This window comes from Arachis hypogaea, chromosome 1, assembly GCF_003086295.3.
Source record: "Arachis hypogaea cultivar Tifrunner chromosome 1, arahy.Tifrunner.gnm2.J5K5, whole genome shotgun sequence".
NCBI lineage: Eukaryota > Viridiplantae > Streptophyta > Magnoliopsida > Fabales > Fabaceae > Arachis > Arachis hypogaea.
This window is the reverse complement of record NC_092036.1, coordinates 56,496,034-56,568,122: the sequence shown is the minus strand read 5'-3', so window position 1 is coordinate 56,568,122 and position 72,089 is coordinate 56,496,034. Positions and strand designations below refer to the sequence as shown.

The 72,089-nt window shown below is 38.3% G+C and overlaps 2 protein-coding genes and 1 non-coding gene across 3 annotated transcripts; 1 reads left to right on the top strand and 2 right to left on the bottom strand.

The window, feature by feature from the left end:
* The first annotated feature begins 20,340 nt into the window (after positions 1-20,340).
* On the top strand, positions 20,341-20,444 carry LOC112715973 (small nucleolar RNA R71). Its single transcript, XR_003160103.1, has one exon. It is a non-coding gene; the product is annotated as a small nucleolar RNA R71 (small nucleolar RNA).
* Positions 20,445-41,272: 20,828 nt separating this feature from the next.
* On the bottom strand, positions 41,273-42,440 carry LOC112804826 (uncharacterized). Its single transcript, XM_025847568.2, has 4 exons — positions 42,234-42,440; positions 41,935-42,139; positions 41,693-41,832; positions 41,273-41,609 (listed from the first exon to the last, which is right to left on the bottom strand). The coding sequence occupies exons 1-4, from the start codon at positions 42,382-42,384 to the stop codon at positions 41,458-41,460; spliced, it is 648 nt and encodes a 215-aa protein (XP_025703353.1). The 5' UTR covers positions 42,385-42,440; the 3' UTR covers positions 41,273-41,457.
* LOC112728365 (uncharacterized) lies at positions 42,425-44,096 on the bottom strand. Its single transcript, XM_025778492.1, has 3 exons — positions 43,902-44,096; positions 42,584-43,758; positions 42,425-42,497 (listed from the first exon to the last, which is right to left on the bottom strand). Exons 1-3 carry the CDS (start codon positions 44,094-44,096, stop codon positions 42,425-42,427), a joined length of 1,443 nt encoding a protein of 480 aa, XP_025634277.1.
* Positions 44,097-72,089: the final 27,993 nt, after the last annotated feature.

Genomic DNA, 72,089 nt, shown 5'->3' with positions numbered 1-72,089 from the left:
GAAGATAACAAGGACAACATTCAAAAAAAGGTCAACTGCAAACAATCCTACCCTTGATCCAGCAAGCAAGCTCAATCAAGCCATTAACAAAAGGAAGCTTGCTAAGGAGAGACCGGAACAGGGGACAAAAGCTGAATCTTCTCCCCTCTTGAGGTCATTCCTCTTAACAAACTAGAAGAAGAGGAAGAAAGTTGAGAACAACATGTCAAGATAATGACACTAAAAGAGCTCTTGTTGGGAGACAACCCAACCTTAGGTAACATTTTATTCCTTTTCTTTGTTTATTTTCTCTGTCTGCTTTGTTTAAATTTCAATAAATTGGCATATGATTACATTCTAAGTTTGGTGTTTCCCTGCAACAATTTGTTTTCAACCCTTATAGATGATTGCATCAATTCTAAATTGAGAGTGTCACACTAAGTTTCTAAGTTTGGTGTGGCACTTAATTCTCTATGCAAGAAATCCAGCAACACCACTTGTCTACATAATCATAATGCCTTTACAGTGTTATCTTTCTTTTGGTTCGACATTTTTTTATTCTCTTTGTTTTAGTTAAGTATTTGTTTTTAATGTTTCCATTTATTTTACTCCTCAATTGTTTTTGTTAAATACCTCACCAAAAAATCCTTATTCATTACAGATTTTTCCCTTGGTAATTGTATTTATCATATAACAGTTCCCTTTGTTTAGTTTTAGTTCAAATAAATTGACATATGAGTGCATTCTAAGTTTGGTGTTGCTATGCAACACAATTTATTTTCAATCTTTACTGGATACTTGCATCAATTCTAACCGAAAGTGTCACACTAAGTTTGGTGTGCCACTTATTCTTTATGCAATGTATCATGCACACCCTCTTAGTTAGGCAATCATAATGTCTCTGTTCCGTGTGCCTTCACTGTTATTTTTCATTTTTCTTGCTTAAACACATGTACTACTAATATTTTGTTGTGTAAGACACTCATGATCTATCATAAACCCCATCAACACTGTACCAATTGTTGCTTGAGGATAAGCAAACACTCTAGGTTGGTATGGGAAGGGGAAGAATAGGAGGAAAAGGATAACAATGGTAAAGATGAACTACAAGGTGGTAACGTTCCTTTTTCTTCCTACTTATTTCCAGCACTGTAAATTGCATGACTGTCTTTATCTTCTCTGTATACATGTGTGTATGAATAAGCATAGTTTGATTGGTAAATTGTAACATCTTGCTGTGACATTATAACTACCATCTTGGATTTTATGAGTTCAAAAGCAATAAAGCATCATGATCATAAACAAACAAGGTCATTAAAGAAGAACTTAGCATAGGCATACACGTATTAGAAGGCTAGTATGATTAATTGTTGCTCAATTGCATTAGATTTTATTTAATTGAAGTTTTCATCTAGGACATTTTGTGAAATCTTTGGAAATCATGAAAACCTTGAAGAAGCAATTGTAAATTAAGGCAAGAAAAGCAAAAGGGAAAGAATGAGAAAGCTGAAGGCTCTGAGTACCAATGACAATTTCATTTGTTAAGTACTTGTGGTGTTTATGTATCAAGCAAAAAGCCTGAAAACAAAACACTTAGAGTCAAGGCTAGGCTCAAGTGCAAAAGCACTCCCTCAAAGCTCAAGGCTCTGAGCATCAATGATTAGAGAGTAAAGAAAAGAAACAAATGAGCTTGAAGAAGTCCTCTAATTAAATGGTTGTGGCGCTTATGTATTAAGTGGTAATACTTGAAAACAAAGCATTTAGAGTCGTAGCTTTGTTATCAACTCATAGGGCAAAGCACCCAAAAGGAGAAGCTAATAAGAAAATCAAAAGCTTATTTCAAGGAAGAAATATAAGGAAAAGATTTCATAAATTGAGCAAGATAGAAGCATCAATCATTTACCTTTCTTTTGTGATTGTGGCATGCATAGAAAACTAGCCAACCATGAACATTGAGTTGCTATTCTTCTTACCTTGGATTGTCAATCTTTATTGCATGATTCTTTTCTTGCTTGGGGACAAGCAAGGTTTAAGTTTGGTGTTGTGATGACATGTCATCATGTCATGTTTTTCTATGTTTTCTCATACAAGAAATTGATGATTAGTGCTTAAATATTAAATGCTTTTGTGCTTAAATGGTATATTTCTTTGATCTTTTGATTTTATAAATTTTGTAGGAAATAAGTGGAAAAAGAAGCAAAATAGCACAAAATTAGCTCAAAAGAAGAAAAAAAGAATTTTGGGGCACATTTTAGAGTTTAGACACACTTTGGAGCCTTAGGCCATGCTTTTAAAAGCATGGCCCAAGACTAAATCAAGGAAGCGTGACAAATAGCTAGCGTTCACTTTGTAAGTGAGCACCACATTCACTTTCTTAACCTTTTCGTGAATTTCAGCTTGGAAGCAAGCTTTTTGCTGTCCGAGCGCTCACTAAGTTAACTTGGCGCTGATAGCACGACCATGTCTTCTTCAAAATACCATAACCTGAGCTACAGATGTCCAATTGATGCACTTCTAGTTGCGTTGGAAAGCTGACATTCAAAGCTTTCCAACGATATATAATAATTTATATTTGGAATGAAATTGAAGCACAAGTGATAGGCATCTTTAAGGCCCAAAAACACATTTGGGGTAGCGCTTGAACAAAGCAACGGAGCGCTCATTCGAAGAGCGCTGGCTAAGGAAAGGCGCATACCAAAGGAGCAGCGCTCAACCAAGGAACATAGCACGCAATAAGAGAGCACCAGGGAAGAAAGATGCGCACCCAAAGGAAGCACGCTTGGTGAGTGAACAGGATGCTCATTTTCTCAACGGAGCGCTCCACTAGGAGCATCAACAAGCATGCCCCTGACCCACTTCAAACAATTGCCACTCGGACCCACTTCATACAAGGCCAAACCAACAAAAGCCCAAAAGCAACCAGAGCCTAATTGACATCACTCAAAGGCCCAAGGATCATCTAGAATAGGAATTTGGCATTTAATTATAAATTATTTTCAATTTCAATTTCATTTCATTTTGTAAAATCCTATATAAAGGCATCAGTTTCATTTCATTGAGGAGAATGGTTAGGCTCTAATAGAGAGCAGTAGGAGTAGGAGTAGAATAGAAAGCTTTCTTTTAATTTTTCCCTTCTGGAATTGGAGAATCAAGATCAGATCTGGGTTTTCTTTTCTTTTCTGTTTTTGTCTTCTTCCTTCTGCAATTTCTTCTTTTCTGTTTTATTAAGAGAACAATTAAGATTTAAGTTTTCATTTTATTTTGATTCTTCTGCACTTCTACATTTCTGTTTTGGTACTGAATTCATTTGTTTTTGAATTTCCTCATCTGAAGAGCTCTTTAGTTTACTGTATTTCACATTTTTCAGTTCTGTTTTAATTCCTAGCACCCAAATCCCTTTATTCTTCATGCAATTTAAGTTCCATTGCACTTTAGATTCAACAATTTAAATTCATTGCACTTTAAGCTTCAGTCATTGACTTTTCTTGCAATTTAAGTTTCACCTCTTTTGCTTTCTTGCACTTTAAGTTTCTGTAATTCACTTCTTCTGCACTTTTAATTCACTGTAATTTACCTTCTGCTAGTTTAATTTCACTCAATTCACCACCGTTAGCTTGACTAAATTAATCACCTCACTAAAGTTGCTCGATCCATCAATTCCTGTGGGATCGACCTCACTCATGTGAGTTATTACTACTTGATGCGACTCGGTACACTTGCCGTGAGTTTGTGTGGAATTGTTTCTCCCTCATTATTGGTTAGGTGAGAGCTTAAGTTAATCAAAGATTCAAATTTTAAGCTCACTTAGCCATATATAACCTTACCTTGACCCTAGCCCCATTACAACCTATGATAAGACCTCATGATATATGTATGCATGCATTGAATAATTGTTGATTGTTAGATGAAAAACAAATCTTAGAAAGCATGATTAGAGGAAAATTGAGTGAATCAACCCTAAACACTTGAGTGACTAGAGCGGATACTCATCTGGTGAGGGTTCGATGCTCAATTCCTTATTCCCGGCTTTCATGAGCTTTCTTCTTGCAAATCTATTTGAACTTCATTTTGATATTTGAATTGATAGGATTCATGAACCATCATACTAATCTTGGCCCTACTTGTTCATGTATGTCTTGGAGATTGATTTTCTCTTAACCAAGTAGATAGCGTCATATTACATTTAGTTGCATGCATGTAGATAGGTTTATATAGTTCCTTTGCATTGAATAAATGTTCATACCCCTTTTCTTGACCTTCTTGGTTTAGCATGAGGACATGCTATTGTTTAAGTTTGGGGAGGTTGATAAACCCCATTTTTAGGGCTTATCTTGTGTTGAATTTAGAGGGATTTTATCATGTTTTTCCATATTTATTCAATGAAATAGCATTGTTTTTGTAATTCTCCTTTAATTGTGCTTAAGAGTGAAAACATGCTTTTAGGTCTTAAAATAGCTAAATTTAATTCACCTTGATTCCATTAGATGCCTTGATATGTTTGTTAAGTGATTTCAGTTTTAGAAGGCAAATATTGGATTGAGGGAATGAAGAAAAAGCATGTAAAAATGGAAAACTCATGAAGAAATGAAGGAACTGCTAAGTTGTCAATCCTGACCTCTTCGTACTAAATCAAATATAACTTGAGTTACAAAGGTTTAAATGAGGCAGTTCCAATTGCGATGGAAAGCTAACATCTGGGGCTTCAAATTGATATAAAATTTGTCATAGTTGCTTGGCGTTTAAGAATGCGTACGTGTCATTCCACGTGCACACGTCGTAGGATCAGCGTGGGTCATTTTAAGTAACTTATGGCCAGCGATTTCTAGCTCATTTTGGGCCCAATCCAACTCATTTCTGATGCTATTGAACCCAAGGATTGAAGGGGGATGAACCAAGTAGTGTTAGTTGAAGTTTTCATCATGTTTTAGGTTAGAGTTCTAGAGAAAGAAGCTCTGCCTTCTCTCTAGAATTTAGGTTAGAATTAGGGTAGATTTTCTTAGATCTTGGTTTTAATTGTTGATTTCATTTACTTTCCTTTTCAATTTCTTGTTGCTACATCCTTGTTTTCTTAGTTTTATTTGTTATTTCCTTTATTTTGATATTCTCATGTTCATGCACTTTTGTTTCCTTTGATTTCTATTAATGTAATTACATGTTTTATGTTCCTTTATGTTTAATTGCTTTGTTATTGTTATTTCCTTGCATTTGGTAGTGTTAGATTTTATATTTCTTGTCATTTTATTATGCTTTCCTTTTATGCCTTCCAAGTGTTTGATAAAATGCTTGGTAGGATGCTAGAGTAGATTTTTATACTCTTGGCTTGGGATGGTAACTTAGGTGAACTTGAGTTGCTAATGTCCAAATGATTGATGATTGGTGTCCATTGACTATAGCTTTCACTAAGTCAATTAGTGAGTGGCTAGGACTTATGGATTAGAATTAATATAGCTCATTTCACTTTCCTTCACTTGTTAGAGGATGACTTAATGGGATTGATCCTTGCAATTATCATATTGTGGTTAGTTATAAGGATAAAGATCCTTAACCATCAACCCTTGCCAAGACCTTTTTATCATTTGATTTTCATTTATTTTTCTTGTTCCTTATTTGAAACCCCAAAATATACAACCCATAACCTATAATGGATCACACTTCCCTGCAATTCCTTGAGAGACGACCCGAGGTTTAAATACTTTGGTTTATTTTTACCGGGGTTTGTACTTGTGACAAACAAATTTTTGATTGAGGAATTGTTTGTTGGTTTAGAACTATACTTGCAACGAGATTTCATTTGTGAATTTCTTTACCGATAGACAATTTCCGCTCATCACCCCTCATAGACCTCTTTCTTCCAGGTATGCAATCTCGTTCTTGTTGATCTCATTTATTCTTCTTGTTGATTTTGGTGCTTATGTCAGTCTTCACAATTTAGGTTCTGAATATTCCAACCATGATCAACAACGGTACTTTTGAAATTATCACCCCTGTGGAACTTATTAAGAAGGGTGACAAGGTCGGTTCTTCTGAAGCTGCACTGCTTTCCAAGCTTGGCATCAGGCCCTTCTCATATGGTCTTATTGTCCTGTCTATGGCAATGGTTTAGTATTTAGCCCTGAGTTTCTTGATCTCACTGACGACGACCTTGTTGAGGAGTTTGCCATTGGAGTCTCAATGGTGACCGCACTCTCATTGGCCATTTCATACCCGACCCTTGCAGCTGCCCCACATATGTTCATCAATGCCTACAAGAATGTTTTATCTGTTGCCATTGAGACAGATTACTCTTTCCCAGAGGCTGACAAGGTTACGGAGTATTTGAAGGTATTGTCTCTTAAATTTGGATTATGTACACTAAAATACTGTTGGGATTTTCTTCTGTTTTTGTTATGATTTGTGTGGTTGTGGTTGTCATTTTCGTGTTGTTCCTTACCTTTTATTTGCAGTTCGATAACAAGAAGCTTGAAGCTTTGAAAAAGAGCAAGGATCGTAGCGCTGAAATGCAGGTTAGCAGCGTTTATATAGGAAACCACAATCATCAAAGCCTTTAATCATCATTTGTTCTATTATGATTGTATATTTGTATTTACTCTGTGGATTGTGTTTGGGATTCTGTACAAAAGCACATTTGATTATAAATCCTTACTAGCATTTGTAAGAATTGAAGCTGTTAGAATATGTGCATCTTTTGTAGTCCCCTTTAGCACTTTGAGATAAATGCTCTATTTTGATTAATTTATTTATTTTTTATTTTTTTACCCTTTTTTGCTGTATTAAGCTCTAAATTTAGATAATAACTTAGAGGGATATTGGGGCCAACATCTTTGTGTTGCAATTTGTAATATTTTGGAACTAAGATCTGATGCATGATTATAAATTACGCCTCTAAATATGTTGCATCATTCTCTCGGTCTCGGTTTCCAGAAAATAGAGTTCCCTGTTTGATTGCCAACATTTTGCAGCATATTGATTTGTCTAGTTTGATGAATAGGAGAATGAAATTGTTCTTTCATGCAATTTGTTTAGGTTTGTTATGTAGGCACAGACTTGATGCGTTATAAGGTTTCAAACAACATTTGTATGGATAAAATAGATCACATGCTATTTATCTCTGTATGCATCTAAACGGCATATTCATTTGTTATTTCTTTTAGTAAATTATAAAAAGGAAATCATTAACATATGGTTCTAAGTGTTTATACTTTATACTCTTATCTTGTTTGTTACATTAACCAATATTACCTTTTTCTTATGATTTATCTTTATGTTAGGGATGCATCTAAGAACTCAAAGTTGGTTCAGTCGGAAGGGAATAGTCGATACTCTCTAAGAGCCATCAGAAAATCTGATCTTGTTGGACTATATTTCAACCGAGAAATGGAAGGGTATTGTAGATTTTGATGATCATCTTGATGATATAAGCAAGTTAGTGCTTTTGCCATGGAACACGTTATATTATGATTTTTTAATTGATAACACACAATCTATAATGATGAGAGCAAAATGCAATTAAACTAAAATTATTTATCAGCATTCAAATTGGTTTCTTTTTTTCTGCAGGAAAGACTGGGCGAGCTGTAGCAGTATGATGGCAAAGTAGAACTAAAGAAGGATGACATAGTGGAAAGATCACTAATGAGAGAACTTTTGCGTGGTCTAGAATTCAGAATAAATTCCCGTTGCAAGTATAGCTTCTAAACCAACAAAAGTCCTTTCATACAAACGTTTTGGTTGTCACAAGTAACAAACCCCTAAATAAATTGATAACCGAAGTATTTAAACCTCGGGTCATTTTCTCAAGGAATTGCAGGGAGGTATGTTCTTATTATTGGTTATGAGTTTGTAATTTGGGGGTTTTGAGAATGAGGAACAAATAAAATAAATGACAACTAAAATAAATAAATGACTGTAAAATAAACTCTTGGCAAGGTGTGAGAAATTGGAAGGCCTATCCTAGTTATCCTTATCAATGATGACGAAAATTGAATCTTGACTCCACTTAGTTAACCTCTGCTGTTGCAAAGGAAGGTCAAGTGGCTAATTAGTTTGATCTTCAAATCCTAGTTAATTCCTAGGAAAAGATTGGGATTATAGAAGTTCAAGCTAATTAGTAAAGATAGCGGTTATCGATCACATTGAGTTTGATAACTCAAGAGTTACTGATTTTCTAACCAAAGCCAAGAATGTGGAAAGCTGAATTGAAATCATAAATCTGAAAACATCTTAATAATGTATAATCCTAACATGAAAAGTTCATAAGCTAATTGGGCAACATAAATCAAATATCAATAAAAGCATTAAAGTATCTGAAAATAAGAGATAAATATAAAGTAAAGGAAATATTGAACCTGATGAAGAGTTGAAATAAATCCTAATTTCTAAAAATACTAATTTCGAAATCCTAAGAGAGAGGAGAGAGCCTCTCTCTCTAAAAACTACATCTAAACTACAAATTATGAATTATGAAAAGCATCCTCATGAATGGATGCATTCTCCCACTTTATAGCCTCTAATCTATATTTTCTGGGTCGAAAACTGGGTCAAAAATAGCCCAGAAATTGCCCCCTGCATATTCTGGTACGTTCAGGTCGCGGGCAAGTGACGCGGAGGCGTCGCCCACGCAGCCGCGCGGATTGAAGTTTGTAGATACGACGCGTCCGCCTGGATCACGCGTTCGCGTCATCTAGTGTCAGGGAAACTATGGCATATTATATATCAAATCGAAGCCCCGGACGTTAGCTTTCCAACGAAACTGGAACCGCGTCGTTTGGACCTTTGTAGCTAAAGTTAGAGCCGTTTGAGTGTGAAGAGGTCAGGCTGGACAGCTTAGCAGTTTCTCCAACTTCTTGTATTCCTTCCATTTTTGCATGCTTCCTTTCCATCCTCCAAGCCATTCCTGCCCTATAATATCTGAAAACACTTAACACACATATCAAGGCATCTAATGGTAATAAGAGACGATTAATAATAAGAAAATATAAGATCAAAGAAGCATGTTTTCAATCATAGCACAAAATCAGGAAGGAAAATGTAAAACATGCGAATTGTATGAATAAGTGAGTAAAGAGTTGATAAAAACCACTCAATTGAGCATACGATAAACCATAAAATAGTGGTTTATCAACCTCCCCACACTTAAACAATAGCATGTCCTCATGCTAAGCTCAAGAGAAACTATAATGAGATGAAGAGGAATGATAGAATATATGAGATGCAACCTATGAATGCAACTAAATGCAAAATCTTTCTACCTACTTGGTTAAAAATAAATAAGTTCTCCAAGACAAACATAAATCAGATTTCACTAATTCAAATCATACAGTGAAAAAAAAGTAAACTTGTAAGAAGATCGCTCATGAAAGCAGGGAATATAGAATCAAGCATTGAACCCTCACTGGTAGTGTATATGTGCTCAAATCTCTTAAGTGTCTAGGGTCAATCTCTCTACTCTTCTCTAATCATGTTTTCTAAAACTTTGTTCTTCATCTAACCAATCAACAAATATTTAGTATACTAATGCAAACATCATGAGGTCTTTTCAAGGTTGTAATGGGGCTGAGGTAAAGGTAGGGATATATATATAAGGCTAAGTGAGCTAATTAAGTGAATCCTTGATTAGTCTAAGATCTCACCTAACATACATACTTTGTCAAGCAAAGCTTCTTTACCTATTCTCCCATATTTTTCCCACTTTTGATGTTACATGCTCATGCATTAGTTTTAATTTTGTCCCATGTGCATTGCTTTATTTTGCATTTGGGGAATTCTTTTGTATCCTCTTTATTCAAATACTGAATTATATATTTTTTTAATGCACATGGTAATTCAATTATTTTGATTTCACATGGGCATGCTTCCCAAAAATTTTATTTTGAATTATTTCATTCTTTTCAACTTCCCACCCATTGTTTCTATCATCCATGTTCCCAATAGGTTTCCCACACTTAAACAATTACACAATTTTTATCTTAAGCTAACCAAGGATTCAACTTGGGATTTTAAATTTGTTTTTCTGCTTAAGACTAGTGTTGTGGTTTATAGAATAAGAGGGAATTAAAGGCTCAAGGGGGCTAACAAGGGTGATGTAAAAGGTAGGCTAATTTTGGGATAAATGAACTAGAATCAAACAATGGCCTCAATCATATGCAAGCATGTAAATATATTAAATATTGGACATATAGAATTGAACAAAGCAAAGATTGCAATTATAGAGAAGAAAACACACAAGAATAAAAATTTATAGTTAAATATTGTAACCATGTAAATAAGCTCAAAATCTCACAGGTTGTGTGTTCTTTGGCTCAAAAACCTTGTTCCAAATACAACTTCAAACAAATTTAACACAAAAATTTTCAATTTAAATTAGTGAAATTTTTCAAAAATAGGATCTTAAAAAGAAACTTATTATTTTAATCAAGCAGTAGCTAAATGCATAAAATTAAATAAACATGCAATTAAACATGCAAATGCAATAATGGACAAACAAAGAAAATAAAACAATGGTGTTGAAAAGAAGAAAATAGCTAACCCATGGAGATCGGTATCGACCTCCCCACACTTAAAGATTGCACTGTCCTCGGTGCATGCTAAGATATATAAGTGGACGGGTTGCTTCAACTGGGGCTCTTTTTGTTCCATTCCTTGCCGGTGATTTGGGAGTAGCTTTCTCTTTACCCTTCTTGGTGGCCATCCTGAAAAGGGAAAAAGAAAGTAACTTTTAGAGCCTAAGGGTAAGAGCAAGGAAGAGAGCAGGAAAGGTGGTAATCAATGCACAATAAAGAAGAATGACGTTAACACACGCTCATGAGTACATGTGAAAAGTCATCAATGGAAAATAGCTAGTGCATATGATAACAAGTGAATGCAAGGTGTTTATTGGCATGCTGGCAAAGGCATGAGTAGCATAGATCAAGCATTCAATGTCCAAGTTAGATTACCAAGTCTTTCAAACTAACAACATGTTTGTAATAACAATTATATTTAATTAATAAAATATAAAAAGGGTTTTGTGAAAAGCAAGCATTTATAGTAGTAGATTAAAAGAAATCTTAAAAATAGTGCACAATGCCATACGGGCGTTTTGACAAACACATAGCATGCATGGTAAATAAGCTATTTGAAAGTATTAAATTGAACATGCAAGCAACTCTTTAAAAAGTAATATATAATTGTCAAATAATCCACAAAAATATAGAAAAAAACAATGACCCAAATAAAATTCCAACACCAATGAAAATAATGCAATGAATGAAAGTATGCAATTAAGTAAAAGAAAATGAAAGATAAGAAGAATGAGAAGGGAAAGAAGGGAAGAAGAAGTAAGTAAGAAAGGAGGGAGGAAAAATTAGGATTGGGGAAGAAAAGATAAAATATTTTGGCATATTAGGTTAAGGTGTGCGACGCTGGCGACGCAGTCGCGTGGGTGACGCGGCCGCGTGGTGCGCAATAAGGTCAGGCGACGCGGACACGTGGGTCATGCGATCGCGTCACTTGATTTGTGCTAGTGGCGCGAGTGCAGCCTCGCATTCGCACAACTCTCTGTTTGAATTGCATTTTGCCAAAAATCTGGGTGACGCGGTCGCGTGGGTGACGCGATCGCATGGATGGCCATTTTTGAAAGACGACGCGGCCGCGTGGGGCACGCGTTCGCGTGGGAGGGCTTGGGCTTCTAGCACGAGTCCAGCCCAATTCCAGCACAACTTTCGGCCATGCACCTTTTTGACGTTGATTTTCATGGCACGCGGCTGCGTGGGTGACGCGGTCGCGTGGGAGGTCAAAGTTCCACATGACGCGGTCGCGTGAGCGACGCGGTCGCGTGGGGTCAAATTATGCTAAAGGCGCACCTCTAGCCACGGTCTCGCATGACTCTCTGTTCAATTCTTTTCTACCCAACGCACTAGTGACGCGGACGCATCAGCGACGCTGCCGCGTCGCGTGTGGGTTTCCCCTTTTTTTATGCAATATGCAGAATGCAATGCTTAATATGAATGCTATGCATGATTCCAGGTTCAATAAAATTTCAAAAACAAACAAAACATACTAGAATTAAAACTGAAAAGGGACGATCATACCATGGTGGGTTGTCTCCCACCTAGCACTTTTAGTTAAAGTCCTTAAGTTGGACATTTGGTGAGCTCCTTGTCATAGTGGCTTATGCTTGTATTGATCTAGGAATCTCCACCAATGTTTGCAATTCCAATATCCTCTGGGATCCCAAATCTTGTTTCTACACCCGTCTTCAAGTTTATTATCATGATTCCATCCGGGTGGTTCAGCTTTAGAATTCTCACTGAAGCGTCCAAACAACTTCCTAGACCCATTCAATTGAGCTCTATACCAACCTTTGCGTTTAAATTTTGAGGTTCCAACCATAATGAACCTTATAGGACAATTCTTACCACTGACCATATTCCTCTTACTCTTAATGCCACAAAGAGCTCTAAGTAGACCATCCGTCTCCAGTAGCCCATATTCAAGTGGGGTTAGAAAGCTAAGGGATATGAATTTTACCCACTTGAATGTTGTGAAGGATGATGGCAACTTAGGAGGAGGGGTCTCCGATAACTTTGGCAAGGTGATTTCAAGCTCCACTCCCTTGTGCTCTTTGACAACTTCCACCTCTTTGCAAACTTCTTTGATTTCAACCTCTTCCTCTTGGTAGCTTTCTTCTAATTCAAACTCTTCTTCATTGTGCACCAAGGGCATGGGAGGTTGTGCCTCGTCTTCTTGAATCTCCATCTCTTGATTAACCTCTTCCAAGTCTTCTATTATGATACGCCTTGGAGGTTGTACACCCTCCTCAACATCAATTTCAAATACCTTGGAAGGAGGCTTTATGACTTGAATTTCCCCTGGAGGTTCTGCATCTCCTAAGTCTTTAACCACTTCTTCCTCTTTAATAATTCCAGCTTCCTCCACTTGTTCCAGTACAAATTCATGCTCCTTACTGTCCACCGGAGTTTCTAATGTCTCTTTCATGCTACGTTATTCATTAGATTGTCCACATGATGAGAGAACTTTTGTGTGATCTAGAATTCAGAATAAATTCCCGTTGCAAGTATAGCTTCTAAACCAACAAAAGTCCTTTCATACAAATATTTTGGTTGTCACAAGTAACAAACCCCTAAATAAACTGATAACCGAAGTATTTAAACATCGGGTCATCTTCTCAAGGAATTGCAGGGAGGTATGTTCTTATTATTGGTTAGGAGTTTGTAAGTTGGGGGTTTTGAGAATAAGGAACAAATAAAATAAATAACAACTAAAATAAATAAATGACTGTAAAATAAACTCTTGGCAAGGTGTGAGAAATTGGAAGGCCTATCCTAGTTATCCTTATCAATGATGACGAAAATTGAATCTTGACTCCACTTAGTTAACCTCTGCTATTGCAAAGGAAGGTCAAGTGGCTAATTAGTTTGATCTTCAAATCCTAGTTAATTCCTAGGAAAAGATTAGGATTATAGAAGTTCAAGCTAATTAGTAAAGATAGCGGTTATCGATCACATTGAGTTTGATAACTCAAGAGTTACTGATTTCCTAACCAAAGCCAAGAATGTGGAAAGCTGAATTGAAATCATAAATCTGAAAACATCTCAATAATGTATAATCCTAACATGAAAAGTTTATAAGCCAATTGGGCAACATAAATCAAATATCAATAAAAGCATTAAAGTATCTGAAAATAAGAGCTAAATATAAAGTAAAGGAAATATTGAACCTGATGAAGAGTTGAAATAAATCCTAATTTCTAAAAATCCTAATTTCTAAATCCTAAGAGAGAGGAGAGAGCCTCTCTCTCTAAAAACTACATCTAAACTACAAATTATGAATTATGAAAAGCATCCTCATGAATGGATGCATTCCCCCACTTTATAGCCTCTAATCTGTGTTTTCTGGGTCGAAAACTGGGTCAAAAATAGCCCAGAAATTGCCCCCTGCATATTCTGGTACGTTCAGGTCGCGGGAAAGTGACGCGGAGGTGTCGCCCACGCGGCCGCGCGGATTGAAGTTTGCAGATGCGACGCGTTCGCATTACCTAGCGTCAAGGCAACTATGGCATATTATATATCAAATCGAAGCCCCAGACGTTAGCTTTCCAACGCAACTGGAACCGCGTCATTTAGACCTCTGTAGCTAAAGTTATAGCCGTTTGAGTGTGAAGAGGTCAGGCTGGACAGCTTAGCAGTTTCTCCAACTTCTTGTATTCCTTCCATTTTTGCATGCTTCCTTTCCATCCTCCAAGCCATTCCTGCCCTATAATATCTGAAAACACTTAACACATATATCAAGGCATCTAATGGTAATAAGAGAGGATTAATAATAAGCAAATATAAGATCAAAGAAGCATGTTTTCAATCATAGCACAAAATCAGGAAGGAAAATGTAAAACATGCGAATTGTATGAATAAGTGAGTAAAGAGTTGATAAAAACCACTCAATTGAGCATAAGATAAACCATAAAATAGTGCTTTATCAATCACCAATCAAGAATTTATAGAGAAATCAGCGTTGCAAGTATAGTATCTAAACCAATGAAAATTTCGCGTATCAATTTAAAAGAGTTGTCACAAAATTTAGAAATAAAATACTGGGAGTATGAATCCCAGGTCGTCTCCCAACGAGTTGCAGAGAGAGTGCTAATTTATTAATTAGGGGTTTTCAAGAGAGTTGAGTTGAATAATGAGTGGTACACGAAATCGTGATACACAACTTCGTGCAGCTGACCAGCAAGTGCACTGGGTCGTCCAAGTAATACCTTACGTGAGTAAGGGTCGATCCCACGAGATTATCGGCTTGAAGCGAGCTATGGTCATCTTGTAAATCTCAGTCAGGCGGATTCAAATGATTATGGGGTGTTGATAATTAAAAAAATGAACTAGAACATAAAATAGGATAGAAATACTTATGCAATTCATTGGTGGGAATTTCAGATAAGCGTATGAAGATGCTTTGTTCCCTCTGAGCCTCTACTTTCCGATTGCCTTCATCCAATCATTCTTACTCCTTTCCATGGCAAGCTGTATGTAGGTGGATCACCGTTGTCACTGGCTACCATCCATCTTCTCAGTGAAAATGGTCCTCTACGGTTTCCCGCATGGCTAATTATCTGTCGATTCTCGATCATGTCGGAATAAGATCCATTGATCCTTTTGCTCACTGTCACTGCGCCCAACACTTGCGAGTTTGAAGCTCATCACAGTCATCCCATCCCAGATCCTACTCGGAATACCACAGATAAGGTTTAGACTTTTCGGATCTCAAGAATGCTGCCCATGTGATTCTAGCAAATACATACTCAAGAGATACATACTCAAGCTCTCGCAGATAGAACATAGGTGGTTGTTAGGCACGCGTTCATAAGGGAAGGATGATGATGAGTGTCACAGATCATCACATCCACCAGGTTGAAGTATGAGTGAATATCTTAGAACAAGAATAAGCTTGAATTGAATAGAAAAAACAGTAGTAATTGCATTGATTCATGAGGAACAGCAGAGCTCCACACCTTAATCTATGGTGTGTAGAAACTCCACCGTTGAAAATACATAAGAACATGGTCTAGGTATGGTCGAGTGGCCATGCCTCCCAAATAACATGAAACAATAGAAAGGGTTCAACAACCTGATCCCAAGATCAAAGATGATCAAAAGAATGAAAATACAATAGTAAAAGGTCCTATTTATAGAGAACTAGTAACCTAGGGTTTACAGAAATAAGTAAATAATGCAGAAATCCACTTCTGGGGCCCACTTGGTGTGTGCTTGGGCTCAGCATTGGAGCTTTCTCGTGCATAGGCTTTTCTTGGAGTTAAACGCCAGCTTTGGTGCCAGTTTGGGCGTTTAACTCCAATTCTGGTGCCAGTTTGGGCATTTTACGCCAAAATTTTTATGCTGACTTGAAACGCCAGTTTGGGCCATCAAATCTATAGCAAAGTATGAACTATTATACATTTCTGGAAAGCCCAAGATGTCTACTTTCCAACGTAATTAAAAGCGAGCCAATTGGGAATCTGTAGTGCCAGAAATTTTTTTTCGAGTGCAGGGAGGTCAGAATCAAATAGCATTTGTAGTCCTTTTTCAGCCTCTGAATCAGATTTTTGCCCAGGTCCCTCAATTTTAGCCAGAAAATACCTGAAATTACAGAAAAACACACAAACTCATAGTAAAGTCTAGAAATGTGAATTTTGATAAAAACTAATAAAAATATACTAAAAACTAACTAAATCATACTAAAAACTACCTAAAAATAATGCTGAAAGCGTATAAATTATCCGCTAATCACAACACCAAACTTAAATTGTTGTTTGTCCCCAAGCAAGTGAAAACAAAATAGGATAAAAAGAAGAGAATATACAATGAATTCCACAATATCACTGAAACTTAGTCCCGATTAGATGAGCAGGGCTAGTAGCTTTTTGCTTCTGAACAGTTTTGGCATCTCACTTTATCCTTTGAAATTCAGAATGATTGGCATCTATAGGAACTCAGAATTTTAGATAGTGTTATTGATTCTCCTAGTTCAGTACATTGATTCTTGAACACAGCTACTTTATGAGTCTTGGTCATGACCCTAAGCACTTTGTTTTCCAGTATTACCACCGGATACATAAATGCCACAGACACATAACTGGGTGAACTTTTTCAGATTGTGACTCAGCTTTGCTAAAGTCCCCAGTTATAGGTGTCTAGAGTTCTTAAGCACACTCTTTTGCTTCGGACCACGACTTTAACCACTTAGTCTCAAGCTATTCACTTGGACTTTCATGACACAAGCACATGGTTAGGGACAGCTTGATTTAGCCGCTTAGGCTAAGATTTTACTCCTTTGGGCCCTCCTATCCATTAATGCTCCAAGCCCTGGATCATCTTTTACCCTTGCCTTTTGGTTTAAAGGGATGCTGGCTTTTTCTGCTTGCTTTTTCTTTTTCTTTCTTTTTCTTTTTCGCCTCTTTTTTTTCGCTACCTTTTTTTTTCTCCTTCACTGCTTTTTCTTGCTTCATGAATCAATTTCATAATTTTTCAGATTATCAATAACATTTCTCTTTGTTCATCATTCTTTCAAGAGCTAACAATTTTAACATTCATAATCTTCACTATAAAAAATATGCATTGTTTAAGCATTCATTTCAGAAAATAAAAAGTATTGTCACCACATCAAAATAATTAAACTAATTTCAAGATAAAATTTGAAATTCATGTACTTCTTGTTCTTTTGTAATTAGGAACATTTTTCATTTAAGAGAGGTGAAGGATTCATCGAATTATTTATAGCTTTAAGACATAGACTCTAGACACTAATGATCATGTAATGAAGACACAAACATGGATAACACATAAAGCATAAAAAATCGAAAAATAGAAAAATAAGATCAAGAAAATTAAAGAACGGGTCCACTTTAGTGATGGCAGCTAGTTCTCCTTCTTGAATATCTTATGGAGTGCTTGAGCTCCTCAATGTATCTTCCTTGCCTTTGTTGCTCTTCCCTCATGGCTATTTGATCCTCTCTAATTTCATGGAGAATAATGGAGTGCTCTTAGTGCTCTATCCTTAGTTGCTCTATATTGGAACTCAAATCTCCCAAAGAGGTGTTGAGTTGATCCCAATAGTTGTGTGGAGGAAAATGCATCCCTTGAGGCATCTCAGGGATTTCTTGATGAGGGACTTCCTCATGCTCTTGTTGAGGTCCATGAGTGGGCTCTCTTGTTTGCTCCATCCTCTTTTTAGTGATGGGCTTGTCCTGTTCAATGAGGATGTCTTCCTCTATGACAATTCTAGCTAAATTGCATAGGTAACGTCATGATGGACCTTTGAGATGAATCTCTCCATCTCCCATGACTCAGAGGTGGAAGCTTTTGCCTTCCCTTTCCTCTTTCTAGAGGTTTTTCTGGCCTTAGGTGCCATAAATGGTTATTGAAAAAACAAAAAGCAACACTTTTACCACACCAAACTTAAAAGGTTTGCTCGTCCTCGAACAAAGGATGAAAGAAATGGAGGAGAAGGAGGGTGAAGTAGGGTTCGGCCAAGGGGTGATGAGGGGTTTATATAGGAGTGGAAGAGAGGGGTGTCCGTGTGTGAGGGTTTGGTTGGGAGGTAAAGGATGTGAATTTGAATGTTGAGGTAGGTGGGGTTTTTGGGGAAGAGTGGATGGAGGTGATTGGTGAAGGGTATTTGGGGAAGGGTGTTATTGGAATGTATGAAGAAGAAAGAGAGTGAGTTGAGGTAGGTGGGGATCCTATGGGGTCCACAGATCCTGAGGTGTCAAGAATTTCTCATCCCTGCACCACTCTGGCATGTAAACGCCCTCTGAGTGCCAATCCTGACGTTAAACGCCAGGTTGCTGCCTATTTCTGGCGTTTAACGCCAGCTTTTCTTCCCTTTCTGGCGTTGAACGCCAACTTTGCTTTCCTTTCTGGTGTTTAACATCAGTCTGCTGGCGTTAAACGCCCAGAATGGTGCCAGACTAGGCGTTTAACACCCATTCTGCTACCCTTACTGGCGTTTAAATGCTAGTAAGCTCCTCCTCCAGGGTGTGCTATTTTTAATGCTATTTTTTAGTTTTGCTTTGATTTTTGTAGTTATTTTTGTGACTCCACATGATCATCAACCTAATGAAAATATAAGATAACAATGGAAAATGGTAATTTACATAGATAAATAAAGATTGGGTTGTCTCCCAATAAGCGCTTCTTTAATGTCAATAGCTTGACATTGAGCTCTCATGGAGCTTCACAAATTCTCAGAGCATGGTTGGGGCCTCCCAACACCAAACTTAGAGTTTAAATGTGGGGGCTTTGTTTGACTCTGTATTGAGAGAAGCTTTTCATGCTTCTTCTCCATGTGTACAGAAGGAGATCCTTGAGCTTAAACACAAGGTTGTCCTCATTCACTTAAAGGACCAACTCTCCTATGTCAACATCAATCACAGCTTTTTCTGTGGCTAGGAAGGGTCTACCAAGGATGATGGATTCATCCTTATTCTTCCCAGTGTCCAGGATTATGAAGTCAGCAGGGATGTAAAGGCCTTCAACCTTCACTAAGACATCCTCTACAACTCCATAAGCCTGTTTCCTTGAATTGTCTACCATATTCAGTGAGATTCTTGCAGCTTGTACCTCAAAGATCCCTAGTTTCTTCATTACAGAGAGTGGCATGAGGTTTACACTTGACCCCAGGTCACACAGAGCCTTCTCAAAGGTCATGGTGCCAATGGTGCAAGGTATTAAGAACCTTCTAGGGTCCGGTTTCTTTTGAGGTATCTTTAGCTGAGCCAATGTACTTAGTTCTTTTATGAGCAATAGAGGTTCATCCTCCCAAGTCTCATTACCAAATAATTTGGAATTCAGCTTCATGATTGCTCTTAGATACTGAGCAACTTGCTCTTCAGTAATATCTTCATCCTCTTCAGAGAAAGGATACTCATCAGAGCTCATGAATGGCAGAAGTAGGTTTAATGGAATCTCTATGGTCTCTATATGAGCCTCAGATTCCCTCGGTTCCTCAGAGGGGAACTCCCTAGTGGTCAGCAGACGTCCCATGAGGTCTTCCTCACTGGGAATCACTGCCTTTCCCTCCTCCACAGATTCGGCCATGTTGGACGCGGTTATGGCCTTGCACTCTCTCTTGGGATTTTCTTCTGTATTGCTTGGGAGAGTGCCAGGAGGAGTTTTAGTAACTCTCTTACTCAGCTGACACACTTGTGCCTCCAAATTTCTAATGGAGGATCTTGTTTCATTCATGAAACTTAGTATGGTCTTAGATTGATCAGAGACTATGGTTGCTAAGCTAGAACGATGCTGCTCAGAGTTCTCTGTCTGTTGCTGAGAAGATGATGGGAAAGGTTTGCCATTGCCAAACCTGTTTTTCCTACCATTATTGTTGTTGAAGCCTTGTTGAGGCTTCTGTTGATCCTTCCATGAGAAATTTGGGTGATTTCTCCATAAAGAATTGTAGGTGTTTTCATAGGGTTCTCCCATGCAATTCACCTCTTCCATTGCAGGATTCTCAGGGTCATAAGCTTCTACTTCAGAGGAGGCTTCTTTAGCACTGCCAGATGCAGCTTGCAATCCAGTTAGATTCTGAGAAATTATATTGACTTGTTGAGTCAATAATTTGTTCTGAGCCAATATGGCACTCAGAGTATCAATCTCAAAAACTCCTTTTTTCTGTGTTGTCCCATTGTTCACAGGATTTCTTTTAGAAGTGTACATGAACTGGTTATTTGTAACCATTTCAATGAGTTCCCGAGCTTCTGCAGGCGTTTTCTTCAGATGAATAGATCCACCTGCAGAATGATCCAATGACATCTTGGATAACTCAGACAGACCATCATATAATATACCTATGATGCTCCATTCTGAAAGAATGTCAGAAGGACACCTTCTGATCAATTGCTTGTATCTTTCCCAAGCTTCATAGAGGGATTCACCTTCCTTCTGTTTAAAGGTTTGAACTTCCACTCTAAGCTTACTCATCTTTTGAGGTGGAAAAAATTTAGCTAAGAAAGCATTGACCAGCTTTTCCCAAGAGTTCAGGCTATCTCTAGGTTGTGAGTTTAACCATATGCTAGCTCTGTGTCTTACAGCAAAAGGGAAAAGCATGAGTCTGTAGACCTCGGGATCAACTCCATTGGTCTTAACAGTGTCACAGATTTGCAAAAATTCAGCCAAAAACTGATGAGGATCTTCCAATGGAAGTCCATGAAACTTGCAATTCTGTTGCATCAGAGAAACTAATTGAGGCTTAAGCTCAAAGTTGTTTGCTCCAATGGCAAGAATAGAGATGCTTCTCCCATAGAAGTCGGGAGTTGGTGTAGTAAAGTCACCAAGCACCTTCCTTGCATTGTTGGCATTGTTGTTATTTTCGGCTGCCATGTCTTCTTCTTTTTCAAAAATTTCTGTCAGGTCCTCTCTAGAGAGTTGTGCTTTAGCTTCTCTTAGCTTCCCCTTTAAATTCCTGTCAGGTTCAGGATCAGCTTCAACAAGAATGCCTTTATCTTTGTTCCTACTCATATGAAAGAGAAGAAAACAAAGAAAGTATGAAATTCTCTATGTTACAGTATAGAGATTCCTTGATGTGTCAGAGGAAAAGAAGAATAGAAGGATGAGGTAGATAAAGAAGAATTTGAACCTATAGAGAGAGAGGGGTCCAAATTATTAAGAGATGAGGAGTGTTATTGATTAAATAGAAAGAGATGAGAGAAGGAGTTTTCGAAAATTAAAAAGGATTTTTGAAAAAGTGGTTAGTGATTTTCAAAAAAGATACGAAATAGTGATTAGTTGAAAAAGATTTGAAAATCAATTTTTGAAAAGATGAGAAGTTAGAAAAGATTTCTGAAATCAAAATTTGAAAAAGATATGATTTGAAAAAGATTTGATTGAAAAAGATATGTTTGAAAAGATATGATTGAAAAATAAATCTGATTTAAAAAAAAAGATATGATTGAAAAGATATGGTTGAAAAAGATTTGATTTTTAAAATTGATGACTTCACTAACAAGAATTGAAATATATGATTCCAAAATTCAAATATTGAACCTTTCTTAACAAGAAAGTAACAAACTTGAAATTTTTGAATCACAACATTAATTGTTAGCAAGGATTTTTTTTTAAAAAAAATTAAAAGAAAAATGAAAAAGATTTGATTTTGAAAAAGATATGATTGATATGAGAAGATATGAAAAAGATAAGATTTTGAAAATCAGTTTTAAAACTTGAAAAATTGAAAAAGATATGATTTGAAAACAAAATTTCCTCCTTGGTGCTATCCTGGCGTTAAACGCCCAGAATGGTATCCATTCTGGCATTTAACGCCCACTTGTCTACCTTTTTGGGCGTTAAACGCGTTTAAACAGCAGAATTCCTTCTTCACTGGCCATTTTGAACGCCAAACTTTTTCTCTGTGATTCCTCTGTTGTATGCTTTGAATCTTCAATTCTCTGTATTATTGACTTGAAAAGACATAATTTTGAATTTTTTTTTGAATTTTTAATGATGAGAGAGAAAAACAACAAAATGAAACTAATCATGAAAAACTAAGATCAAATAGACAATGCATGCAAGAACACCTTGAATGTCAAAATGAACATCAAGGACATATTTTTGAAAAAATTTTAAGAAAAGAAAGACATGCAAGATATAAGACCCAGAACCTTTGAAAAGTCTTATTATGATCAAGTCTCAAATCATATTGTTATTTATAGCCTTATATTTCAGAAATTATTTTATCAAAGATAATTAAGGCAAGTTTGATTTACTGAATTTGAGATGAGTTATGATTATTATCCAATTTTATAATTATTGGATTATTTTCTATATTTGAATTATAAAGTTGATAGTTATGAAATAATAAGGATTTTGTATGATTTGGATTAGATAAGTAATATTTTAAATATCAATACTGCTATTTTGGAAAATAAAGAAATTAAGTATATTATTTCTAATTATTTGATTTGGGCATTTTATTAAAAGTAATTTGTAAAAATGGATGATCAAATAGTATTTTCTATGTACAAATAGTATTGGATTTAATTTGGGTTTCAATTACTATATTATTCCCAATTTTATGTGAAATTACTATATTGCCCCTAAACCTAATTTTGAAAATGAAAAACCCTAACCCAATACCCGTTTCCCCTCTCTGAACCCAGCAGCACCAACCCACTCTCCCCCCTTTCCCAATCATGCGCAGCCACAGCGTATACACAGCTTCCCTCACTATGGAAGAAAGAAACAGAAGAAGGGAGGTAGGGGAGGCCTTGCCACCGTCGATCCACCACCTTGGAGCTCGCCGTCGAGCTGCTTTGCGGCGCTGTCCATGGAGTCACTAGCTTGCGTTACCGCTGATCATCATCGAGCCACCGTCAGAAGCCGAACCACGAAGGAGAATGACGCAAGGCAGGGGCCGACGAGAAAGAGGAAGGGCACGCGTGTAGGAGCTCAGCTGCGGGGAGAGGAGATGCGCGTCTGAAACCTCGCCGCCGTTGGATCACGCAGAGAGAGATGCGAAGGAGGAGACCAATCGTGCATCTAGCTACGTCCTCACCGCTGCGGTAGGGATCGTCACCGTCAAGCATGGTGGGTGGCAGAGAGACAGAGCTCGTGTCTGAGACTGGAGAGGAGGTGCGGTTTCGTCGCTGCTGGGGAAGAAGAAGACGCGAGCTGGAGGTCCGGTCGCCGTGGTGCTATGGGGCAGAGTGAACCGCGCCATATTGTTGGGGTTCTCACCGTCGCCGGAAAAGAATTCAGGCCGCTGCAGGTGTCGCGGTTGGAGGAGGAAGTTGCGCCCCTGTGTTCTGACCGCCGGGAGTGGTTCTGTGACTTTCGGGAGCACCGCCAAAGCTTCTGGCTACTTCTGCCGTCGCTGGAAAAGTATGCCGGTAAGAATTTTAATTTGCGGTTTCTGCCTATTTGGATTTCGAGGTGTTAATGCTGCGTGGTTTTTTATAGTTGATCCACCGGAGCTTCTGGCCGCCGCCGGAGCTACTGCCGGGCCAGTTCGAAATCGCAGCTGCTACGTTAGTGTCTCGTACGTGTATTAAAGCCTATACGTTATTAATGTTCCTAGAGTTTAGTAACTGAGGTTGCTTGTTGTAAATTAGAGCTGATTATGCTGCTGCGAATATGTGTGGGGCTATGCTTTGAAGCTGCCTTTGATTTCGGGTTGAGGCGGAAAGGACTCGGTGAGGCATTTGGGTTATGGAATTGCGTTTTGAGGTAGGGGCACTTTCCGAAAACCATATTTTATATATTGGAATTATTACATATGGATACTGATGTGAGATGGTGTATTTGGTGATTGTATAAGCCTTATGTGATATTGATTGTCTCGAATGATTGTGGATGTCTGTTTGGCTGAATTGTTGTTCGGCTTTGTGAAATGTAATGTGTTGTAGTTGATTCTTTAAAGATTCGAAATCTGAGTTTAATCCATTGATGATTGATTTGATTTGAGTTAATTATTTTGATGATTTGAAAAGTCAAATGCACTTTTGAATTCAGCCTTCTTTACTTTAATTGATTTGGTTTTGATAAATGATTTGTTACTGAACCGATTCTTTAAAGATTTGGAAATGAGTTAAATCGGTTGATATTGAGTTGATTTTGAAATGGCTTCCTAAAGATATGCCACTGAGGTGACTGTTGGATTTAGCTTGCTTTTGAATTGATTTCTGGATTTGAGCTGTTGAAAAGGAATGAGAAACGGTTTAGTTGGGACCCGAACCGGGTGGCAAAAGTCCAAGTTTTAGGCGAGGTGCTGCCGAAATTTCTACAAAATCCTAGTCTTGTTTGTAAAGTTATTTAAAAAGGGGTTGAATTTGAGAAATTGTATTATTTGATTTATTAAGAAAATATTTATGTTTTCAAGCTTAATTTATTTAATGAACTTTATGCGTTGAGTTCGGCTTATTTAGAAATGAACTATTTGTACAGTTTGAATCATTGTAGGAAAGAATGATGCTCTAATATTGATTTCAATATAAAATGGAATTTTAGTGATTTTAAAGGAATTTAGACTTTTGATTGAGTAATCAAGTGTGAGCCATTTTAGAAGAGTTAAAAAATGGGTTCCAAAAAGAAACCTGAAAGTGGTTTGATTCAAATGAACCGGTTCCGTTTCAAATGAGTTGATTTTTAGACCGGGTTGGAACTTGTAATTTTGTATGGTCGATTTCATAATAAATTCAATTTTATTTACTTGAACCGAGAATCTATGATTTTAAGAGTTTGAATGAATTTTAAGGAATTGATATAAGTTGACCTTCCCTAAAGACTTGGGACTCTGCCGAGAAACTTTTGTTATAAAAACCCATTGTTGGATGGGTGATTGACGTTAGGATTTTTGCCAGTAAAGAATTTCATAAAAACAGTCGCGTTGTAGATATAGTCTCTAAACCGACAAAAATCCATTCGTACAACCGTTTTGGGTGTCACAAGTAACAAACCCCTTTAAAATTGATAACCGAGTACTTAAACCTCGGGTCGTCTTCTCAAGGAATTACAGGGAGGTATGTTCTTATTATTGGCTATGAAAAAGGTAAAATTGGGGTTTTGGAAGTAAGGTGGGAATATATTATATGACAAATAAAATAAAATAATAATAGCTGTAAAATAAACCCTTGGCAAGGTCTAAGAACTGGAGGTCCTTTCCTAGTTATCCTATTCAATTGTGATGAGAATTGGATTTTTCTCCCACTTTGTTAACCTCTAACTATGAAGGTAAGTTAAGTGGATGAATTAATTCCAATTCTCAACTAACAATGAGTTTGATAACTCAAGAGTTACCAATTATTTAACCAAGGCCAAAAGGGGAAAAACTAAATCTACTAGAGTAACAATATCCTCAGATTAGGAATAATAAGAAAGAACACTCATAAACTAAAATACCTCAAATATCATTAAATAAGAAATTCATCATGAAAGTGGCATAGGCCAAATAGGCAACATAACTAATACAAGCAAGCATTCAAATGTCTGAAAATAAGAAATAAACATAAAGTAAAAGAACATTGAACCTGGGATTGAGAGTCACTCTTAAAACCAAGAGAAGTCCTAAATCCTAAATCCTAATCCTAAAGAGAGAGGAGAGAACCTCTCTCTCTAAAAACTACATCTAAAACATGGAAAGTGAATTATGAGTGAATAATTATGAATACATGCATTCCCCCGCTTTATAGCCTCTAATCTGTGTGTTCTGGGCTGAAAACTGGGTCAAAAGCAGCCCAGAAGTCACTTCCAGCGCTTTCTGGTCCGTACAGGTCGCCGAAAGGTGACGCGACCGCATGGCTCACACGGCCGTGCAGGTTGCGTTCCTGCCAGGTCACGCGTCCGCGTGACTCACGCGTTCGCGTCGTCTGGCGTCAGGGCAGCTATAGCAAATTATATATCAAATCGAAGCGCCGGACGTTAGCTTTCCAACGCAACTAGAACCGCATCATTTGGAACTCTATAGCTAAAGTTATAGCCGTTTGAGTACGAAGAGGTCAGGCTGGATAGCTTAGCAGTTTCTCTAACTTCTTGTATTCCTTCCACTTTTGCATGCTTCCTTTCCATCCTCTGAGCCATTCCTGCCCTGTAATCTCTGAAAACACTTAACACACATATCAAGACATCTAATGGTAATAAGAGAGGATTAATAATAAGCAAATATAAGATCAAAGAAGCATGTTTTCAATCAAAACACATAATTAGGAAGGAAATATAAAACCATGCAAATAGTATGAATAAGTGGGTAAAGAGTTAATAAAAACCACTCAATTGAGTACAAGATAAACCATAAAATAATGGTTTATCAACCTCCTGACACTTAAACAAAAGCATGTCCTCATGCTAAGCTCAAGAGAAACTATAAAGATGAAGAGGAATGATTGAATGTATGAGATGCAACCTATGAATGCAACTAAATGAAAAATGTTTCTACCTGCTTGGTTAAAAGCAAATAAATCCCCAAGAATAAATATGAACTGGATTTTACTAATTTAAATCATAGAAATGAAGTATAGATAGACTTGTAGAAGAAAATAGCTCATGAAAGCTGGGAACAAAGAATCGAGCATCGAACCCTCACTTAGTAGTGTATGTCACTCTAATCACTCAAGTGTTTTAGGTTCGATTCTCTCAATTCTCTACTAACCTTGCTTTCTAAGGCTTGCTCTTCATCTAATAATCAACATAAATATAATGCATAAATACACATATCAAGAGGTCTTTTAAGGGTTGTAATGGGGTTAGGGTCAAGGTAGGATTGTATTTGGCCAAGTGGACTAAAATCTGAATCCTTAATTAACTTAAACTTTCCCACCTAACTTAAACAATCCATGTAATCACAATACAACATCTAACCATCCATTAACCATGTTTTTCATATATTCATGTATTCTAATTTCAAGTATAGCTCATATGCATTGCTTTCACCGCTTACTTTGGGGCATTTTGTCCCCTTTCACTTATTTTGCTCTTTTTTAATTTTTTTCTTTTTTCTTTTATTTTTTTATATATTATTTTTATTTTTTTATTTCTTATTTTTTTTGTTTTTCTCAATGCATATGATTAATTTATTGAATGCATGAACATGTCCTAAACATTTCTTTCACATTTTCAGAAAATTCTAACATACTCAACTCTCAAACCAGATGTTTCCAAACCCACTCTTCCCCACACTTAATTCATAAGCATTCTCACTAATCTAAGCTAACCAAGGATGTGCTAAAATAAAGAACAAAGGGGTACAATAGGCTCAACATTGGTTTGTAAGGGATAATGAAAGGAAATGCCATATGGGTATGTAAGATCAGCGAAACAAAGGCCTCAATCATGTAAGTGCATGCATACATCAAATAAATGGAAATATAGAATTAAGCAAGACAAAGATCACAGTTTTAGAGAGAACAACACACACCAAAAATAAAATTATTGGTTGGTAAAATACAACTAATCAAATAGGCTCAAAATCTCACTGGTTTTGTGTTCGAGCTCTAAACTATGTTCCAAAATAATATTTCTTCAAACAAGTTTAAGCAAAAATTTTATTCAAATTAGTGAAATACTTTTAAAAGGTTTCTTGAAGAAGAAACTATTACTTTAACCAAGTGGTAAAATATGCAAAAAAAAAATCAAACAAATATGCAATCAAACATGTAAATGCAACAGCTAACAAATTAAGAAAATAGAGTATTGGTGTTGAAAAGAGGGTAACTAACCCCTGGAAGTCGGTATCGACCTCCCCACACTTAAAGATTGCACCGTCCTCGGTGCATGCTGAGATGTGCAGGTGGACGGGCTGCTTCAACTGACGCTTTTCTCATCAAGGAGTGTGCGTGGGAACTTGTTTGTCTCTCCCATGTGATCGTCTTCCGGTTCTCTTCCTGGTGGCCATCCTGAAAGAAAAAGGGAAAAAAATTAACCCAAAAATAAAGATAGAAATTAAAAGATGGGTGTTAATGCCAGATAATAAGGGTCTCATTTACATGGAAGCTTCAACATGTACGTGAGAAAACAATAGAAGCCATGGCATGCCAGTAGTACAAAATGTACAACAATGGGGAAGAGAGTGTAAGACAATATAAATTCATGTCAATGCAAAATTAATACAAAAAAAACATAAAAGATTAACATTGACTTAAATAATATTGCTCAACAGTGTAAAACAAGTTACCAAAATAAATTCAAGAAAAGATGCAACAGCTGAACAAGAAAAGAGATTTTTTTTAACACAAAAAAAAATTCAGAAAAGAAAATAAAAATATGCACAAATTCAAAATGCAATGAATGATATATGCAAATAAATTAAAATAAAATAAAAAGAAAAATAAGAAGAATGAGAAGGAAAAGAAGGGAAGAAAGGAGGCAGGAGAAATTAGGATTGGGGAAGAAAAGATAAGATATTTGGCAAATTGGGATATGTTGTGCGGCGCAAGCGATGCGGCCGCGTGGGGCACGCGTTCGCGTGGATGTGCTTTAAGTATGGTCACGCGGTCGCGTCGGTCACGCGGTCGCGTGACCCATGTTATACTTCTGGCGCGAGTGTAGCCTCGCGCCAGCACAACTCTCTGTTCAAATTAATTTATTTGCCAAAATTGGGGTGACGCGATCGCGTAGGTGACGCGATCGTGTGGATGGCCATTTTTGGAAAACGATGCGGCCGCGTGGGGCATGCGGTCGCATGGGAGGGCTTGGGCTTCTAGCACGAGTCCAGCCCAATTCTAGCATAACTTTCGGCCATGCACCTTTTTGACGTCGAAAATCAGGGCACGCGGTCGCGTGGGAGGCCATTATGCCCATGTGATGCGGACGCGTCAGCAACGCGGTCACGTGGGTCGATTTGTGCCATTGGCACGCCTCCAGCCATGCTCCAATGTGACTCTCTGTTTATTTTTATTTTCTCCCCTCTCCTTGTGACGCGGACGCGTCGCTGATGCGGTCGCGTCGCGTGGCATCTTTTTTTTTTATGCAGTATGCAGAATGCAATGCTTAATGTGAATGCTATGCATGATTCCAGGTTCAATAAAATAAAATAAAACTCAAAAACAAATAAAACTGAATAAAATTAAAATTGCAAAAGGAACGATCATACCATGGTGGGTTGTCTCCCACCTAGCACTTTTAGTTAAAGTCCTTAAGTTGGACAATTGGTGAGCTTCATGTTATGGTGGTTTGTGCTTGTACTGATCCAGGAATCCCCACCAATGTTTGTACTTCCAGTAGCCTCCGGGGTCCCAAACTAGGCATGTAAAGCCCTTAAGAAGCTTCAAACAGATTCTTAGGCTCCCGGGGTGCTGATTGTTGGAATGAATTCCGGGGTCCCAAACCTTGCTTTTGTACCCGTCTTCAAGTTGATTATCATGATTCCATCCGGGTGGTTCAGTTTTAGAATTCTCACTGAAGTGTCAAACAACTTCCTAGACCCATTCAGTTGAGCCTTACACCAACCTTTGCATTTAAACTTTGAGTACACAACCATGTTGAACCTTGCTTGACAATTCTTATCACTGGCCATCTTCCTCTTACTCTTAATGCCGCAAAGAGCTCTAAGTTGACCATCCGTCTCTAGTAGCCCATATTCAAGTGGGATTAGAAAGCTATGGGATATGAATTTTACCCACTTGAATGTTGTGAAGGATGATGGCAACTTAGGGGGAGGGGTTTCCAACAACTTTTGCAAGGTAATTTCAAGCTCCACTCCCTTGTGCTCTTCTTTGACATCTTCTACCTCTTGATCAACCTCTACAAAATCTTCAACCATGATCTGCCTTGGAGGTTGTACGCTCTTCTCAACATCAACATCAAACACCATGGAAGGAGGCTCTGTGACTGGACTTTCCAATGGAGGTACAGCATCTCTTAAGTCTGCAACCACTTCTTCCTTTTTAATAATTGCTGCTTTGTCCAGTTGTTTAAGTATAAAATCGTACTCATCCTCAATGTTTTTCTTTCTATGACAACTCCTTTCAACTATTCTTTCATCTTCAAGGGTCTCTCCTACCCTTACCCGTAGGGCCTCCTCTAGCTCTTTATGAAGCATGGATTCGCGAAGATGATTCCTTCTTTCCTGTTCCATATCAATAGCATAATTGAGATCATCTTGCTCTTGGATTGATGGATGTGGGTGCTCTTCCATGGATGGTGGTGATGGGATGGGGAGATTATTCTGTGGTTGAAAAGGAAGTGTACTAGAGCTTGAGGATTGATTGTTGAAGGGATTTGGTAATCCGATTTGGGCGGCGAGAGCTTGTATAGTAGAGTTTAGATCACCAATTGCTTTCTCCAAGGAGATTTGGGGTGGATAGGAGGACTCATTTGTTGGGAGAAAGGGTTCATGGTCGGAAGGTGGTTTATCTTGATAATGATAAGGAGATAGTGTATATTGAGGTAGTGGTTCTGTGTATGGTTCATATGGTGGTTGGTGTGGTGAATAAGGATTGGGGTCATATGGAGGTGAATGGTGGAAAGGGGTTTGGGAGTATGGTGGTCCAAAGTTATGTTGAGAGGATGGTCTATAGGCACGGGGTGGGACTTGTTCGTAGTTACAATGTTGTCCACCATATCTTTCAGCTGGGTATGCATTGTAGAATGGTCGTTGTCCATGATATCTTAGAGGGTGTTATTGCCTAAAGGGTTTATTAGATCCTCTTGGCTCCATCCATCCTTGATTGGTCTAACCTTGATGCATATTCCTGCTGTGGTTTCTATTTCCTTCAACAAAGTTAGAACCAAACTCAAAGCGAGAGGGGTGAAAATTCATAGTAATTAATAAAAATTAAAAACACAAATAAATAAACAAGCAAAAGAATTTTTTTTTTGAAAAATATTTACAATAACCAATAATAAGGCACACGTTTGCAATTCCCCAGCAACGGCGCCATTTTGACGTTAGGATTTTTGCCAGTAAAGAATTTCATAAAAACAGTCGCGTTGTAGATATAGTCTCTAAACCGACAAAAATCCCTTCGTACAAACGTTTTGGTTGTCACAAGTAACAAACCCCTTTAAAATTGATAACCGAGTATTTAAACCTCGGGTCGTCTTCTCAAGGAATTGCAAGGAGGTATGTTCTTATTATTGGCTATGAAAAAGGTAAAATTGGGGTTTTGGAAGTAAGGTGGGAATATATTATATGACAAATAAAATAAAATAATAATAGCTGTAAAATAAACCCTTGGCAAGGTCTAAAAACTGGAGGTCCTTTCCTAGTTATCCTATTCAATTGTGATGAGAATTGGATTTTTCTCCCACTTTGTTAACCTCTAACTATGAAGGTAAGTTAAGTGGATGAATTAATTCCAATTCTCAACTAACAATGAGTTTGATAACTCAAGAGTTACCAATTATTTAACCAAGGCCAAAAGGGGAAAAACTAAATCTACTAGAGTAACAATATCCTCAGATGAGGAATAATAAAAAGGAACAATCATAAACTAAAATACCTCAAATATCATTAAATAAGAAAATCATCATGAAAGTGGCATAGGCCAAAATCGGCAACATAACTAATAAAAGCAAGCATTCAAATGTCTGAAAATAAGAAATAAACATAAAGTAAAAGAACATTGAACCTGGGATTGAAAGTCACTCTTAAAACCAAGAGAAGTCCTAAATCCTAAATCCTAATCCTAAAGAGAGAGGAGAGAACCTCTCTCTCTAAAAACTACATCTAAAACATGGAAAGTGAATTATGAGTGAATAATTATGAATACATGCATTCCCCCACTTTATAGACTCTAATCTGTGTGTTCTGGGCTGAAAACTGGGTCAAAAGCAGCCCAGAAGTCAGTTCCAGCGCTTTCTGGTCCGTACAGGTCGCCGAAAAGTGACGCGGCCGCATGGCTCACGCGGCCGCGCGGGTTGCGTTCCTGCCAGGTCACGCGTCCGTGTGACTCACGCGTTCGCGTCGCCTGGCGTCAGGGCAGCTATAGCAAATTATATATCAAATCGAAGCCCCGGACGTTAGCTTTCCAACGCAACTGGAACCGCGTCGTTTGGACCTCTATAGCTAAAGTTATAGCCGTTTGAGTACGAAGAGGTCAGGCTGGACAGCTTAGCAGTTTCTCCAACTTCTTGTATTCCTTCCACTTTTGCATGCTTCCTTTCCATCCTCTGAGCCATTCCTGCCCTGTAATCTCTGAAAATACTTAACACACATATCAAGACATCTAATGGTAATAAGAGAGGATTAATAATAAGCAAATATAAGATCAAAGAAGCATGTTTTCAATCAAAACACATAATTAGGAAGGAAATATAAAACCTTGCAAATAGTATGAATAAGTGGGTAAAGAGTTAATAAAAACCACTCAATTGAGTACAAGATAAACCATAAACTAGTGGTTTATTAGTGATTTTGAATGTTCCCAGAATAAATCTTTAACTTTTTATGGTTTTGGAAGTTTTGGAAAGAGAATGCCGAGAGTGGCTTTGACTGAATGAATATATGCTTGATCCATGGCTGGGACTGAATGAATATATGCTTGAGATACCTGGGTAGTAGTAAGGGTTGTGGCTTGTCCCACTTACTCCAGGTCAGAGACTGTGATGCCTGGGTAGTAGCGGTAGTAGTGGTGATTCCACTCGCCCCAGGTTGAACTTTTAAACACCCGCCTGGGTAGTAGCCGCAGTAGTGGTTATTCCACTGGCTCTGAGTTGAGCGGGTAGTAGCAATGGGGTTGTAGCTCAAACCTACTTGCTCCGTGATGGGTGTTTCTGTCTATGGTTAGCTACCAGGACATGTCGGGTTGGCTATATAATCGACAGATGATATCATCAGCCACTAGGATAGGCATGCATCATATGCATCTATGTGACATTGTTTGGGTGTGCATATTGTATTTGGTTTTCCTTTGTGATTAACTGCAAATTGTTCTACTTGCTGTAACTGTTTATTTATGCTTGAACTTTTTATCTGTGTTTGCAACTGGGACTCTGTTGGATTGTTGTGATTGATTGATGGTTGGATTGTTTGGGCCTAGGACCGTGGTTGAAATGAGATGAACCGATGGTTGATTTCGGTTTTGTGTTTCTAGTTTGGAATAAAATATGAAAGGCTATTTTGGTTCAGTTTAGATAAACCTTTTTGAAAGGCTTTTGATGTTTTAAAAATTGAACAGTTCCTCTTTCAGAAAAGATTTCCGACTTTACTTTTATTGTAAATCATTGTTTTTGAAAAGAGGCATAAGACGGTTATTAATCACTGGTATGGTTTATCTTCATGTATTCTATTACAGTAACTCCCAAAAACCCTCTACTGAGAACCCTTTCAAGGATGATGTTCTCACCCCCCTACATTTTTCCCCTGTCAGGATATGGGCGCAGAAGTCACGAAGAGTTTATTTATTTGTTATTGAGATTCTCTGTATTGCGTTAGATTATTATTTTTGTACCCTCGCCTTTATCTTGATATATTCTGTAAGAGGGATAGGAATTGTATTGGTTAATGCTTGTAATATTATTTATATATGTATGTATATATATGGATGTGCTCTTTATGAGTTTTTGCAAGTTGTATGGTATGTATGGATGTACGTTGTATAGCAAAAGTATTTTTGGGAGCGGTTTTGCGGTTTAAGGATTTAAACAGGCTCATATTTTACTATTAAATAGTATAAGTGTCGTCGTAATGTCCGAGCTATCACAGTCGCGCAGCCGGTAGCGTGAGCTTTGGTAGTTAGGGTATTACATTATGGTATCAGAGCAATCCTTCTTGTAGAGCCTGAGGAATGGACCGACTATGCTTCAATTGCATACTCTGAGCTTTTGTCATGTATTAAGTCTTGTCTGATGACGAGAATTAAAGCTTTATGCACATGACGATCTATTGATTAATGCTATTAGTCTTGCATTGCATGATTCTTGGTATTAAGTTTGGCCGGCTTAATACTAGTGAATTATGTACATGAAAGCACTAATGGGTTATCATAGATAATATACGAGTTTTGAGCAAAGCGAATTGCGGGTTTTGGGAACGTTGGAAAATATTTCTCGAGGCTATTCAGTTGTGAGTCTTGAAATCTGTTCGAGTCGACCTGTTCTTTCGTATCCTAACTTGAAGTTCTTGTTTGCTACTCTCGTGAAAAGTAATTTGATATTTCAACTTTATTCCTCTATTCATATGTGATGACAAGTCATCATATACCCATTTTTCAAGCTAATTTCAATTGTTTTGTTAGTCTTTATGCACTTTCTTGCTTCTTAAGTAAGTGATTTGGAGTGAAAATGCACAACTTCTTTAAATCAAGCAACCACCATGAAATTAATGTTAATCCATGAGGTTTAAGCTAATTTTAATTGAATTTTAATTGATTTATAAGCCTCTTGAATTTAGTGATACTTTGAGTGGTTGTTTTGGTTTATTGTAGGTGAAGAAAAGAAAAAAAAGGAAAAGCGTGGCCTAAGGAAGTGTAGCCCAAGGAAAAGAAAGTATGGTCAAAGAGAGAAGAAGTGTGGCGCACAACATGAGGAAGGGCAAGCATTGCCCTCCACAAGGGCACACTGCCCTCTAGGAGGGCAACACAAGGGAACTAAGCAAAGAAGGCAACTCTGCCCTGCCCACTACAAGGGCAGAGCACAATTTTGTGCCTTGGAATCAAGAGGAATAAAATGTTGCCCTGCCCTCCACAAGGGCAGTATCGGGCTCACCAAGGGAGAAAATCAAAGGAAAATGTCTCCAAATGCTTGCCACAAGAGTTGAACACGGGACCATGAGGAAGCTAGGTACTAAGGTCCACTACCATGCCAAGAAACCAAGGAAAATGACTTAGCGTGTGTCTCTGCCCGGATTCGAACACGGGAATGCATTTTGGAAACACTGCCCTGCCCTCCGCGAGGGCAGGGCAGCATTTTGTTGGTGCACAACTCTGGCGCACCAAGAAGTGAATCTGGCGCACCAAATCACTACCCTGGCAGCATCAGCGCGCACCACACCCGATCCTGGCAGCACCATATTTTTCTGCCCTGCCCTCCGCGAGGGCAGGGCAGCATCTTGTGCACCAAGACTCAATTCTGGCGCATCACAGCTTGAATCTGGCAGCACCAAGCACGCACCGTGGCACATCCTGGCAGCACCAATTTTTCCTGCCCTGCCCTCCGCAAGGGCAGGGCAGCGTTTTGCACACCAAGACTGCACCAAGCCGCACCAAGCCGCACCAAGCAAGCACCAACACGCACCAAATCCTGCCCTGCCCTCCACAAGGGCAGGGCAGCCTCCTGGAAGCAATCTTTCATGGGCCAAAAATTGAATTAAAAATCTAATTTAATTCATTTCTTCACCAAATCAAAAGCCCATCCAAATCCCAAAATCCAAGAATAGAAAGTGTATAAATAGGAGCTAGTTTGATGTAATTAGGACCTTTTTCAAAAACCTTTTGCTTAGCTTTTGAATTTTACACTTTCTTTGAGCTTTGAATTTTAGCAACTTTCCTAGAGAGACTGAACCGAGCTTTCAGAGAATTGGGGAGGGGAATTGATCTCTCTTCTTCCTCGTTCTTGCTTGGGCATTTTTAATTTCCTTGTTTTGATTCTTGGGTGTCAAGAATTGAGGAAATTCTGTCTCAATCTCCACTCAAGAACTCTTTAGTTTCTTTTCTGCATAATTGAATCAATTTACATTTTCTTTACTGCTTCTTCTTCAATTTCTTGTTAATTGCTTTGAGAATTTGGATCTAGGAAGGTAATTGAGATCTGGGCTCTGCTACCTAGTCTCTTGAACCCTGAGATCCCAATTTACCTTTGGTTCTTCTGTGAACCTTGCTGCACTTTAAATTCAATCTCTGTTTGAATCCTCATTGCTACCAATTCAATTTCTGCTTTATTAATTGTTGCAATTTACTTTCTCTTCGTTTAGATTCTGCAATCCCAGTCCTCAAATCCCTTTTACATTCAAGCAATTTACATTTCTTGCACTTTAAGTTTCTGCAATTTACATTTCTTGCACTTTAAGTTTCAGTCATTTACTTTCTTGTTCTTTAAGATTCAGCAAGTTTACTTTCCTGTTCTTTAATTTACTGCAATTTCCCCTTCTCCCTTTACATTCCAAGCAATTTATATTCTGTTAAATACAACCCACTCAACCAAAACTTGATTCGCTTGACTAAATCAACCACTAAACTAAATTTGCTCAATCCTTCAATCCCTGTGGGATCGACCTCACTCATGTGAGTTATTATTACTTGATGCGACCCGGTACACTTGCCGGTGAGTTTTGTGTTGGATCGTTTTCCACACATCAATATGCATTCTTGTTTGATCTTAAGTGCATATGCTTGTTTGAAATACTTGTTGTATCTACCTTTCTCTGTTTGAGTTCCTCTTGATTCACGTATCCTTTGATATGGCTTTGGACCTGTCCTAATGCGCTGTGCATTTTACTCTGGATTTCGAGTCCATTCTTAGAGAACTTGTTGATTCGGTTTTTCTCTTATTTGACAATGATTACAGCCAGTTTTAAGATTTTTATGAAAATTGCTGTTGACTAGATATACACTTATCTATATGTGAAACCCTGAAGATTTCTTATACAATTTGACAACTATTTATTTCTAATACCTCGCCTGTACTTTTACTGGTTTACGGAACTGCATTTACTTTGACTTACAATTTGACTTTCTAGTAATTCTACTATAGTTCCAATGCACATCTTCATTTGATTATGTATTCGGGTATTTTTTAAAATTCTGGAAAGAAAGGATTTTTTTTGCTTACTCCAGTTGATTTCCGTTTGATAAACTTCACTTGATTTATTTTTGAATTGAGTTTGATATAGCATACCCCATTATTTGTCCCATTGCTGTTTCTTTTGAAAATGTTGGACTCATGGCTTTCTTCTTACGAACGGACTAAAGTCTTCCTTAAGCCTTCCATCTCTATGAATGTCATGCTTGACTTTGTCTTTAACTAATCTTTTGCACCTTGTGAACATTACCATTGGTTTTGGTTCTCCTTCTCTTGTAAATTTCATCCTTATGTGAGTCAGTTTGATTCGTTTCAAATTAGTGCATCGTTTATCTTCTCATTGTCTCTAACAGAGTTTTTAGTCAAAGATTTATCCTTGAGAAGTTACTAATGATTGAGTTGTCTTTTCATATGATTTTTGTATTCTTTTGAACCAATTGAAAGCTGGTTTGATGTCTCGCGCCTAGTGGATCTTGTTTTAACTATTTTGATTTAAGATTCTTTCTTTTATGGCTTGACTCCTTTTAAGTACATTCTAATCTCCTTGAATATCCTTCTGAGATGGTGCTTTCAAGAACACTTTGGAGTCTTGTTTTGAACTTTTAAAGAAGTTTTGAATTCTCTTTGAAGAAATTCTAAACGGAATTTATTTTCTGTTGCTTGATTGATATTGAAACCACCATTGTTCAATTTTTGACAAAATTGTTTTAAAGTTGACATGCGCTATTTTAGATGAGGTTTCAAAAAGTTTCTTTGTTTAATGGAAACATGTTCGTTTGTAACACACCACTTGTTTCCATACCAGATTGTAAGCAAAATTTTACCTCGGAATTTCTTTTCTAAAGAGAGTTAACTTCCTCTTTTGTCCTCGCTATAAATGTTATACACGCTTGTTTGAATATGGGCTTTGGGAATTTTCGAACAAGCATTTGATTTCTCTTCCGAGTTTTATAATTGCTTTTGGTTAAGTTGTACACCTAATTATCTTTCTAACATATTTGAGGAAATATTTTGGCTCTTAGCCAAACTTGTGTGCATTTTGTTTTTAAAATCCTACATAATCTACTTCAATGTGAAATTGATTTAGAGCAAAGCCACGTTTATGTTTTTGTTACTCTCTTGAAGGATATTTGTTGTTTAACTTATCTTTTAGACTGCGAAATGATTTTTCTGCAAGTTTTCGATTCTTTTATGAACAACGTATCCGGGAGTATTTTTAATCATGCTCTTAAGTTCTGTGGGCTTTGTTTTGGGTTTGAGATATTCTCTTCTGGACACTTCATGCTTCTTTGACTCAGCTTGAAATTGTTTCAAAATAATGTGCTGAATTTTCTTCTTATTGGTTCTGTTGGATTTCTTTGATACAATGGTTATCTTTGAAGTTGTCAATCGATTTATTTCTAGTAAACTTCATTTGTTGAGCGTCTTTGTTTACCTGGATTGGATATATTCTTTCAAATCGATGAGTATTGTCATTGACATGTGTCTCTCCTTTCTATGATCTTGTATCCTTCTGAGTAGACTTGAGAATCGTTTTGATATCACATGCGACTTGTAGACGTAGTAACGCGATGCGTTAGTTCTTTAAGGCGTGATACGGGTGTACGAAAGTTGAAGCGGTAGGTGTACAACATTGTGAGTTGTGGTGTTTTGTCCCTTGCAAACAGGACTTGCGGTCGTTAGGCTTATGACTGGTTATGGGGATTGTAAAGTGCTTGATGGAGTTGGAAAGTTGAAGCCTTGGGGTTGAGATGCGATTAGTGTGCAGAAGTTAAGCACGTCGTTTTAACCCCATCATGTTTTATAGCCTTCGATGCCTTGCTTTACTATCACATGCTTGAGCCATGTCATCTTTTACATTGAGCCTATCTTGTAATGTTTGCTTTGTAACTCCACTCCTACCTTTGCTTTGTAGCTCAAACCTACTTGCTCCGCGATGGATGTTTCTGTCTATGGTTAGCTACCAGGACATGTCGGGTTGGCTATATAATCGACAGATGATATCATCAGCCACTAGGATAGGCATGCATCATATGCATCTATGTGACATTGTTTGGGTGTGCATATTGTATTTGGTTTTCCTTTGTGATTAACTGCAAATTGTTCTACTTGCTGTAACTGTTTATTTATGCTTGAACTTTTTATCTGTGTTTGCAACTGGGAATCTGTTGGATTGTTGTGATTGATTGATGGTTGGATTGTTTGGGCCTAGGACCGTGGTTGGAATGAGATGAACCGATGGTTGATTTCGGTTTTGTGTTTCTAGTTTGGAATAAAATATGAAAGGCTATTTTGGTTCAGTTTAGATAAAGCTTTTTGAAAGGCTTTTGATGTTTTAAAAATTGAATGGTTCCTCTTTCAGAAAAGATTTTTGACTTTACTTTTATTGTAAACCGTTGTTTTTGAAAAGAGGCATAAGACGGTTATTAATCACTGGTATGGTTTATCTTCATGTATCCTATTACAGTAATTCCTAAAAACCCTCTACTGAGAACCCTTTCGAGGATGATGTTCTCACCCCCCTACATTTTCCCCTTTCAGGATATAGGCGCAGAAGTCACGAAGAGTTTATTTATTTGTTATTGAGATGCTCTGTATTGCGTTAGATTATTATTTTTGTACCCTCGCCTTTATCTTGATATATTCTGTAAGAGGGATAGGAATTGTATTGGTTAATGCTTGTAATATTATTTATATATGTATGTATATATATAGATGTACTCTTTATGAGTTTCTGCAAGTTGTATGGTATGTATGGATGTACGTTGTATAGCAAAAGTATTTTTGGGAGCGGTTTTGCGGTTTAAGGATTTAAACAGGCTCATATTTTACTATTAAATAGTATAAGTGTCGTCGTAATGTCTGAGCTATCACAGTCGCGCAGTCGGAAGCGTGAGCTTTGGTAGTTAGGGTATTACACGAGACACCAAACTTAGAAATTTTCATTCTAAAGACACTCACAAATTCAGAATGCATATGAGAAACAACAAGAGAAACAAAACAAGAGAATTTAAAGATTAGACAAAGAAAATCATCAAGAACAACTTGAAGATCATGAAGAACACCATGCATGTATTTTCGAAAAATGCAAGAAAGATAAAAACATGCAATTGACACCAAACTTAAAATTTGACTCTAGACTCAAACAACAAAAACAAAATATTTTTTTTTATGATTTTATAGTTTTTTGTATTTTTTCGAAAATTATTTAGAAAAAGAAAGTAAGAAACTCAAAATTTTTAATAAGAATCCCAGGAATCATGCAATGTTAGTCTAAAGCTTCAGTCTAAAAAGATTAGACTTGGTCAACGAAGCTTTCGCAGGACATTACATACAACAGCCAAATTGATGGGTATCCACTAGCTCATGTGATGATAAAAACATCATCTGAAACTCTAGAATTCATTCTTAAAAAATCTGAAGAACAAAATAAAAATAAATATACCTAAACTAAGCAACAAGATGAACCATCAGTTGTCCAAACTCGAACAATCCCCGGCAACGGCGCCAAAAACTTGGTACACGAAATCATGATACACAACTTCGTGCAGCTGACCAGCAAGTGCACTGGGTCATCCAAGTAATACCTTACGTGAGTAAGGGTTGATCTCACAGAGATTGTCGGCTTGAAGTAAGCTATGGTCATCTTGTAAATCTCAGTCAGGCAGATTCAAATGATTATGGGGTGTTGATAATTAAAAGAACGAACTAGAACATAAAATAGGATAGAAATACTTATGCAATTCATTGGTGAGAATTTCAGATAAGCGTATGAAGATGTTTTGTTCCCTTTGAGTCTCTTCTTTCCTATTGCCTTCATCCAATCATTCTTACTCCTTTCCATGGCAAGCTGTATGTAGGTTGATCACCGTTGTCAATGGCTACCATCCATCCTCTCAGTGAAAATGGTCCTCTACAGTTTCCCGCATGGCTAATCATCTGTCGGTTCTCGATCATGTCGGAATAAGATCCATTGATCCTTTTGCACACTGTCAATGCGCCCAACACTCGCGAGTTTGAAGCTCGTCACAGTTATCCCATCCCAAATCCTACTCGGAATACCACAGACAAGGTTTAGACTTTCCAGATCTCAAGAATGCCGCCCATGTGATTCTAGCTTATACAACGAAGACTTTGATCACACAGAATAGATGCTCTATTGTCAGGAGAGGCAACCATGCGTCGTGAACCAGGAGGCCAAGATATATACCCTCAAGCTCTCATAGATAGAATAGAGGTGGTTGTCAGGCACGCGTTCATAAATGGAGGATGATGATGAGTGTCACGGATCATCACATCCACTAGGTTGAAGTACAAGAGAATATCTTAGAATAAGAATAAGCTTGAATTTAATAGAAAACAGTAGTAATTTCATTGATTCATGAGGAACAGCAGAGCTCCACACCTTAATCTATGGTGTGTAGAGACTCCACCGTTGAAAATACATAAGAACAAGGTCTAGGCATGGCCGAGTGGCCATGCCTCCCAAATAACATGAAACAATAGAAAGGGTTCAAAGCAAGGTTCAGAAAACTGGACCGGTCATCAAACCGCTCTAGTCACTGGTTCACTGGTTCACTAGTCTAACCGGTTCAACCGATGGTTCAACCGGAAAAACCGTTTTAGAGTAGAATAATAAATAAATTATAAATACACATCCTAAAATATAATTATAGTCTGATACAAATCTTAAAATATCTTCGAAATTAAAAACACTACATAAAATATCATCAACCAAATACATATGATCTTATCAAAATCCAAACTCAAAAGTTAAATAGTAATAAAAGCATATGTAAATATTAAATCCCAACATCATGGTTTATCAATTATCAAAATCCGCAAGAACTTGTTGCAAATCTGCTTCGGTGGGATGATCTTCACCTTCATTCCCACCCTGATCAGCAGAAGAAAGAGATGCAGCATAAAGACCACTACTACCACCGCCACTTTGATATAAATCAGCATCAATTTCACCTAATAAAATAGAAATGTTATCATTATATTATAAACTAACAAGATTCTAATAAATCATTAGAAACTAAATATACTATACTCACGCAATAAGTCATCCACATTACTAGGAAGATCAGGCTCTTTCTCTACAACCTCTTCAGTCACCCAGAAGTCAACTTGACTGATACTTTCATAATCAATTGGATCATGTTGTGTCTTTTGCTTTCTTTTTTCTTTTTCCTTCCTAAAAAGTTAAATACAATATATGGAGATTTAATAATTTACAAATTTATTATGATAAAGATTACAAATGAAACAATATAGTATTTCATGAAACATATATTACCTGGATTTAAGACGCAAATTATAGGTAACATAAACAATGTCATTCAGTCTATCATGCTCCAATCTATTTCTTCTTTTTGTATGAATCTGGTCAAAAAGGCTCCAATTTCTCTCACACCCAGAAGAAGCAGATGCTTGGCTAAGAATGCGAACAGCTATCTTTTGTAGACATGGAGCAGAGCCTCCGAATAACCTCCACCATTCATCTACCAATTATAAAACCATAACATATTATAAGATATTAATTAAGAACATAGGAGCATAAAACAAGTTAAAACAAATATTCAACCATATTCTTACCAGGCTTAAGTTCAGATGCAGCTGGAATAACTTCTTGTCTATCAAAACTTTCCTTCCGATCTCTATATAAATGTATTTCTTTCATTGCCTGAACTGAATCCAAATTGTTACACTTGCAATACAAGGTAACAAGATCAAGCAAACCTCGCATAACATCAGGTGCTTCTTTATAATTTTCATTAAAAAAGAATTTAGGATTCAGGAAGTAAGCTGCCACATGAATATCTTTCTTCAAATGCTTGTCCCATCTTGAGTTGATAATATCTGTGTACGGCTGATATGCAGTCATGGATTGCCTAAACATCTCCTTAATTGCATCTTCTGCCCTTAGCATTCCTTCATAAACATACCCCAAAGATGGGGGGTCATCAGCATCAACAACCCTCAGCAAGTAAATTAGAGGGCTCACAAGTTTACATACAGTAAAGCAATCGTCCCAAAATTTTGCATCCAGATTAATAGCACTCACAGCTCTACCAGTAGCACTCCTTCCTAATTTGTGATCAGTGAAAATTGAATCTACAACCAATTGTTGCAACTCCTTTTTACGGTCAAAGATGCTCTTCAATGTAATAAACACAGTTGCAAACCAGGTTGCACCAGGACGTACAATTTCTCTCCACTTAGGTCTTTCTCTTAGCCAAGATAAGAAAACTGTATGATTGTACACAAATACTGTGATCTTTGAAGCACGAGTTGCAAGGTTAGAAATATGCACCATGCTGCTTATATCTTTTAAAATAAGATTAAGGCAATGAGCAGCACATGGTGACCAATAGATATTATCATATTTTCTATTGATAAGCCTACCAGCAGCAACATAATTGGCTGCATTGTCAGTCACAACATGCACAATATTATTTGGGCCAATCCATTCAATCACCTCAGAAAACAAAGTACACAAGTGTGAAGCATTTTTTACCATACTGGAAGCATCTACTGATTTCAGAAAGCACAAACCTTTAGAACAATACACCAAGAAATTGATTAATGTTCTTTGTCTTTGATCTGTCCAACCATCAGCCATGAGGGTACATCCAGTTTCCTTCCATGCACTCCTATAACTATCAACTAGCAGTTGACTTTCTCTTTTAAGATCAGCCAACAAATGAACCCTTAACTTATCATAAGAAGGCCCCTTGTAACCAGGTCCAATACCAGCAACACCATCTAACATATCTTGGAAATATGGCGACATCACAGCATTAAATGAAATTTTACAATCCAAAAGCCACCGAGCAAATCGTTTATCAACCTCGTGTATCGCCTCTTTGTTTTGCATAACACTTTTAATACTTGGTTGAGCTCCTGGAGTTGTTCTTGGTGCAAACATAGGAGGAATGACTTTGGCTTTTTTCTTTGGATCGCCTCCAACTCCTTGCTGACTCGAGGTACGCTGCTGTTCCTGTTCTTCTTGAGCTATTGCCTCATCAATTGCATCCTCTACCTCATCACCACCCTCTTCACCAAAACTTACTTTTCTTTTCTTTTTGCTGGCCTGAATATCTTTCAACAAACTTTCCATCTGTTTTCCACATCATATGGAACTTTAGGACATTTTTTCACGTCTCCAGTAATCTTTGCTAGATGTTTCTTCATCCTGTGAATTCCACCTCCATTGAAAACTTGTAGACAAAATAAACATTGATATTGTGGTTTTCCATTCACGTGTTGTAGAGCAACATATTTCCAAGCTAAATCTGTTTTTCCCCTAAGGTTAGAAGAACCTTGTGAATGACTATTGTTAGCACTACGGGAATTAGGATTAGCAGCATCATTCGGAATAGGAGTATCGGCAGACATGTTATTATTCACAGAAGCATTGTTATCAGCAGTTGCTTCTTGATTAATACTATCTTCCATAACTGAAATTAATAAAACATGTATGAAATTAAACAACACAACACAATACAGAAAATGCAGTTGAGTTCAGTTCAGTTCACAGAAAACGAAATCAGAAATTGAAATCAGAAATTGACAACACAACACAATGCAGTTCAGTTCAGTTCACAACACAACACAATGCAGTTCAGTTCAGTTCAGTTCAGTTCATAACTGAAATTAATAAAACATGTATGAAATTAAACAACACAACACAATACAGAAAATGCAGTTGAGTTCAGTTCAGTTCACAGAAAATGAAATTAGAAATTGAAATCAGAAATTGACAACACAACACAATGCAGTTCAGTTCAGTTCACAACACAACACAATGCAGTTCAGTTCAGTTCAGTTCAGTTCATAACTGAAATTAATAAAACATGTATGAAATTAAACAACACAACACAATACAGAAAATGCAGTTCAGTTCAGTTCAGTTCACAGAAAATGAAATCAGAAATTGAAATCAGAAATTGACAACACAACACAATGCAGTTCAGTTTAGTTCACAACACAACACAATGCAGTTCAGTTCAGTTCAGTTCAGTTCATAACTGAAATTAATAAAACATGTATGAAATTAAACAACACAACACAATACAGAAAATGCAGTTCAGTTCAGTTCAGTTCACAGAAAATGAAATCAGAAATTGAAATCAGAAATTGACAACACAACACAATGCAGTTCAGTTCAGTTCACAACACAACACAATGCAGTTCAGTTCAGTTCAGTTCAGTTCATAACTGAAATTAATAAAACATGTATGAAATTAAACAACACAACACAATACAGAAAATGCAGTTGAGTTCAGTTCAGTTCACAGAAAATGAAATCAGAAATTGAAATCAGAAATTGACAACACAACACAATGCAGTTCAGTTCAGTTCACAACACAACACAATGCAGTTCAGTTCAGTTCAGTTCAGTTCATAACTGAAATTAATAAAACATGTATGAAATTAAACAACACAACACAATATAGAAAATGCAGTTCAGTTCAGTTCAGTTCACAGAAAATGAAATCAGAAATTGACAACACAACACAATGCAGTTCAGTTCAGTTCACAACACAACACAATGCAGTTCAGTTCAGTTCAGTTCAGTTCATAACTGAAATTAATAAAACATGTATGAAATTTAAACAACACAACACAATGCAGTTCAGTTCAGTTCAGTTCACAGAAAATGCACAGTTGACAAAGAGCAAGTTCACAGGAATTGAAATCAGAAATTGAAATCAGAAAATGCACAGAGCAAGTTCACCGAACACAAATTGAGCTGTACAGTTCAGTTCACAAAATAGAGCAGAAAATAGAGCAGAGGACCAAACACAAATTGACCAACAAATAGAAATTGTGCAACAAAGAGGAATTAAGCTACAAAACAGAGCAGAAAATGCACAGTTCGGTTCACAAAATAGAGCAGAAAATGGCAAAATGCAGTTCAGTTCAGTTCATTTCACAGAAAATGCACAATTGACAAAGAGCAAGTTCACAGGAATTGAAATCAGAAATTGAAATCAGAAAATTGAAAGAGCAAGTCCACCGAACACAAATTGAGCTGCACAGTTCAGTTCACAAAATAGAGCAGAAAATAGAGCAGAGGACCAAACACAAATTGACCAACAAATAGAAATTGTGCAACAAAGAGGAATTAAGCTACAAAACAGAGCAGAAAATGCACAGTTCAGTTCACAAAATAGAGCAGAAAATGGCAAAATGTAGTTCAGTTCAGTTCAAAGAAAATGCAGAGTTCACAAAGAGCAAGTTCACAGGAATTGAAATCGGAAATTGAAATCAGAAAATTAAGCCGAGGTCTAAGTTCAGTTCACATTGAGGACAAAGAGAAAGAGAACATGAGCAGAGGTCTAAGTTCAGTTCAGTTTACAGAGGACGAGGCGAAGGACAAAGAGAAATGCGCAGAGGACGAGTCACTCACCTGGGGTCGATGGAGGGCTACCGGTGTTGACCGTTGAGGACCGCCGATGAGAGGCTACTGCGTGTTGGTGTTGAGACTTGAGAAGATGAAGACGATCAAAATTGAGGGCACCAGGCGACGAGAAGATGAAGATGAGCAGGAACCAAGCGACGCCGGAGATTGGAGGGTTGCTGGAGCTGAGGATGGCGACACCACGGGGGCAAGGGATGGCGACAGGGCTTCAGGCAGCGCCACTAGGGTTCTTCTTCTCCATTGGAGATGATGATTGATGAATGAATGGGGTCGGGGCTTGGGGGAAGAAAGGGGGGTGCTCCACGGGCGGGTTGGGTCGGGTTTGTTTTTTTATTTTTTTTAAAACGCAAAACGGCGTCGTTTAGTGAAAGATGCATAACCGGCCGGTCACCGGTTCGGTCCAACCGGCCGGTTTTTAACCGGTTCGCCGGTTCTTGAGTGGTTCTTCCCTCTGCGGTTTTCAGATAAGGACCGGACCGCTTGCAGTGCCGGTTCGCAGTTAAACCGGTTGAACCGGCCGGTCCGGTCCGGTTTTCAGAACATTGGTTCAAAGACCTGATCCCAAGATCAAAGATGATCAAAAGAATGAAAATACAATAGTAAAAGGTCCTATTTATAGAAAACTAGTAACCTAGGGTTTACAGAAAGAAGTAAATGATGCAGAAATCCACTTCCGGGGCCCACTTGGTGTGTGCTTGGGCTGAGCATTGAAGCTTTCACGTGCATAGGCTTTTCTTGGAGTTAAACGCCAGCTTTGGTGCCAGTTTGGGCGTTTAACTCCAATTCTGGTGCCAGTTTGGGCATTTTACTCTAGAATTTTTATGCTGATTTGGAATGCCAATTTGGGCCATCAAATGTCAAGCAAAGTATGAACTATTATACATTTCTGAAAAACCCAAGATGTGTACTTTCCAACGCATTTGAGATCGTGCCAGTTGGTTTTCTGTAGCTCCAGAAAATCTATTTTGAGTGCAAGGAGGTCAGAATCCAATAGCATCTGCAGTCCTTTTTCAGCCTCTGAATTAGATTTTTGCTCAGGTCCCTAAATTTCAGCCAGAAAATACCCGAAATCACAAAAAAACACACAAACTCATAGTAAAGTCCAGAAATGTAAATTTTGCTTAAAAACTAATAAAAATATACTAAAAACTAACTAAATCATTCTAAAAACTACCTAAAAACAATGCCAAAAAGCATATAAATTATCCACTCATCAATGAGAAATTAAATAGTTGTAAATTAAAGAAATAAAAACTAAGAATGATTATTGATATTCTAAATAAAAGGCCTTGACTGGGGGAATGATCAATTGGAAGTTCTATCCTTGTTGGGATCTCTTAGGTGTAGTATCAAAAAGGTTGTTGTTTTCACTTAGTTAACCCTTACTAAATAAAGGAAAGTCAAGTGATTGAGCTAACTCTCATTCACAAATCCTAGTCCTCTCCCTTGGACAGGTCTAGCGTTCATAAATACAGAACAAGCCAATAACTTCCAGTTTAATCTTCACTTAAGCCTTCCAACTCAAGTGTCTTCTTTTAATCAACCCCGATATCAAGTAGGGAATCTACTCCATTGACATGAATATAATACTCAGAAAAATATAAGAAGAAGACATAATAAATTAAATAAAGTAGAGACTGAAAATTTAAATAAAAATAAAAGTAATCCTCTGTATCAACAATCCATGAAAATAATCCAACTACCATTTTAAACAAGAATTAAGAATATGGAATAAATAAAAGAGCAAGTAAGGAAACAAACAAGAATAATATCTTCAAAGGAGGTGATGACTCTTCAATATCCAAGGCAAAAAGCATAGAACTAATAAACTATGAATGTAAAGAGAACCTAGAGGAAGAGTAGTTCCTCTTTAGATTCAAATCTAAAACTATCCTAATAAGAATGTGTGTTTACGTGTGTTGAGTCTCTGCACGTTCTTTGGCTTTATTCTGTATTTCTGGGCCAAAAATGGGTCAAAACATGGCCCAAAATTGCCCCCAGCATTTTCTATTATTTCTACAGATCACGCAGGTCACGCGTACGCGTCGGTCATGCGTGCGCGTCATTCAGCGATTTTCCTTGTCACGCGTACGTGTCATCCACGCTTGCGCGTCATTCGTGCAGACTCCAATTCACGCGTACGCGTCAGGCACACACACACGTCGCTGTGACTTTCTCCATTCCATGCGCTCGCGTGAGCTATGCGCGCGCATCGATGCTCGCTGGTCATCTCCTTAGTTTCTTGTGTTCCTTCCATTTTTGCAAGCTTCCTCTCTATTCTCTAAGCCATTCCTGCCCTGTGAAGCCTGAAACACTTAACACACGGATCACGGTATCGAATGGTATAAAAGAGAATTGAAATACACAAATTAAAGATCTCTAGGAAGCAAGTTTTCAACCATAGAACAAACTTAGGAAGGGATTGTAAAATCATGCAGTTCATATGAATAAGTGGGTAAATACTTGATGAAACTACTCAATTAAACACAAGATAAACCATAAAATAGTGGTTTATCAACCTCCCCACACTTAAACATTAGCATGTCCTCATGCTTAGCTTAAAGAGATAAAATAAACAAGTAGGGAAAAGTAAGACTCGTATAATGCAAAACAACTATATGCTAAGATGATTTTGTCTACTTGGTTAAAAGTAAATAAGTTCTTTAAGACAAACATAAATCAAATTCCGCTAATTAAAATCATACAGTAAAGATAGGTAAACTTGTGAGAAGACAGCTTATGAAAGCAGGGAACATAGAATTAAGCATTGAACCCTTATTGATGGTGTATGTGCACTCTAATCACTCAAGTGTATAGGGTAATCACTCTATTCTTCTCTTAGTCATGCTTTCTAAACTTTGTTCTTCACCTAACCAATCAACAAATAATTAATGTACCAATGCAAATATCATGAGTGCTTTTTAAGGTTGTAATGGGGCCAAGGCAAGGGTAAGGACATATGTATGGCTAAGTGAGCTAGAAATTGAATCATTGACTAACATAAGCTCTCACCTATACATACTTTATAAACTTTTAAATTCATGCCTAGCTACCCAAAATTCTCACTTTTGTATTACATACTCATGCATCACCCTTTCTTTTAATTTTTATCACATATGCATTGATCTTTTCATTAACTTAACTTACCATTGGGTTAATTTTGTCCCCTTATTTAATTACTTAATTACCTTGAATATATATATATATATATATATATATATATATATATATATATATATATATATATAACATAAAAATAAACATAACATTATCAATGCACATGGATTTTTAATTTTTTTGGTCTTACATGAGTAGGTACCCAAATTTCCTTTATTTTATCATGACATATTCCTTTATTAACCCATGTTCCCACGATCTTCCCATACTCAATTGATACACAATCTCTAACTTAAGCTAACCAAAGATTAGATTGAGGTATTTAATTGTTTTTCCGCTTAAGGCTAGTGATGTGGTAAAATATAGAATAAATGGGATTTAAAAGGCTCAAAGTGGCTAACAAGGGTAATTGAAAGGGTAGGCTATTTTGGGATAAGTGAGCTAAAATAATTAATGGCCTCAATCATATGCATGCATTTAAATACACTAAATATTGGACATATAGAATGGAACAAAATAAAGATTACAATCATAGAGAAGAAAACACACAAGAATAAAATATTATGGTTAAATAATGTAACCATGTAATTAAGCTCAAATCTCACGGGTTGTGTGTTCTTTAGCTATCATTTTATGTTCCACATACAACTTCAAACAAGTTTTAACGAAAAGATTTTAATTTAAATTAGTGAAATTTTTCAAAAACAGGGTCTTAAAAGAAACTTATTATTTTTCAACCAATTAGAACATGCATGCAAATACCTATTACTATGCAATTTATCCTATTCTAACAAAAGAAAAATAAATATCCCATTGGTGTTTAAGAAAGAGAAATTACCTCCGAAAGTCAAGTACTGACTGACCTCCCTACACTTAAAGCTTTGCACCATCCTCGGTGCCATCTGTCAGGAACAAATGGGGGACTGGTTGTAGTATCTCTACAAGCGGGACCATCATGGCTCCCTGTGCTAGTAAATGAAGTGGAGTCCGGATCTTCATCGGGTGGGTGGTTGCCAACAAGCAGCTCCTTGAGGTATGTAAATCGGAACTTGTTACGACGCCCTATTCGCTTTCCTTGCCGGTCTAGCTGGTCCAATCTCTCAAGTATCTGATGGAGCAGTTGGTTTGTTGGAGGTGCTTGTGATGTGGAAGGAGGAATATTTTCCGCCGGTTCTGTAGGTCGGCTAGTCGTGGCTGTTGGGGGTCTGATATACTTCCCGTTAGGGATGTACTGGTCATCACGCGGAAGTAGGATCTTGGTATTCCCAGACTCCAGCTGTTGAGACTAGATTTGAAACCAAGGCAGGAAAAGGTAAATTGCCGGCAATCTGTACGTGTCCCATAGCATTCCGGATGTGTCTTGGTAAATTGAGGTGCTGGTCTGTAAGGATACACCAGAGTAGAACAGCCATGTCTGTAGTGAATGAGGACTCATGAGTGCTCGAAAAAATGTAGTGGGACATAATTTGCGCCCATACTCGAGCCTCCAAGGTCAGTGTTGAAGCCAATATTCCCTTAGGTCAGGATCGATGGTATCCATAGATCCATCTGCTGCCATGTTGTGCTATAACTCTGAGAACGGTGTCCCAGTCAAATTTGTATGTCTGGCGTTGGACAGAGGCTTCTTGAAATGCGTCCAATCCTTCAGAGGCAGGGGGAAGATCTAAAGCTTGCTGAATGGCCTCTTCAGTTATGGGGACTTGCTTCTGACGGACATAGACAGACTGCAGTGTTGGCATGTGAAAGGCGGAGTAGAATTCAACTACCCATGATAGATTAACTTGCCGTGGTTGTCTTTGTAAGAATCCCCATTGTCTTTGTTCAATTCGGGGCTCAACAAATTCAACAATGTTGGTCGGGAGGATAAGAAGGTACTCATTGTTATAATTCCTCTCAACCAGGATGGGGAACATATGCTCACAGTAGCGGTTAGTGAACCGCGCAGTGTCCTTTACTAGAAAGGCTTTCTCTTTTTCATTGACCTTGACGATCCTCTTGATTCACTTTGTTAGGGGTTTTACAACTATTGAAGATGGCTCTGCCATTAGTGCTCTTTTTGTTCCTTTCCTTGCTGGTGGTTTGGGAGTAGCTTTCTCTTTACCCTTCTTGGTGGCCATCCTGAAAGAGAAAAGGTAAGTACTTTAAAACTTCAAGGGTTAGAGCAAGGAAGAGGATAGGATACGTGATAATCAACGCACGGTAAAGAAGGATGTCGTTAACACATGGTCATGACTACATGTGATCAGTTCATCAATGGAAACATAGCAAGTGCATATGATGGCAATTAGATGCAAGATGTTTATTGGCATGCCGGGCAAGGCATGAGTAGTATAGATCAAGCATTAAATGTCCAAGTTAGATTATCAACTCTTTCAAACTAACAATCTATTTGTATTGACAATTATATTTAATCAATAAAATATAAAAGGGGTTTTGTGAAAAAACAGGCATTAAAATGGTAGAATAGAATGATTTAAAATAATGCACAATGCCATACGGACTTTTTCACAAACACTTAGCATGTGTGGTAAATATGTTATTGAAAGCATTAAATTGAACATGCAAGCAACCCTTTTAAGAAGTAATATTAATTGTCAAGCTGTTTCTTAATACACTCACAAGCAAGATATAGAAGAAAATAATCACCCAATTAAATTTCTTAACACCAATCAAAAGAACATAAAAAGAAAAACAAAGAAAAAACATAGATAATGAGATAAAAAAGAAAAAGGAAGAAGAAAACATAAATATAAAGAAAAAGAATAATGGAAAAGTAAAGAACCATGATAATGGATGTGAAAAATAAGGGAGGAGAGAGTGAAAAGGGAGAAGGAATAAAGAAGGAAGAAGGGAGAAGAAAGAAATAAGAAGGGATAAGAGAAATTAGGATTGTGGAAGAAAAGATAAGATATCTTGCGCTGATCTGGATAAGCTGTGCGTTGCATGTGACGCGGACGCGAGGGACATGCAGTCGCGTAGTTTGTAATAATTTCAGGTAACGCGGACACGTGGGCCACGCGTACGCGTGACCTGATTTGTGCTATTGGCGCGAAAGCAGCATCGCGCATGCACAAGTCTCTGATTCATACGTATATTGCCAAAATTTTAGGGTGACACGTGTGCGTGGGTGACGCACACGCATGAATGGCCTCTATTTGAATAATGACGCGGACGTGTGGGGCACGCGTTTGCGTGATGGGGCCTGTGCTTCCAGCACAATTCCAGCCCCATTCCATCATAACTTTCTGCCAGACACCTATTTACGTTGATTTCACAAGGTCACGCGACGCGCACGCGTGGAAGGCTGATTTCGCAAGTAACGCGGATGCGTCAGGGATATGTTTGCGTGGGCATGTTTTATGCCGATGGCACGCCTCTAGCCAAGCTCCCGCGTAACTCTCTGCTTCTTTTCTTCTTGTTACGAAAGCACATATGACACGTGCATGTCAGCGACACTTGCGCGTTGTGTGCTCTTTTCCCCCTCTTTTTTTTTTTTGCAGAATGCGAATGCCAATGCAGACTATGTGCAGAGATTATGAGAAGATTCATTAAGAAAAATAAAGTAGAAAATGAAAAAGTAAGACTGAAACGGAACGATCATACCATGGTGGGTTGTCTCCCACTTAGCACTTTGCTTTTACGTCTTTAAGTTGGACGGTCATTAGGCTCATTCTGCTTTTGTTGGTGTGTATTCCAGGAGGAAGACCTCTAGCTCTTTGTGATCCTTCATCTTCTCACCATGTTAGAGCTTTAGGCGGTGTCCATTGACCTTAATGAATTTGGAGCTAGAAGGATGACGCAGGTGAAAAACTCCGTATGGCTCTGTCTTTTCTACTCTGTAGGGACCTTCCCATCTTGATCTTAGTCTGCCTGGCAAAAGCCTCAGTCTAGAGTTGTAAAGAAGAACTAACTCCCATGGTCTGAATTCTCTCTTTTTTATGTGCTTGTCATGGACGGCCTTCATCTTTTCCTTGTATCGCCTGGAGTTGTCATATTCTTCTAGGCGAAGGTTCTCTAATTCTGCTAGTTGCAGCTTCCTTTCAGCACCAGCTTTCTTAAAATTCATGTTGCATTCCTTTACAGCCCAGAAGGCCTTGTGTTCCACTTCTACTGGAAGGTGGCAAGCCTTACCGTACACTAAGCGGAAGGGGCTCATCCCAATGGGTGTCTTGTACACTGTTCGATATGCCCAGAGCGCATCTTGTAACCTGGCACTCTAGTCCTTCCTATGAGGCTTTACTATCTTCTCCAGAATGCATTTAATCTCTCTGTTAGACACTTCTGCTTGCCCATTGGTCTGGGGATGATAAGCTGTTGCTACTTTGTGAACAATCCCATGCTTCTTTAGTAATCCTGTTAATCTCCTGTTACAAAAGTGAGTGCCTTGATCGCTCACAATTGCTCATGGTGATCCAAAGCGACAGATAATATGGTTTCTAACAAAGAAAACAACAGTGTTATCATCATCAGTATGGGTAGGAATTGCTTCCACCCATTTAGAAACATAATCTACAGCTAACAGTATATAAAGGTAACCACTAGAGTTTGGAAATGGACCCATGAAGTCAATGCCCCAAACATAAAAAATTTCACAAAAAAGCATAATCTGTTGAGGCATCTCATCCCTCTTGGATATATTACCAAACCTTTGGCATGGAGAACAAGATTTACAAAAATTAGTAGCATCTTTGAAAAGAGTAGGCCACCAGAATCCACAGTCTAAAATTTTTCTAGCTGTCCTTTGAGGGCCAAAATGTCCTCCACTCTTAGAAGAGTGGCAGGCCTCTAAAATGGACTGGAATTCTGATTGAGGTACACACCTTCTAATTACCTAGTCAGCACCACACCTCCATAAATATGGATCATCCCATATATAATATTTGGACTCGCTTTTTAGCTTGTCTCTTTGATGCTTAGTAAAATTGGGAGGGAAAGTATGGCTAACTAGATAATTAGCTACGGGTGCATACCAAGGAGCTACTTCAGATACTGTATGCAAGCTATCAAATGGAAAAGCATCATTGATAGGAGTGGAGTCATCCTTAATATGCTCAAGGTGACTTAAGTGGTCTGCCACTAAATTCTGGTTACCACTCCTATCCTTAATTTCTAAGTCAAATTCTTACAGCAGCAGTATCCAACGTATCAACCGTGGTTTAGACTCTTTTTTGGCTAATAAATATTTTAGAGCTGCATGGTCCGAGTACACTACTACCTTAGTACCAATTAAATAGGCTCGGAATTTATCTAGAGCAAAAAAATAGCAAGAAGCTCCTTTTGAGTACTAGTGTAATTAGACTGAGCAGCGTCTAAGGTCTTAGATGCATAAGCTATTATGAAAGGATCCTTACCGTTGCGCTGAGCCAGTGCCGCTCCTACTGCATGGTTGGAGGCATCACACATAATCTCAAAATGCTGGCTCCAGTCTGTTCCTCTCACAATTCGAGCTTGAGTCAGGGCGATCTTCAGTTTATCAAATGCTTGCATGCAATCCTCACTAAACTCAAACTCAATATCCTTCTGCAGTAGTCTGGATAAAGGTAATGCTACCTTACTGAAATCCTTAATAAATCTCCTGTAGAAACCTGCGTGGCCAAGGAACGAACGGACTTCCCTCATAGAGGAGGGGTAAAACAAACTAGAAATGACATCTACCTTTGCTGGGTCTACAAAAATACCAGTATGAGAGACAACATGTCCTAGAACATCCCTTGTTTCACCATAAAATGACACTTTTCAAAATTCAATACAAGGTTTGAACTAACACACCTGTCTAATACTTTATCTAAATTATCCAAGCAAAGGCTAAAAGAATCACCATATACACTAAAATCATCCATAAAAACCTCCATACAGCTCTCAATGAGATCAGAGAAAATACTCATCATGCACCTTTGAAAAGTGGCTGGTGCATTGCATAAGCCAAAGGGCATTCTCTTGTAAGCATAAGTCCCAAATGGACATGTAAAAGTAGTCTTTTCATGATCAAAAAAAGAGAATGCTTGATCTAGACTTCTCACCCACTTAATCATTGTTGATCTAATCAATCCCCGGCAACGGCGCCAAAAACTTGATGGTGTTTTTGCGGAAAACGAATTTCCAACACACAAATCTAACCGGAAAGTGTACCGGGTCGCATCAAGTAGTAATAACTCACTTAGAGTGAGGTCGATCCCACAGGGATTGATGGATCAAGAAATTTTAGTGGGTGATTAGTTTAGTCAAGCTAACATTGAAGTGAATTTGGATGAAGTGTAGCCAACAGAAAGTAAAAAGCAAGGAAAATTAAAGTGCAGAAAGTAAAATTGCAAGTAACTTAAAGAACAAGAAAGTAAAATAGCTGAAACTTAAATTGCAAGAATTGTAAATTGCATCAAATGTAAAGGGGGCTGGGGTGCTGGAAATTAAATGAAAGCAGTAGATCCAAGCTTAGAACAATTGCAGGGAGATTAAAGTGCTTGAAAGTAAATTAGAAGCAATAGAAACAGAAAGGTAAAAATGCAGATGAAATAAAAGCAGCAGATGTAAACAGCAAGGCAAAATTTCTTGAAGGAGCAAACAGAAATTAAGTTCAGCTTAAGTGCAGAATAAAATTGAAAATCTCAGGAAATCATAGAGACTAGAAAACAAGTCTAGATCTCAATTCCTTCCTTGATCAAAGTAGAAGACAACTTGCAGAAGAGAAGAAAGATGAAAGCAGTAAAAGAAACTTCAAATCCAATTTCTCAATTTCCTCAATTATGCAGAAGAACACAAATGAATTTCAGATGGAGAATTGAAACAGAATTCCTTCATTCTTCATCCAAGATTTTAAACAGAAAGGAAAATTAAGAGAGAGAGCTCTCAAATCCTAATACTCCCTAGTGGAGCTAGCCCTTTTAATTCCGCCTCTATTGATGCCTTTATATAGGCTTTACAAAATGAAAAATGAAAATGAAATTAAAACAAATTACAAAAATGAAAATCCTAATTTAATTGATCCATGTGCCTTTGAGTGATGATGTGGGCTTTGCTTGCTTTGGATTTGAGGAGAAATGGGTTTGGTTGGCCTTGATTCAATTTGGAGAGGAATTGAATTTAAATGAAATTTTGGTTGAATTTTGGCCCATGTTACTCCCAGGAGGCTGCCCTGCTCTTGTGGAGGGCAGAGCAGGGAAACTTTGTGTGAGGAAGCATATTGCGTGCCAAATGTGGGAGCATCAGGATGCTGCCTTGCCCTTGTGGAGGGCAGGGCAGAGTTGCCATGGTGCGCGTTTGTTGCTCGCCGAAATTCCTTTGGTGCGCGACAATTGTGCAAGCTGGCCATGCCAGTTTTTGTGCCATGCACCAAGAATTGCTGCCCTGCCCTTGCGGAGGGCAGGGCAATGTTGCCAAAAGGTGAGGTTCCAAGTTCGAAACTTGGTGGAGGCACACGCTGCTCCTTTTCCTTGGTTTCCTTGGCACCTAATTCACGCATAAGGCTTGGCTTCCTTGGAGGTCTTGTGTTCGAACCTTGGTGAAAGCAATCGGGGGAGCAATTTTCCTTGATTTTACATGAAGAGCACGACATTGCCCTGCTCTCCAAGAGGGCAGAGCAGAAAAAAGAGCGCTACTTGCTTTGGGGTGAGGCTCCAGCTTCGAACCTTGGTGGAAGCACATTGGTTTATTTTCGCTTATTTTTTGCCCTTAAAGATTCCTTTTGTTCCTGCCTCAATTGTATGCCAAATATAAATTGCTATATATCGTTGGAAAGCTCCGAATGTCAGCTTTCCAACGCAACTGGAAGCACATCAATTGGACGTCTGTAGCTCAAGTTATAGCCCTTTGAAGGAGGCATGGTCATGCTGTGAGCGCCCAGATTTTACCTTAGCGAAAATTCTTGCTTCCAACCTCACTTTGCATCACGATTCTGCCCTGCCCTTGGCAAGAGCAGGGTAGTGTGTGCTGATTGCCTATTCTCCTTTAATTTGGTCATGGGCCATGCTTTTAAAAGCGTGGCCTACGGCTCCAAAGTGTACCCCAACTTCAAAGTGTACCCCAAAGCTCTTTTTTTCTCCTTTTTTTGTGCTTCTTTGCTTCTTTTTCTTCTTATTTCCTACAAGATTTATAAAATTAAAAGATCAAGAAAATCTTCCAATTAAGTACAAAAGAATGCAATATTTAAGCACTAATCATCAATTTCTTGTATGAAAAAGCATAGAAAAATAGGTATATGATGACTTGTCATCACTCTCCATGAATTCTGCACTCTAGTTGTCAGGAGCTTTCCATGCTCATTCTTTACTGTTGTGATCCCAAACCTCTTGGGCACCACTTGTACTGGACTGAACCATTCACTATCTGAGATGGGGTAAATAATATCTACTTCAAGTAGCTTGGTCACTTCTTTCTTGACAACTTCTAAGATGGTGGGATTCAATCTTCTTTGGGGTTGATAGACAGGCTTTGATCCATCTTCTAAGAATATTCTGTGCTCACAAACTTGAGGGATGATGCCTACTATATCCGTCAAGCTCTACCCAATTGCTTTCTTGTGTTGTCTCAGCACACTGAGCAGCTGCTCCTCCTATTGGAAAGTGAGTTCCCTTGCAATGATAACTGGGAGCTTCTGATTATTCTCAAGGTAAGCATACTTAAGGTGTGGAGGGAGGGGCTTCAATTTTGATCTCTGCTCATGGCTAGGCTCTGGATCATCCGGGGTTATTGATAATGGCAAAGTGTCCTCATTATGTTCAGAGGGTGTCCCCACACTTGGACCTTGCTCTAAGTTTTTCTCTTCTACTTCTTCTTGGTGAACTTCAGCTATAGTTTCATCAATGATGTCACACTGGAAGATAGAATGATCTTCCGGATGGTGCTTCATAGCTTCATTCAAACTGAAACTCATTGCTCTGCCATCTATCTCAAAGGAGTAAGTTCCTGAGAATGCATCCAGCTTGAACTTCGAAGTCTCCAGGAATGGTCTTCCAAGCAGGATTGATGACGGTCTTCCTTAGTCATTAGGGGGCATTTCCAGGATATAGAAGTCAATGGAAAATTGTGAGCCCCTTAATGCTTACTAATACATCTTCAGCAATTCTAACTACTGTAATAATGATTTTATCTGCTAACACAAAATGAGCTGCTGATGAGCGGATAATTTATACGCTTTTTGGCATTGTTTTTAGTATATTTTAGTTAGCTTCTATTATATTTTTATTAGTTTTTAGTTAAAATTCACTTTTCTGGACTTTACTATGAGTTTGTGTATTTTTCTGTGATTTCAGATATTTTCTGGCTGAAATTGAGGGACCTGAGCAAAAATCTGATTCAGAGGCTGAAAAGAACTATAGATGCTGTTGGATTCTGACCTCCCTGCACTCGAAGTGAATTTTCTGGAGCTACAGAAGCTCAATTGGCGTGCTCTCAACGGCGATGGAAAGTAGACATCCTGGGCTTTCCAGAAATGTATAATAGTCCATACTTTGCCCGATATTTGATGGCCCAAACTGGCGTTCCAAATCAGCTCAAAACTGCCCGGCATTAAACGCCAGAACTGGCACAATAATGGGAGTTAAACGCCCAAACTAGCACAAACGCTGGCGTTTAACTCCAAGAAAAGTCTCTACACATGAAAGCTTCAATGCTCAGCCCATGCACACACCAAGTGGGCCCGGAAGTGGATTTTTATGTAATTTACTCATTTCTGTAAACCCTAGGCTACTAGTTCTCTACAAATAGGACCTTTTACTATTGTATTTTCATCTTTGGATCAATTTAGATCTTAGGAACATCTTTGGACGTCTAGTTCTTAGATCAGATCTTGGTTCTTCTAGTTCCCTCTCTGGGGCCGAAGCCAATGATCACTATTATCACTTATGTATTTTCAACGGTGGAGTTTCTACGCACCATAGATTAAGGTGTGGAGCTCTGCTGTACCTCGAGTATTAATGCAATTACTATTGTTCTTCTATTCAATTCAGCTTATTCTTGTTCTAAGATATTCATTTGCACCCAAGAACATGATGAATGTGATGATTATGTGACACTCATCATCATTCTCACTTATGAACGAGTGCCTGACAACCACTTCTGTTCTACAAGCAAACAAGGCTTGAATGTTTATCTCTTGGATCCCTTGATCGGAATCTTCGTGGTATAAGCTAGAATTGATGGCGGCATTCAAGAGAATCCGGAAGGTCTAAACCTTGTCTGTGGTATTCTGAGTAGGATTCAATGATTGAATGACTGTGACGAGCTTCAAACTCCTGAAGGTTGGGCGTTAGTGACATACGCAAAAGAATCAATGGATTCTATTCCAACCTGATTGAGAACCGACAGATGATTAGCCGTGCCGTGACAGGGTGCGTTGAACATTTTCACTGAGAGGACGGGATTGTAGCCACTGACAACGGTGATGCCCAACATACAGCTTGCCATGGAAAGGAGTAAGAAGGATTGGATGAAGACAGTAGGAAAGCAGAGAGACGAAAGGGACAAAGCATCTCCATTCGCTTATCTGAAGTTCTCACCAATGAATTACATAAATATCTCTATCTTTATGCCTTATTCGTATATCATCCATAACCATTTGAATCTGCCTGACTAAGATTTACAAGGTGACCATAGCTTGCTTTTTACCAACAATCTCCATAGGATCGACCCTTACTCGCGTAAGGTTTATTACTTGGACAACCCAGCGTAATGTTTATTACTTGGACAACCCAGTGCACTTGCTGGTTAGTTGTGCGAAGTTGTGATAAAGAGTTGAGATTGCAATTGCGCGTACCATGTTGATGGCGCCATTGATGATCACAATTTCGTGCACCAAGTTTTTGGCGCCGTTGCCGGGGATTGTTGAGTTTAGACAACTGACGGTTCATCTTGTTGCTTAGATTAGGTATTTTTCTTCAGAATTTTTAAGAATGAATTCTAGTGTTTCAAGGTGATGTTCTTATCATCACCAAAGCTGATTGATTCTCATCAATTTAGCTCTTGAAGCTTGGCTAGCCATGCCTAATTCCTTTAGACTGAAGCTTTAGACTAACATTTCATGATTCCTGGAATTCTCATTAAGAATTTTGATATCTTTATTTTCTTTTCCACTTAATTTTCGAAAAATCCAAAAAAATTACAAAATCATAAAAATAAAAAAAATATTTTATGTTTCTTGTTGAGCCTAGTGTCTCATTTTAAGTTTGGTGTCAACTGCATGTTTCTGTTCTTCTTGCATTTATCATGTGTCTTCATTGATCTTCAAGTTGTTCTTGATGATTTACTTGCTCTGATCTTTAAATTCTCTTGTTTTGAGTGTTTTGTTGTTTCTCATATGCATTCTCAATTTGTTAGTGTCAGTAGTATACAAACTTCTAAGTTTGGTGTCTTGCATGCATTGTTTATTTGATTTTAGTTGCATTTTGATTTTTCCTCATCATTAAAAATCCAAAAAAAATTTTAATTTGTGTCTTTTCAAGTCAAAAATACAGAGAATTGAAGATTCAGAAAATACAGCAGAGGAATTACACAGAAAAAGCCTGGGTGTTCAAAACGCCTAGTGAAGAAGAAAAACTAGCGTTTAAACACCAGCCAGGGTGCCTGGCTGGGCGTTTATCGCCCAAAAGGGTAGTGTTTTGGGCGTTAAACGCCAGAATGTGCACCATTCTGGGCGTTTAACGCCAGGATGGCACAAGAGGGAAGATTCTGTTTTTAATTCAAATTTTTTTCAGGTTTTCAAAATTTTTCAAAAATCAAATCTTTTTCAAATCATATCTTTTCAATCATATGTTTTCAATATCAATTTCTTTCCATTTTCAAAAATACTTGCTAACAATTAATGATTTGATTCAACAATTCAAGTATGTTGCCTTTTCTGTTGAGAAAGGTTTAATGTTTGAATCATATCTTTTCTTGTTAGACAAGTCATTGATTTTCAAAATCAAATCTTTTTAAATTGTTTTTCAAATCATATCTTCTCAATCACATCTTTTTAAAAACCATAACTTTTAAGTCATATCTTTTTAATCACATCTTTTTCAAAATAGTTTTCAATCATATCTTTTTACTTTCTAATTTCAAAATCTTTTTCAAAAATCACTTGATTTCTTTTTTCACTCTTAAGTTTTCGAAAATCAATTAGTATTTTTTCAAAATGTTTTTAAAATCTTTTTATTTTATTTCTTCCCCTCTTCTCACATCCTTCTATTTATGGACTAACACTACTCCTCAATGTACAATTCGAACTCCATCTTTCCTTGATAAGTTTGAATTTTCTACCTCTTCCTTCCATTTTTCTTTTCCTCTGACACTTCAAGGAATCTCTATACTGTGACATAGAGGATTTCATACTTTCTTGTTTTCTTCTCTTTCATATGAGCAGGAGCAAAGACAAAAGCATTCTTGTTGAGGCTGACCCTGAACCTGAAAGGACCTTGAAGCGAAAGCTAAGAGAAGCTAAGGCACAACTCTCTGTAGAGGACCTAACAGAAATCTTCAAACAAGAAGAAGACATGGCAGCCGAAAACAACAACAATGCCAACAATGCAAGGAAGGTGCTGGGTGACTTTACTACACCTACTCCCGACTTCTATGGGAGAAGCATCTCTATCCCTGCCATTGGAGCAAACAACTTTGAGCTTAAGCCTCAATTAGTTTCTCTGATGCAACAGAATTGCAAGTTCCATGGACTTCCATTGGAAGATCCTCATAAGTTTTTAGCTGAGTTCTTGCAAATATGTGACACTGTCAAGACTAATGGGGTTGACCCTGAGGTCTACAGACGTATGCTATTCCCTTTTGGTGTAAGAGACAGAGCTAGGATATGGTTGGACTCACAACATAAAGAAAGCCTGAACTCTTGGGAAAAGCTAGTCAATGCCTTCTTGGCAAAGTTCTTTCCACCTCAAAAATTGAGTAAGCTTAGAGTGAAAGTCCAAACCTTCAGACAGAAGGAAGGTGAATCCCTTTATGAAGCTTGGGAAAGATACAAACAATTGATCAGAAAGTGTCCCTCTAACATGCTTTCTAAATGGAGCATCATAGGTATCTTCTATGATGGTCTGTCTGAGCTGTCCAAGATGTCATTAGACAACTCTGCTGGAGGATCTCTTCATCTGAAGAAGACGCCTGCAGAAGCTTAAGAACTCATTGAAATGGTTGCAAATAACCAATTCATGTACACTTCTGAAAGGAATCCTGTTAACAATGGGACAAATCAGAAGAAATGAGTTCTTGAGATTGATACTCTGAATGCCATATTGGCTCAGAACAAAATATTGACTCAACAAGTCAATATGATTTCCCAAAGTCTGTCTGGAATGCAAGCTGCACCAGGCAGTACTAAGGACGCTTCATCTGAAGAAGAAGCTTATGATCATGAGAATCCTTCAATAGGTGAATTACATCGGAGAATCCTATGGAAACACCTATAATCCTTCATGGAGTAATCATCCAAATCTCTCATGGAAGGATCAACAGAGACCTCAACAAGGTTTCAACAACAATAATGATGGAAGAAACATGTTTAGCAATGGCAAGCCTTTTCCATCATCTTCTCAGCAACAAACAGAGAATTCTAAGCAGAGCCACTCTGACTTAGCAACCATGGTCTCTGATCTAATCAAAACCACTCAAAGTTTCATGACTGAAACAAGGTCCTCCATTAGAAACTTGGAGGCACAAGTGGGTCAGCTGAGCAAGAAAATTACTGAACTCTCTCCTAGTACTCTTCCAAGCAATACAGAAGAGAATCAAAAAGGCGAATGCAAGGCCATTAACATGACCCACATGGCCGAACTTGGCGAGGAGGAAGAGGTAGTGATCGCCACTGAGGAAGACCTCAATGGACGTCTACTGGCCTCCAATGAGTTCCCTAATGAGGAACCATGGGAATCTGAGGCTCATAATGAGACCATAGAGATTCCATTGGATTTACTTCTGTCATTCATGAGCTCTGATGAATATTCTTCCTCATAAGAGGATGAAGATGTCACTGAAGAGCAAGTTGCTAAATACCTTGGAGCAATCATGAAGCTAAATGACAAATTATTTGGTAATGAGACTTGGGAGGATGAACCCCCTTTGCTCACCAAAGAATTGGATAACTTGTCTAGGCAAAAATTACCTCAAAAGAGACAAAATCCTGGGAAGTTTTCAATACATTGTACCATAGGCACCATGACCTTTAAGAAGGCTCTGTGTGACCTAGGGTCAAGTATAAACCTCATGCCTCTCTCTGTAATGGAGAAGCTAGGGATCTTTGAGGTACAAGTTGCAAGAATCTCACTAGAGATGGCAGACAATTCAAGAAAACAAGCTTATGGACTTGTAGAAGATGTTCTGGTAAAGATTGAAGACCATTACATCCCTGCTGATTTTATAGTCCTAGAAACTGGGAAGTGCATGGATGAATCCATCATCCTTGGCAGACCCTTCCTAGCCACAGCAAGGGCTGTAATTGATGTGGACAGAGGAGAATTGATCATTCAAGTGAATGAAGAATCCTTTGTGTTTAAGGCTCAAGGATATCCCTCTGTTACCATGGAGAGGAAGCATGAAGAGCTTCTCTCAAAACAGAGTCAAACAGAGCCCTCACAGTCAAACTCTAAGTTTGGTGTTGGGAGGCCACAACCAAATTCTAAGTTTGGTGTTGAACCCCCACATTCAAACTCTAAGTTTGGTGTTGGGAGGTTCCAACATTGCTCTGAGTATCTGTGAGGCTCCATGAGAGACCACTGTCAAGCTACTGACATTAAAGAAGCGCTTGTTGGGAGGCAACCCAATGTTATATTTATCTAATTTTCCTTTGTTATTTTATGTTTTCTGTAGGTTGATGATCATGGGAAGTCACAAAATCAATTGAAAAAGCAAAAACAAAATGAAAAATAGAAAGAAAAATAGCACACCCTGGAGGAAGACCGTGCTGGCGTTTAAACGCCAGTAAGGGTAGCAAATGGGCGTTTAACGCCTAGTCTGGCACCTATCTGGGCGTTTAACGCCAGAAAGGGGCACCAGACTGGCGTTAAACGCCAGGAAAGGGCAAGAAGCTGGCGTTAAACGCCAGAAATAGGCACCAGCCCGGCGTTTAACGCCAGAATTGGCATAGAGAGCATTTTTGCTCGCCACTTGGTGCAGGGATGACTTTTCCTTGACACCTCAGGATCTGTGGACCCCACAGGATCCCCACCCACCCCACCACTCTCTCTCTTCTTCACCGATTCACCAATCACCTCAACACCTCTTCCCCAAAAACCCCTCACCTATCAAATCCCATCTTTCTCTTCACCACTCACATCCATCCTTCATAAAACCCCACCTACCTCACCATTCAAATTCAAACCACTTTCCCTCCCAAACCCACCCTCACATAGCCGAACCTTCCCCTCTCTCCACTCCTATATAAACCCATCTTCACCACCTCCTTTTCACACAACCTAAACACTACTTCTCTCCCTTTGGCCAAACCACAAAGCCATCTCCATCTTCTCTATTTCTTCTTCTTCTACTCTCTTCTTTCTTCTTTTGCTCGAGGACGAGCAAACCTTTTAAGTTTGGTGTGGTAAAAGCATTTCTTTTTGTTTTTCCATAACCATTTATGGCATCCAAGGCCGGAGAAACCTCTAGAAAGAGGAAAGGGAAGGCAAAAGCTTCCACCTTCGAGTCATGGGAGATGGAGAGATTCATCTCAAGGGTGAATTAAGACCACTTCTATGAAGTTGTGGCCATCAAGAAGGTGATCCCCGAGGTCCCTTTCAAACTCAAAAAGAGTGAATACCCGGAGATCCGACATGAGATTCGAAGAAGATGTTGGGAAGTTCTTACCAACCCCATTCAACAAGTCAGAATCTTAATGGTTCAAGAGTTCTATGCCAATGCATGGATCACTAAGAGCCATGATCAAAGTGTGAACCCGAACCCAAAGAATTGGCTTACATTGGTTCGGGGGAAATGCTTAGATTTTAGTCCGGAAAATGTAAGGTTGGCATTCAACTTCCCTATGATGCAAGGAGATGAACACCCTTACACTAGAAAGGTCAACTTTGATCAAAGGTTGGACCAAGTCCTTATAGACATTTGTGAAGAAGGCGCTCAATGGAAGAGAGATTCAAGAGGGTAGCCGGTTCAACTAAGAAGGCATGACCTCAAGCCCGTGGCTAGGGAATGGTTGGAGTTCATCTAACGCTCAATCATTCCCACTAGCAACCGGTCCGAAGTTACTATAGACCGGGCCATCATGATTCATAGCATCATGATTGGAGAAGAAGTAGAAGTTCATGAGGTTATAGCCCAAGAACTTTATAAGGTGGCGGACAAGTCCTCTACCTTGGCAAGGTTAGCCTTTCCTCATCTCATTTGTCACCTCTGTTATTCAGTTGGAGTTGACATAGAGGGAGACATCCTCATTGATGAGGACAAGCCCATCACTAAGAAAAGGATGGAGCAAACAAGAGATCACACTCATCATGAAATCCCTGAGATGCCTCAAGGGATGCACTTTCCTCCACAAAACTATTGGGAGAAAATCAACACCTCCCTAGGAGAATTGAGTTCCAACATGGGACAACTAAGGGTGGAGCACCAAGAACATTCCATCCTCCTCCATGAAATTAGAGAAGATCAAAGAATCATGAGAGAGGAGAAACAAAGGCAAGGAAGAGACATTGAGGAGCTCAAGCACTCCATAAGATCTTCAAGAGGAAGAACAAGCCACCATCACTAAGGTGGACCCGTTCTTTAATCTCCTTGTTCCTTATTTTCCTGTTTTTTCGAATTTTCATGCTTATGTTTATCTATGTTTGTGTCTTGTGATCATTAGTGTCTTAGTGTCTATGCCTTAAAGTTATGAATGTCCTATGAATCCATCACCTTTCTTAAATGAAAAAAATGTTCTTAATTGTAAAAGAGAAGAATTGCATGAATTTTGAATTTTATAACAGATTAATTATATTGATGTGGTGGCAATACTTTTGTTTTCTGAATGTATGCTTAAACAGTGCATATGTCTTTTGAATTTGTTGTTCATGAATGGTTGGCTCTTGAAAGAATGATGAAAAAGGAGACATGTTACTGAGGATCTGAAAAAATCATAAAAATGATTCTTGAAGAAAGAAAAAGCAGTGAATATTCAAAAAAAAAGAGAAAAAAGGGGAGAAAAATGAAAAAAAAAGAGAGAAAAAGAATAAAGTTGTGATCCAAGGCAAAAAGAGTGTGCTTAAGAACCCTGGACACCTCTAATTGGGGACTCTAGCAAAGCTGAGTCACAATCTGAAAAGGTTCACCCAGTTATGTGTCTGTGACATGTATGTATCCGGTGGTAATACTGGAAGACAGAGTGCTTTGGGCCACGGCCAAGACTCATAAAGTAGCTGTGTTCAAGAATCATCATACTTAACTAGGAGAATCAATAACACTATCTGGATTCTGAGTTCCTATAGAAGCCAATCATTCTGAATTTTAAAGGATAGAGTGAGATGCCAAAACTGTTCAGAGGCAAAAAGCTAAAAGCCCCGCTCATCTAATTAATACTGATCTTCATAGATGTTTTTGGAATTCATTGCATATTCTCTTCTTTTTATCTTATTTGATTTTCAGTTGCTTGGGGACAAACAACAATTTAAGTTTGGTGTTGTGATGAGCGGATAATTTATACGCTTTTTGGCATTGTTTTTAGTATGTTTTAGTTAGTTTTTATTATATTTTTATTATTTTTTTGTTAAAATTCACTTTTCTGGACTTTACTATGAGTTTTTGTATTTTTCTGTGATTTCAGGTATTTTCTGGCTGAAATTGAGGGACCTGAGCAAAAATCTGATTCAGAGGCTGAAAAGGACTGTAGATGCTGTTGGATTCTGACCTCCCTGCACTCAAAGTGAATTTTCTGGAGCTACAGAAACCCAAATGGCGCGCTCTCAACGGCTTTGGAAAGTAGACATCCTGGGCTTTCCAGTAATGTATAATAGTCTATACTTTGCCCGAGATTTGATGGCTCAAACTGGTGTTTAAAATCAGCTCAAATATGTCCGGTGTTAAACGCCGGAACTGGCACAAGAATGGGAGTTAAACGCCCAAACTGGCACAAAAGCTGGCGTTTAACTCCAAGAAAAGTCTCTACACATGAAAGCTTCAATGCTCAGCCCAAGCACACACCAAGTGGGCCCGAAAGTGGATTTTATGTAATTTACTCATTTCTGTAAACCCTAAGCTACTAGTTCTCTACAAATAGGACATTTTACTATTGTATTTTGATCGGGGTAAAACTTGTCTCTCAACAAATTCCCATTCAGCAAGTGTACCAAATTTGTCGTCAAGTAAAAACTCACAATAGAGTGAGGTCGAATCCCACAGGGATTTATTGATCAAGCAACTTTAATTAGAGGAATGATCTAGTTGAGCGAATCCATGAATAGAGTTGATAATTGCAGAAATTAAAATGGCGAGAAAGTAAATGACTGAAAGTAAATAGAAGAATTGTAAATGGGAATAGGGGAATTGCTCATAAAAGTAAATTGCAGAAAATAAAGAGAATGGGTAAGATCAGAAATGGGAAGTTCATTGGGCTTAGGAGATGTTGCATTCTCCGGATCAATTTCATTTTCATCTCTTCCTCAATCAATGCACTCATTGATCTCCTTGGCAATCTTAAGTGATTGAATCACAATTTCTTGCAATTCAATCTCTCAAATCTTGATCAATAGCCAATTCCTTGGTCAACTGCTCATGAGAAGAGATGAAGTGTGGTCACTGATTATACCACATGCACTTCCCAAATCAAGTGTTTAGAGGGTTATAGCCACATACCCATCCACACTCAATTTGGTCCAGCATGAGAAAGCATTTCTAGCTAATCTCTTCATTCCTCTTTCAAGGATCCGAAGAGATCCATGTTTGAATAACTTCTTTTCCAAGATAACTATCCAATTGGATGAAGATCGAAAGCTTTCAAGTGAAATCAAAAGGAAAGATAGAAGAAGAACAAGAAAATTAGTATTGATCCATCAAATTACAACAGAGCTCCCTAACCCAATGAAAGGGGTTTAGTTGTTCATAGCTCTAGAAATCAAAATCAAAGATGGAGAATACATCATTAAGCTAGAAGTGCAGAGAAAGTAAAAATACAAAGGGTAGTTCTCTCTCCTCGCTCCCCCAAAAAGCCCCTTCTCTATTTCAAAACTACTCCTATATATACTACTCTTCTCAGCTTCTAGTTAGCTCTTCAAGTCTTGGGCCTCTGGATCTTTGAGTTTGAAGCAGTTCCTTTCTTCATTTGGGCTTGGCTTACTTGCAGAGAGAAAGTGTGAAGTGGGCAGAGACTTTAGCTCAAGTCGTTAGGGGTGTTTAACATTTAGTGAAAATACAAGTTCGAGAGCGTTAGTGACACTTAACATTGTCACTAACGTTGCCATGCACCCCTTTGCCTCACGTTAAAGCTCACGTTAACTGGGTTAACGTGGCTTTTAACGTTGCCTTGTTAGCCTTTGAGAACGTTAGTGACACTCAACATTGTCACTAACGTTCAAGTGTGCCCCTTCTTGCTTCACGTTAAAGCTCACGTTAACTAGGTTAATGTGGCTTCTAACGTGGCTTTTGCCAACCTTCGAGAACGTTAGTGACACTCAACATTGTCACTAACGTTCAAGTGTGCCCCTAGGTCTCACGTTAGAGTCCACGTTAACTCAGTTAACGTGGCTTCTAACGTGGCCATTCTTAGCCATCCCAACGTTAGTGACAATGTTGAGTGTCACTAACGTTGGCTCATTCTTCATTCCTCATCGTTAGCTTCCACGTTAACCAAGTTAACGTGGAGGTTAACGTGGCTCTTGGGGGTTGAGTGGTTGCTCCAACGTTAGTGACAATGTTGAGTGTCACTAACGTTGTCGACAACTCTCCATCTCTTACGTTAGCTCCCACGTTAACCAAGTTAACGTGGGAGTTAACGTGGCTCTTTGCACCTTAGGCCAACGTTAGTGACAATGTTGAGTGTCACTAACGTTGCTTCTCTTCCCCCTTTAACGTTAGAGGTCACGTTAACTAGGTTAACGTGGCTTCTAACGTGGCCATTTGTGAGAAATTGCCAACATTAGTGACAATGTTAAGTGTCACTAACGTTGGCTCAACTTCTCTTCTTCACGTTAGAGTTCACGTTAACTTAGTTAACGTGACTCTTTAACGTGGGCATTGATGGCTTTTGAGAGTGTTTTTGGCAATCACTTTTCTTCTTAACTTTGCAAGTTACGTCCCATTCCTTGCTTCCTTTGGTCCTGAAATCAAGCAATAGAGTCCATTAGAGTTCTAGTCCAAGTCATGGGTAATGCAATATACAATTTTGTCATTAAAATCATGCAAAATCCTCATGAAATAATGTAAAATGCACAATGTATGCTTGAATCAAGGTCTGAGTGAATATCTGCCCAAAACTAACTTATTTCCTAAGAAAATGCATGGAATTACCTAAAAACAGTAAAGAAAAGGTCAGTGAAACTGGCCAAAATGCCCTGGCATCATATTTTCATCTTTGGATCAATTTAGATCTTAGGATCATCTTTGGACGTCTAGTTCTTAGATCAGATCTTGGTTCTTCTGGTTCCCTTTCTGGGGCCGAAGCCAATGATCACTATTATCACTTATGTATTTTTAACGGTGGAGTTTCTACACACCATAGATTAAGGTGTGGAGCTCTGCTGTACCTCGAGTATTAATGCAATTACTATTGTTCTTCTATTTAATTCAGTTTATTCTTGTTCTAAGATATTCATTTGCACCCAAGAACATGATGAATGTGATGATTATATGACACTCATCATCATTCCCACTTATGAACGAGTGCCTGACAACCACTGCTGTTCTACAAGCAAACAAGGCTTGAATGTTTATCTCTTGGATCCCTTGATCGGAATCTTCGTGGTATAAGCTAAAATTGATGGTGGCATTCAAGAGAATCCGGAAGATCTAAACCTTGTCTATGGTATTCTAAGTAGGATTCAATGATTGAATGATTGTGACGAGCTTCAAACTCCTGAAGGCTGGGCGTTAGTGACAGACGCAAAAGAATCAATGGATTCTATTCCAACCTGATTGAGAACTGACAGATGATTAGCCGTGCCGTGACAGGGTGCGTTGAACATTTTCACTGAGAGGACGGGATTGTAGCCACTGACAACGGTGATGCCCAACATACAGCTTGCCATGGAAAGGAGTAAGAAGGATTGGATGAAGACAGTAGGAAAGCAGAGAGACGGAAGGGACAAAGCATCTCCATTCGCTTATTTGAAGTTCTCACCAATGAATTACATAAGTATCTCTATCTTTATGCCTTATTCGTATATCATCCATAACCATTTGAATCTGCCTGACTAAGATTTACAAGGTGACCATAGCTTGCTTCATACCAACAATCTCCGTAGGATCGACCCTTACTCGCGTAAGGTTTATTACTTGGACGACCCAGTGCACTTGCAGGTTAGCTGTGCGAAGTTGTGATAAAGAGTTGAGATTGTAATTGAGCGTACCATGTTGATGGCACCATTGATGATCACAATTTCGTGTACCAGCTGCCGACCTTTTTAAGGGAGGGAGCCTCAAGGCATCATATATAGACAATGGCATTATACTAACACACGCTCCTAAATCACACATGCAGTCAGAAAATAATACACCTTCAATGGTACAGTTAACCATGCATGGACCTGGATTACTACATTTTCAAGTATACCTCCCATTAAAGCAGATATAGAACTACCTAAAGGAATAGTTTCTAATTCATTAATTTTATCTTTGTGTATGCATAAATCTTTCAGAAACTTTGTATATTTAGGTACTTGTTGAATAACATCAAAAAGGGGAACATTTACCTCAACCTTTTTAAAAATTTCTACCATTTTGGGATCAAGTTCCATCAGCTTTCTGGACTTCCGTGCAAGGTGTGGAAATGGGATAGGAATGGCGCCATTTGCAGCTTCTGCTTCCTTTGGTGCTCTATTCCTGGGGTGAGGTATTTCTTCTTCAACCAAGTCTTGCACTTCACCTTCTTCTTCAACTTCCTCCACTTCAACCATGTCCTCCATTGGGGCGTATTTTAGTGAGCTTGGCTCCTCTAGATTCCTCTCTTGCAGTGTGGTTCCGGACCTCAAAGTGATGACATTGATACCTCCCTTGGAGTTGGGTAAAGGTTGAGAGGGGATTCCACTGGAGTTTGAAGGCTGGTTGTTGGAGTTATTCAGTGATCCAATATGTGAGACAAGAGCTTGCAAGGTAGAATTTAGACCGTTCAAGGTAGAAGTGAGGTTGTTCTCCATGGTCTTCTGCCTTTGATCAATAGAGTGTAGCAACTTGTCATTGGAAGAGGAAGGGGGTAAGTAATCTAAGGGGTCTGATGTTGGTTGTTCTGAGGTGTTTGGGACTACCTTTGGTGAGGTTCTCTGTAAGGCTGATTCTGGTTCTGGTTCTACTGTCTGTTATTATTATTCTACCTCTGATTTCCATTGTTGTCTCTGCCTCCTCTATTATAGTTGTCCCTCCATCCCTGGTTGGAAGTATCTCTCTAACCCTGTTTGGAGTTGTCCTACCAACCTTGGTTAAAGTTCCCACCTTGGTTATAGTTGCTGCCTTGTTGATAGTATCCTTGATTCGGGAGGTCATAGAATTTGTGAGTAGCTGCCAAGGTGTTGTCCTCATATTGGAGCTGTGGATATTCATCAGTGTAATGACTATAATAAGCACATATTCCGCATACTCTTTGAGGAACCAATTGTTGACTACGATGCGGTGAAGGAGGTTCAGACTGTTGATGGCCCAGATGTATCTGCTTCAGTAGGTTGGTCATCTCATATAATGATTGTGTGAGAGCAGTATTCTCGCTGCTAGAGAAAACCTCTGCCATGGCCTTGGGGTGGTTGTTCCTGTTCTACTTGTGAGTCCGAGCAGACTCAGCCAAGTTGGTGATCAGTTGCCATGCTTCA

Excerpts from the sequence above, each read along its gene's own strand:
- LOC112804826 (XM_025847568.2), bottom strand. The coding sequence starts at position 42,384 with ATGCGAGGTTTGCTTGATCTTGTTACCTTGTATTGCAAGTGTAACAAT. Across the intron at positions 42,140-42,233 it reads TGCATCTGAACTTAAGCCTG|ATGAATGGTGGAGGTTATTC; the intron begins GTAAGAATATGG and ends TATAATTGGTAG. Across the intron at positions 41,610-41,692 it reads TAATGTGGATGACTTATTGC|GTGAAATTGATGCTGATTTA; the intron begins GTGAGTATAGTA and ends CTATTTTATTAG.
- LOC112728365 (XM_025778492.1), bottom strand. The coding sequence starts at position 44,096 with ATGGAAGATAGTATTAATCAAGAAGCAACTGCTGATAACAATGCTTCT. Across the intron at positions 43,759-43,901 it reads AATATGTTGCTCTACAACAC|ATGGAAAGTTTGTTGAAAGA; the intron begins GTGAATGGAAAA and ends TGTGGAAAACAG. Across the intron at positions 42,498-42,583 it reads GATGACCCCCCATCTTTGGG|ATATTATCAACTCAAGATGG; the intron begins GTATGTTTATGA and ends AGCCGTACACAG.